The sequence below is a fragment of the Tiliqua scincoides genome, chromosome 5, assembly GCF_035046505.1.
Source record: "Tiliqua scincoides isolate rTilSci1 chromosome 5, rTilSci1.hap2, whole genome shotgun sequence".
Taxonomy (NCBI): domain Eukaryota; kingdom Metazoa; phylum Chordata; class Lepidosauria; order Squamata; family Scincidae; genus Tiliqua; species Tiliqua scincoides.
This window is the reverse complement of record NC_089825.1, coordinates 110684920-110757008: the sequence shown is the minus strand read 5'-3', so window position 1 is coordinate 110757008 and position 72089 is coordinate 110684920. Positions and strand designations below refer to the sequence as shown.

General features: G+C 43.8%; 3 protein-coding genes and 2 pseudogenes across 3 annotated transcripts; all 5 read right to left on the bottom strand.

Annotated features, from left to right (window-relative positions):
* Nucleotides 1–14407: 14407 nt before the first annotated feature.
* On the bottom strand, nucleotides 14408–15367 carry LOC136653160 (putative olfactory receptor 2B8). The gene has a single exon (XM_066630073.1). It carries the CDS (start codon nucleotides 15365–15367, stop codon nucleotides 14408–14410), a length of 960 nt encoding a protein of 319 aa, XP_066486170.1.
* A 21579-nt stretch (nucleotides 15368–36946) lies between these two features.
* LOC136653159 (olfactory receptor 5B12-like) lies at nucleotides 36947–37931 on the bottom strand. Its single transcript, XM_066630072.1, is given in 2 exon segments — nucleotides 36947–37478; nucleotides 37522–37931. Coding segments are annotated over 2 exon segments (942 nt in total).
* Nucleotides 37932–51458: 13527 nt separating this feature from the next.
* Nucleotides 51459–52400, bottom strand: LOC136653158 (olfactory receptor 5F1-like; annotated as a pseudogene).
* An 8743-nt stretch (nucleotides 52401–61143) lies between these two features.
* Nucleotides 61144–62094, bottom strand: LOC136653157 (olfactory receptor 5G9-like; annotated as a pseudogene).
* A 5684-nt stretch (nucleotides 62095–67778) lies between these two features.
* LOC136653156 (putative olfactory receptor 2B8) lies at nucleotides 67779–68738 on the bottom strand. Its single transcript, XM_066630070.1, has one exon. It carries the CDS (start codon nucleotides 68736–68738, stop codon nucleotides 67779–67781), a length of 960 nt encoding a protein of 319 aa, XP_066486167.1.
* Between the last annotated feature and the right edge of the window lie 3351 nt (nucleotides 68739–72089).

Genomic DNA, 72089 nt, shown 5'->3' with positions numbered 1-72089 from the left:
TCCATTTTGGAGCTAAGAGAGCCTGATACCACGGCCCAAAATTGTTTGTTATTTTTTTGCTGTATCGCTTGCAACAACTTAATCCATTGAGCGTGGGTATACTTCTGCTTTTTATCTACCAGTAAGGCATTAAATTGTTTTTTGTAGAAAAAATATTTAACCGCCTCACATGGAGCGTTAGACTTTCTGAAGGCCAAATAAGTTGTTCTGATCAATGCCTTGAGGTCTCTGCATTCTTTATCAAACCAGTCCTTTTTATCGGATACACCATGTACAGTGCTCTGCTTAGGGTTGGAACCCAGGGTCCTAAGGATGTGGTCAGTTAGGCATTCAAATGACTGGATTTGGGCAAAGGGGTCAGGCTCCTTCAAGATGGATGATAATGAATCTATACTTGTTGATTCTCTAATTAACTGATGGAAATTTAGGGAAAGGGTGTTGTTCACTATGATTTTGCCGCTACTCTCTGTGTTTACTTCAATCCCTGGGTGTGCTGGTGTTCTCCCCGAGTGTAGATCAAGCACCAGGGTTAAAGGGAGGTGATCACTAATAGTAAGATCCCCAATGTCAAACTCTTTCACATGTGGTTTCAAAGACATGGACACGAGAGCATAGTCTACGACGCTTGACCCACGGGGGGACATGTATGTAAATTCACCAGCATTGGGGTACTCCTTTAGCCCATTAAGCCAGAGCAGATTAGAAATAACAGAAAATCTTGCAAGGGCCAAGTCATTAGCATTGTAGTGAGAATCCTTTGACCATCTATCTAACTTACAAAATGAGGGGAAAGAATCTTCTTCATCCACCATCCATGCTCTAGAATAGATTTGATTAGAGTTTCCAACCCTGGAATTCAGGTCGCCCAGCAAAACAACCTCAGCTATAGGATGATTCCTCTTGAGGTCATCTATACCAGTCAAGAGGTCACTCCAGAGCTGGGATCTCTGAGAACTGTTAAGTATAGGGAGGATATAGACGTTAATACATAATAAGTCAATAGCTTCACAGGATATCATTAAAGCTTGCATCTTACAACACCCTGAAGTTGTGACGAGGGGGCAAGATTTAAGATGCTCTGCCACCAGTATGGTTAAACCTGCTGATGGGCGCCCACTAGAATTAGGTTTAATAGCAGGGAGCAAAAAAGCATTATATCCATTAAGGTGCAATTGGCCCTGGACCCATGTCTCTTGCAACATAATTACATCAAAAGTTCTAAGATAACTTAAAAAATCGGTGTCATTTTTCTTGCTCCTCCATCCTGCAATATTCCAAGAAAGGATTCTCAAAAAGGGAGAGACCAAGTCAGGAGAAGGGTTGATCAGTCAAGCTTCATTCATGGGCAGGTTCTCAATTTCCAGGGGGGCATAAGACACACAGCTAGATGAGGCTAAGTTTGCCTCCATGAGTAACACAGAATCTCTTGAATTAGTAACATGTTCCCTGGGTGAAGTCATTTCTGAATCAGATTGATGACCCAAAACTTGCTCTGGAAGAACCAAAGGATGCGTTCTGCCAGTCAGAGCTTCCTCATTAGGGCTAATAAGTTCTGCTCTAACTTTATCCAGGCATTTTATTATGTTTGCTTGTTCCATCCTTGGAAGACTCTTGAAGGCATTTATAGCTCCTTCCACAATCTCATCTTCTTCTGGAGAGGGGGAGGGAGGCAAATTTCCTCCACCTGGAGGCTCCTGATGGATCTCAGCCTGAATGGGCAGCTTCCGAAGGGGGTCTGCTTCTAGAGATGATGCTTGAGGGTCTGGTGGAGGTGAACTCTCCAAAGATGTAGAAGAACATTGGGTCAGAATGATGTTTGTTAATTCCTGCCAAACCATCTCAATTTTCTTGACCATCTGTAACTGCTTTTGTTGAGGGAGAGCTCTGTATGCCTCCAGAGCCTCTCTGGTTAGTGTGTCCTCGTCTATATCCAGTTGAAGCAGCAGGTCCAAGGACTGGGAGCTTGTCTCACCGCTGTGAGGGCTAGTATTCTGAGGAGACATTGTAGCTTGTGAAGAAACACTGGGCAAACACTGAGTGATATCACCAGTGTCTGAGATCTCTGAGCTGAACACAGAATTCCTCAGAAGATTATTCCTGACACACACTGTGTCTGAGGCAGGCAACTCATCCTGTACCTCTGTGGATGAGTTTGTAATCCTCACAGGGCAACTAGGAATGGCAGGCATTGTCTCCATTGGGCAGTCTATTTCTGTGTGTGCACTGCTAACATCCAAAGGTGCACATGCTTTGCAAAGAAGGCCATTTTGGACTACTGATGCAATTGGCTCCAAGGATACAGCAGCTTCAGTTGTACTCTGTCTGTTCAGAGACCCATGCAGGTCCTCTTGGGGTCTGAAGGTCTTCTTCCGTGATGGCAAATTTACTGGTACCTTGGGTGGAGGCTTGGGAACCAGCGATTGAGCCCGGGGGCTGCTCCTAGATGCTGGGCTCTTCCTTTTAGGCATTCCTTTCCCAGCTTTTGAATGTTGGACATTAGGTGGGCTGTATGCATCCTTGGATGCTTTGCCTTGTTGCACTGGGAGCGAGGCTTTTAACTTCAGTAGTAGACTAGCAAAGCTGTCGGTGACCGCTTTTAGATCAGAGACTGTTGACATAACATCCAAGTGTAATGAGGACCAGGGATCAGCTGCATTTTCAGTGAGCTGATTACACTTATCACCTGACTGAGGGCTGGGCATCTGGCTAAAATTGGCCGGCCTTGGAACTGTAGAAGAGGCTGATAATGGAGGCTTCAAATGATTTCTCTGGAGTAGTGGAATAGTATGTGTTTCACGAAAAACCCGGTTTTGGAAAATATTGTATTTTTCGAGAATGTACTTCCTCTCATGAAGCAAGCGAGGAATCCTGTGAGTCTTGAATTTCAACAAGATACGGGAACATTGTGGCATTTGGTGCCACCGAGGGAGCCTAATCAATTCAATTAAATCAATGTCGTGTACGTCGAGACAGAGTAGCCTGGATAGAGAGTCGAGTGCTCATGGTTTATTTGTCCATTTCCCCCAGTTAAGGGGCGTGTGCCAGATCACTAACATCAGTTGGTTTCTCAGCAAATGACGGTCCGAGTTCACAGGGGGTTCTGGGCTCACCCCTTCTACAGACAGGAGTGGGTTTCTTGGGTGTCTGAAGTGAGTGTCCAAATGCTGTGCAGGATGGGGGGGTGAGAGAGGAGGGCTCTGGATATTCTTATGAAGCAAGTCCAGCTTTGATAAAACAGAGTTGAACTGCCGGCAGATGTATACAATCGTATTCCCCATTGTTATGGAATAATCTCCTAAAACAGTTAAAAACTGATTACTGGTAGCACTCTCCTCCTGTAGTGAGAGCTTGTCTTGTAGAGCGGGAAAATGTGGCGACTGTGAGTTATAGATATCTCCCAGCTGGGGGGAGGGGGCAGTTGGTCTCCCCCTTCTGACTCCACGGCAGTATCTTGGACATCAAGGACAGAAAACTTATTAGAGGAGATAAAATTAGGCTCACTCACATGCTGCATCCAGGAGAGTTCATCCAGGCGTCTCTGTTTTGAGGACTTGCCGGGGGAGTTACCATGTTCTGAATGGTTTCTCTGTCTCCTCTTTTTCCCCATGGTCTCCGTGTTTCAAGATTTGGAAATCAAATATAAGGCCCGGGGGTCGGATGTGGCCCGCAGAAGCTTTTTATCTGGCCGTCAGGCTCTCAGCTGCTGAGCCATGCTGAGGTGTTACTACTGAAAGGGCAGTCCACTTGAAAATTGAGCTCTCCCATTTCTTGAATATGATCAGGATATGTATATTTACTCTTCTGTCATTTGCAGCTAATGAGTTCCCTTATTTTTGGTCATGAACTGCTTATTTTTGGTCATGAACTGTTTAATGACATCACTTCCTGCCTAATGACATCACTTCCGGCCCTTGGCAGGCATCATGAATGCTATTCGGCCCTCTGTATGAAATGAGTTTGACACCCCTGTTCTAAACAGATCAACATTCTACAAAGAGGAATCTTGTGTTGACCACTATGAGCAAATTTGATAAACACAGTACTCAAAATCCTTTTTTTCATAACAAAGGCACAGTCCTTTGTTATAACATAACAGTATAGTCCTTTACATATTTACTCAAGAAGTAAGCCCCATTTTATTCAGTGATGGTCTTTGGACTGCAATCCTATACACAATTTGCTGGGAATAAGTCCCACTGAACACAACTGGACATACTTCTTAGTAGACAAGCATAGTATTGTGATGTTAAGGGTATGGATCCATTGATGGTCTCGCCAAGGTTATGACCGTACACAGTTACTTGGGAATAAGACCCTTTGAACTCAATGGAACTTACTTTCAAGTAAAAGTGTGCATAAAATTGCATTGCAGACTATGCAAAAGATACTGAAATAGTGGACTCTCATGATGTTTATCTTTATGATTATTTATTGAAAATACTGGAAATCACAACAAGAATGCACTAAAAGAGAATGCCTCCCAAGTTTTTCAGAAACAATGACCTTTTCATAATTGAGAGCAAAGAAACTTTGCTCAGTTCCAACTATTAAACACTGCAACCAATTATATATATAGTACAGTGGTTACCAAACCGGTGGGTTGCAACCTTCCAGCCAGGGAATCACTCCTCCCTGGCACTTTAAGTGGCGGGGGGTGTGTATGGCAATGACACAGTCCAAAGGATCATGCCACTGCTGGGTCCAGAGGGGGGTTGTTTCTACTTATTTGATCAAGCGCCGGCCTCCTGGGGGTGTGTGTGTGCTCAGGGAGCCCAGAAGACGCCTCCGCAGGACTCCACAAGTCTGTCAACATTTGAAAAGTGCAATTGGAAACTTCTGGTTTTTGTGATCACTTGGAGAGCCCAGCAGAGGCATCTGTGGGGCTCCTGGCACACCCCCCTTCAAAGCCGATTCTTGATGATGAGAGTAGAAACTACCCCCCTCCAGCCCCAGCAGTGGCATGATCCTGGGGATTTTATCGCTGCCATTCCCACTGCCTCCCACACAAAGACTTACTGTGATCCCAATGACCGAGTAGGTCTTTGGGAACTGCTGATAAAGTATGTTGCAAATGAATATTTTTACATGCTATAATATTGTTATATACTTTGTTTTAGTTGTGCTATCCATAGAGGCACAACGGTTTTGCTTGTCTGTGTGCTTGTCCTTTGGTGTGTGCTGTACCATTGATTAGTACTGTATTTTCTAATTTTCTGATAAATACTGTAAATAGCTCATGAAGGTAAGACTATGGAATTCCCCTTCTTTCGGAAATATATTTTTAAAAGTCTTATTTGTTTCTTATTTGAAGAGAATTTGTGTGTGTGTGTGTGTGTGTGTGTGTGTGTGTGTGTGTGTGTGTGAGAGAGAGAGAGAGAGAGAGAGAGAGAGAGAGAGAATGTGCATGCTCCTGTGGTGTGCACAGAGAGAGAGGGTATGTGCATGCTCCTGTGGTGTGCATGTGTGTGAGAAAGGGGGCAATTCCTAAGCAAATTCTCCTCAAACTGTCTTGCAGAAATGTCTCTTTCGAACACAGCATACAATGCTCCACTGTCCCAACTGTCCCAGTGAGAATATTCCAGAATTGCCACTTTGCATTGTTCAAAAAGCCCTTCTGCTTCTGAAGCGAAGCCAGCTATAACTACATAGTTTATTTCCCTTGTCTGTTATTCCCCCTTCTGAACAAGATATGGAATATGGTAAATTTGAAGTATCAGTGCTCCATTCTCTCCCACACGCTCCATTTGCTACTCTGTCATTGCCCATTGCCCTGGCCAGCAACTTCTGATTTTACTTACCCTTCTTCCCTTTTGAGTGATGCTCAATTCGAAAGCACAGGCTATATTCCCACTGTTACAAACTTGGACAGTCTTGGGGAGTGGATGCCTTCTTCCTGGAATCAATTCCATCTTGGAGATCTGTGTGGGCTCTGCTGGGGAATGTTTAAGGGCTCAGCAAAGTCAGAATACTTTTGCAAAAGGATTACACACCCTCTATGCTACACTGTGGTCATGGTTGTGAGATGGCGATAGCAACACCATCTCACGACTGTTCATATATTATACAGTAGCTATGCTAAAAGGATGTTTTCTTCAAAGTAATGTGACTCAACATAAATTCCCATGAAATACATAGATCTATATCTAAGTGTATTGTGCACCTGTTTTGGAGTGTAGCCATCCTGGCACTTTAGTAGCTTCATTTAGCTTCCAAATCCCATTCCAATTAAAGACAGGAAGATCTGAGAACTTGTCTGATGGCATCATGCTTCCCTGGGACGTACCCGCTGGAGACCTTGGGTTTTGGATAACTTTTTATCTTCTTCAATATTAAGAAAGAAAGAAAGAAAGTATATTCTTCCTGCATTTCTGAAAATTTGCATTTCCTGACCTCAGTTTTATGTCTATAAAATGGGGGTAATTGTGACCAACATGACTGGCTTGATCTGAAGACAAAGGAAAAAAAATTGCAAAGCCTCTTTGTACATTTAAAATGGAAATAAAATATAGTGACATGAATTTCCTTTTAAGAACCGGTCATTCATTCATTCATTCCCTTACTTAGGGCCCAATCCTGAGCTGAGCCAGCACCAGTGCTGACCCCCAGTCCCAGGATTGGGTGTCTCAAACGTGTCGTAAGGCGCACCTGCAACACCCTGCACTGAGTCATAGGAACATAAGAAGAGCCCCACTGGATCAGGCCAAAGGCCCGTCTAGTCCAGCTTTCTCTATCTCATAGTGGCCTGCCAAATGCCTCAGGGAGCACACAAGACAACAAGAGACGTGCATCCTGGTGCCACTCTCTTGTATCTGACTTTCTGAGGTTACCTATTTCTAAAACCACGTTGTACATTCCTACCATGGTTTGTAACACAGGATGAACTTTTCCTCCAGAAATTTGTCCAATCACCTTTTAAAGGCATCTGGACCATATGCCATCACCACATCCTGTTGCAAGGAGTTCCACGGACTAATTATACGCTGAGTAAAAAAAAAATATTTCTTTTGTCTGTTCTAACTCTCCCGACACTCAATTTTAATGGATGTGTAGAGCATAATGTTATAGCATGTGAAAAATATTCATTGGGAGTATACTATATCAATGGTTCCCAAAGTAAATGTTTGCGTGTGTGGGTGTGTGGCAGCAACACAAGCTTTATCTGAAGGCACTCCTTTATTCTCACCGAAGGTGGTCATCCTCTGCTCCTCTCACCAGCTGAGATGACTCATCTTGTCAGCAGCAGTGCACAGGTCAGCAGCTCTTGGATGTTTCCAGCTATCTCGAACTGCACTTTCAGCTTTTCTTCAGGCATCAGGCAGTTCTACCACAAAGCCAGACCTCCTGCCCTGCCAATACACACTTTGCTGGGAGCAAGGCTCATTGAACACAATGGGTCTTTTTTCTGAGTAGATATTCATAGGATTGCATTGCAAATGTCTTTGAATATAGTTCCGTATGATCCCCTTAGTGCAATCTAAAAGTGTGCTGGTTATACTCAAAAGAAGTAACAAGTGGTGCAGAAAAGACTGTAACAATGGTTCCCAAATGGTGAGTCAGGGCCCACTGGTGAGTCCTGAGCTGATTTTTGGTGGCTCTCCAAAGGGTGATGGAAAGATCAGATAACTAATTGCTTCAAGCTGTGAGGCTATTTAAAAATCAGATACTGTAGCTGCTAATTACCCTGCAAAGAGCTCAGCTCCTGCCTTTTTGTAAGCATGCTTAAATGTAGGGAGATAAACGTTTGAGCATCTTTTTTTCTGGTATTGATTACTCTAAATAAATAAATAATTTCTAGATCTCTTTTTTAAAAAGTCTGGCAAACCTAGGTAGCTCCCAATAGAGTGTGATTTTAAAAAGTGGGTCCTGGTGCTAAAAAGTTTGAGAATCACTGCTGTAGAAGATTGTGTGCAGTTCTCAAAAAACTATCCTTAATAGTTGTCATATTTGCACCAAAACTCAATTGTTATAAAGATGACAAAGAGGGGAGAAGACAAAAGGAGCAAAGAAAATTAGATTAATCTCAGAGACGTATGGTAGACAAAGTATACTGAGAACTTTTATTTTGTGAAAAAATTGTGCAAAATTTCACATTGAACACTCCTCTGAGGGGCTGCAGGCAGAAATGCCTTAAAACTAATTTGAACTGTGTTATATTTGTTGATATATGTATGCTATTTAAGAGTCAAGAGAAAAATTATGTTTGCCACAAAGACAAAAAGGCCCCTTTTGTGGTTTCACAACAGACATTATGGCATAAGCATTCATTGACTAGAATTAACTTCACCAGAGAGAGCTTGAGTCCACAAATGCTTAGGCCTAACAAATATGACCCAATAAATCTGTAAGTCTTGCAGCATACCATAAGAATACATTTGTTGGGCATATTTTTGTGACAACACTAAAACTATATGGAACATTTGACAATTTGACAATCATAGAGTGCCCTCTAGTGGTCACCTTAAGGTATTGCTCCAGGTATTTGAATGACTTCAAATATTATTTTGCTAAGTGTCTAGACAAGTGTTTCTCAACTAGTGGTACGGGTACCACCAAGTACTTCAGATGGTGTCTGGCAAGACTAGTGGTTCCCCAGACTAGGAACATGACACAACAAACAGAGGTAGGAGGCTCGGCTCAGCAGGAAGAGCTACATAACATGTTTTTCCATGCTCGAAAAAGCCCTCTCATTCACTATGAGCCTCTTACTGGTGTGTGTCACATTGCATCTGACCTCCCAACCCAAAAATAACTGGAGATGAAGTCATCGCCAGTTACTTCTGGTGGTACTTCGAATAGGTGGACCATGTTAAGTGGTACAGCAGAGGACAAACGTTGAGAAACACTGGTCTAGACTTTGTACCAACATATTTATCTTCCATACAATTTCAATGATCAATCACTTCAGCTGTTTTACCTCTGTCCACTACCTTTTGCTGTCCCATATGACTGCTCTGGTAGTCTTCAAACTAAACTCTGTGTGTGTGTGTGTGGGGGGGGGGGGTTAATAAACAATCCCTCTATACATTATGATCCTAATATTTTTTCCTTGGTTTTCTGCAACTGCTGTTTTTTGCCTATGATCTGCTCAAATGTCTAGTAGGTGGTACCAATGCATATTTTCCAAGTGCAAACACTGTTTTGAGAAGTCACAATTCAATGCACAGTTAGGTGTACTTCATTCTCCTGATTCCAGTAGCCTTAAGCACACTTAGGGCCCAATCCTATCCAATTTTCCTCTGGTGGTGCAGCTGTGCCAATGGGACATGCGCTGAATCCTGTGGTGGGGAGGCAGTCACAGAGGCCTCCACATTTGTTCCCTTTCCTCATGGCTGCATTGCAGTTGCACCAGTGCTGGAAAGTTGGATAGGATTGGGCCCTTAGATGGGTGTCAGAATGTGGCCAATTTCTTGAGTCATTGTAATTGATAATTTACCTCATCCAGAGAGGTCAGGTGAAAAACAAATGAAACTCTCCCCCCCCCCCAAATAATTCCAAAACAGAATGTAAACAAATTTAACTCATTAACATTTCCCAACTTGACCCTAAACCTCATAGGCCATCCCAATTAGATGGGCCCTCCAAAACAGGCCAGGCTTGAACTATGGTCAGTTTATATATGTTCATAGGTTTTTCATGGCCAGCAATAATCCAACAATTTAACATATCTTTATTTGGGTGAGAAGACCATGGTTATGTCAAAGAATTAGAATCCATGTTGTTAAAAAGTCCAATGTTTCGTTTTGTAACTTTTTCAGAACTTCATCAGGGAAATGTGCCTAGACAGGACCTGTTACTAGAGAGCAAGTCAGAAACAGCAGTTAAAAAACCAGTACCCTCCAGGTGCTTAAGAATTCCATTTTACTGCTGCATTCTTAAAGCAAACTCAGCCTAATCACAGTATCCCATCTCTACTGGAAACTGCTTCTTTTTGGCCTCTGCCTTTCCATTGGACCATTTCAGCGACGTGGAGAGGGGGGATTTGCTGCATGGGTAACAGCCTATCCTCCATACCTACTTTACCCAGGCTTCGCGCACTGGAGAGGACACTCTGTTCCAGAACCACCATTCAGAGCGTGACACCATAGTCTTCTGAGACTGAAGGATGCCAACTCGTTCACGGTGAAAAATATTCAATGGCTTAAATTGACACATTCAGCTTTTCATTTCACCCTTTTCTCTCAGTTCACCTAGTTTAAGTTGTTAAGAGTTAGTATCTTTAGCATTTCTGAGCTGAGTTACTGTAAGCTAGTCTCAGCAGGAGAGGATATATCTTCATGAAATGGTTTTGGAAGAGTGCCTCGTCGTGCACATATAGTGTGCTGGGTGTATTAAAACTAACGAACCATGACGGTGGTTTGCTAGGATATGGTTGCAAATGCTTTCCCCAATAAAATAAATCAGTGAACATCTGTATATACTATGGGTACAGTATATGTACTATAAATATACATATCCATGTGTGCTATTATATAATAAGGCAGTGGTTCTCAAACTTTTGGGGAGTTTTACTCTCAAGGTAAGTCTTTGCGGGGGCAAAGACAAGGATCCCCAGGATTGCATTGCTAACAGGGGTGAAAGGGGGGTGCTTTTACTTACTGCAGGCTGCTGCAGGAGTTGCATGGAGGCCCACGCAGTCCTCTGCAGGGCTCCTTGAGGCTTAGAACGTTGAAAAGAAGAGATCGTAAAGCACTTCCTAGTCCTCTAGTTGCGGAATCCTATTTTTAGGATCTCAAATCCCCAAGCTAGCCTCAGAGGAACTGTCACACAGAAATTTATTTCAAGAGTGATTTAAAAAAATGCAGTCAGAATCTATTTATTACCTGTCACATGCACTGAATTTAAGGGTGGTCATCATCATCTGAGAACCTTCAGCTTTCTCCATCTTCATCTGCTATCAAACTGTGAGTAAGACACTCCTACCTTTTAAGTGTTTTTTACTAAGCCCGAGCAACTGTCCCTAGAGCTGACAGAAACAAAGGGCATGGTGTAAAGAACTCACTTGGGTTGACAGAACAGTCCTTTGGGTGAGAGGACAATTGAAAGAAGAATTTAAATTGCAGCCATGGCTTTGGAAGTGAATGAGACTTTCAGAGTGCTGGGTTTGTCAGTAATTGCAACAAGGGACTATTGTGAATGGAGAAGAGATTGCCTTGGTGTCCACCAACCAACCTCACCAACCTGCATCCCCCAGGTACATGTTGTTAGAACTGTCACACTGAGGGATGTATAAGCATCCCACCCAGGCCCATAGCCAGGATTCTAGAGGTGGGGGGGCGACTATTTTTTCAAGGGGGGCAATGATGTCAGGTATCTATACTGGTGGGCAAAATGAAAGGATAAGTCTGGAGAAACATCAAATACCTGAAACTCCCCCAAATTTCATGAAGAGAAAATTATGTGTGTTTTTTTGAAAGATGCATTCATTATCTGTAAAGCAATGTAGCAATAATTTGCATAGAATAAATGCATCTCTGCATGCCATGTAAAATGTATTGCCTACATAGAAATAACATGCAACATATCCTTTCATTTACACACCAGTGAAATACACAGGCCTGCAACCTGGCAAAAGTAAAACATATCACTGTGATGCAGGTAGTATTTATTTGTATTGAAAGTGCCTATTTAACACCTACATAGCGCCTATTTAACACCTATATAGCACCTATATAATGCCTATATAGTACCTATGCAATACCTATCTAGCACCTATATAGCTCCTAACACCTATATAACACCTATCTAGCACCTATATAGTGCCTATCTAGCAATTAACTCCTATCTAACACCTATCTAGCCCCTATCTAGCCCCTATCTAACGCCTATATAGCACCTATCTAACACCTATATAGCACCTATCTAATGCCTATGTAGCACCTATCTAGCGCCTATCTAGCACCTATATAGTGCCTCTCTAGTGCCTATTTAACACCTATATAGCACCTATCTAGCACCTATGTAACACCTATATACCGACTCTCTAGTGCCTATTTAACACCTATATAGCACCTATCTAGCACCTAACACCTATATAGCACCTATCTAACACCTGTGTAGCGCCTATCTAGCACCTATCTAACACCTATATAGCGCCTATCTAACACCTATATAACGCCTGTCTAGTGGCTATTTAACACTATCTAGCGCCTATCTAGCGCCTATCTAGCACCTGTATCACATATATAGCACCTAACACCTATATAGCGCCTATGTAGCTCCTATCTAACACCTATATAGCGCCTATGTAGCACCTATATAGCGCCTATGTAGCACCTATATAACATCTATATAGCGCCTATGTAGCACCTATATAGTGACTATGTAGCACCTATATAGCGCCTATGTAGCACCTGTATAGCACCTGTGTAGTGCCTATCTAACACCTGCATAACACCTATCTATATAGGCACCAGATTAGATAAAGAGGACAGATTTGGAAAAAATGCTGGGGGAGGCAAACTGCTGACTCCCTATCTAAGGCCCTGATCCCACCTCAAAGGGTTGCAGACATTGTGTGAGATCCAGCTGAACATATACACATATAGTGCCTCTCTAGTGCCTATTTAACACCTATGTAGCACCTATACAGCACCTATCTAGCACCTATGTAACACCTATATAGCGTCTATGTAACACCTATATAATTCGTATGTAGCAACTATATAGCACCTATCTAATACCTATCTAGTGCCTATCTAGTGCCTATGTAACACCTATATACCGCCTCTCTAGTGCCTATTTAACACCTATATAGCACCTATCTAGCACCTAACACCTATATAGCACCTATCTAACACATGTGTAACGCCTATTTAACACCTATATAACGCCTGTCTAGTGCCTATTTAACGCTTATTTAACACCTATCTAGTGCCTATCTAGCACCTGTATCACCTATATAGCACCTTACACCTATATAGCGCCTATGTAGCACCTATCTAACACCTATATAGTGCCTATGTAGCACCTATAGAGTGCCTATGTAGCACCTATCTAACACCTATATAGCGCCTATGTAGCACCTGTATAGCGCCTGTGTAGTGCCTATCTAACACCTGTATAACAAGTGCCCATTGCTCCCTGGTGGCTTTTGGCTGGGAGAGTGCCTACTCAGTGGATGCTAAAGCAGGGGTTTCTTGGTTGTCTTCAAGGACAGCAAGGGAGGGAAGAAGAGAAAAAAAGACTGGAAAGGAAGAGAATTTGATTACTAGTCCGGTTGGCATGGTTGTTCTAGGATATCGGGGCACTTAATACAACACCAGCAGGCTTCCTAAAACACAAGCATGGGTCATGGCAAGCTCAATGCAAAGCAAACAGAGATCAGTTAGAGAGTAAACAATGAGTCTGTGACTCAGCTTTCTATAGACTAAATTCCCATAGGAAAATATAGGGGCTTTGTAGGATGAACTCATCACGGATCGTACTTTTGTGCCTTCATGTCTGTTTAGTGATCATCCCCCCCAGTGCAGATGGGGCCTCTGCTTGTTTTACGTACTCCTGAGGGTGAGGCAACAGGGGCCAGCACCTCCATTCAGTTTGGCCATGGAGTGGTAAGGATAACTAGAATTAGGGACCCTTATTTTTTGTTACTAATGAAGTTGCTTACAAGTCAAGAAGCTCCCAGGATGTGGCTTTTTTTACAGGTTCAAGTGTGCTGTAAGATGCAACCATTCATGGAATGTTCCAAGAAACAAAAGCAAAGGCAAATCTTCTTTCAAACCAGCCAGCTAGAATGAGGGAGGGGAAGTGATTGCTCTGAGCAACCGAACAGTGTACTTCCTTGAGGCCTGCGGAATCTGAGGCCTCTGGCCACTGGCCCAAACTGATTATCACTGGGTAGGTCTTTTGGTAGGCACATTCCATTGCATCCATGTGCAGTTAAGCATGCCCGTTCAAATAATAGTGTGTCAATAGTTGTGCTTCAAATAAAAGTGTGTCAGCCAACAATCCAGAGGAAGGGAAAGTAATCATTTGCTTGGTTTTGTGTCAGAGCTTGAGATGCAGAGTGGAATGTCACAGAAAAAGTAGTCTATTTGGTTGGAATGACAGAAGTCCAGGGCAAAAACCAAGGCTGCGTTAAATGGAGTTGAATATTCCAGTAATCCAGCAGTGTTGCTGCCACTACTGGCTACGAGTGGCTTGTTTCTGGCTTGTGTCAGAAACAGCAGGAGGCTAATGTGAAGGAACAAAAAACATAGAAATTTTCCAGCACTGGCATAGCTGTGCCAATGGGATGTATGGGGCATCCTGCAGTTGAGTGGCACTCAGAGAGCCCTCCTCAAAGTAAGGGAATATTTGTTCCCTTACCTCGAAGCTGCATTGCCCTTATGTCAATGCTGGAAAGTGAGTTAGGATTGCGCCTTTAAAAACACACTTTCTGGTGAATATCATCTTCCTAAACCTAAACCTACAACATGTTCTTCCCAAGTGCTCTCCAAAGTGCCCCCTGCACTTCCTTGTTCCTAAAGCAGTAGATCAGGGGGTTTAACAGTGGAGTAATGATAGCATAAAACACAGAAACCAGGCGATCTTCATCCAAGGAATGTTTGGAGGAGGGTCGCAGGTAGGTGTAGATGATGGTGCCATAGAAGATGCTCACCACAGTGAGGTGAGAAATACAAGTGGAGAATGTCTTTATCCTACCACTGGCTCTGCGGATCTTGAGCACAGAAGAGACAATGAGGATGTAGGAAAGAAGGATCAGGGAGAAAGGCACAATCATAAGAAATGCAGAGACGGTGAAGATCATCAACTGGACAAGAACTACATCAGAGCAAGAGAGATGCAGAATAGGAGGAATGTCACAGAAGAAATGGTCAATTTCATTGGAGTGACAGAAAGTTAGGGAAAAGACAAGTGATGTGTTGATAACAGAATTGAAGTTGCCAATAATCCAGGAAGCTGCAAGCAGACTCCAACATATGGGCTGGCTCATGATCAGTGTATACTGGAGAGGATGACAGATAGCAGCATAACGGTCATATGCCATCACTGAGAGGAGCACACACTCTGTACTTCCTAAAGTGGCAAAGAAATACATTTGTAGTGCACATCCTATGAAGGAGATGGACTTGTCCCCCAGCAAGAAGTCCCACAACACCTTTGGGAGTGTGGTGGATGTGGAACAGATCTCAATGAAAGAGAGATTGCCCAAGAGAAAGTACATGGGAGCTTTGAGGTGTTGGTCAACTCTGATCAATATAATGATGACTAGATTCCCTGCCAAAGTCAACAGGTAGATTAACAGCAAACAGAAGCCTATAGCAAACAGAAGCCTCTTGTTCTTTGGGTCAACAGATAATCCCAAAAGGACGAATCCTGTGATACCTGTTTGGTTCTGTCTTTGTATAGGATTGGTGGAGTCCATCTTCAATTAGAGTTCTTTGGTAGGACAGGACATAGCAGTTTCTACTGTGAATGCTGGCTATTTCACAAAGCAAAAATAAAATGTAAAAGGCAGGCAGCTATTGAGTTTGCAGGCAGTCCATTTATATAGTACACCTTCATAATCTGTGGCACTTTACACTCAGGAAACAGAATCGTATGGGCTAGATCATTACAAGAAGAAATACAATCATGCAATCTACAGCTTTCTGGGGGTGGGGGGAAATAACTGTTCTTTTATCTCCATGTCACTCCATGTCATAAAATAGTCACTGTCCTCTTATCTCCATGCCTATACACAGATGGATGCAAGAGTTGGTTGGATGCAGTAGACTCTTCAGAGTTCACTGGTCCCTTCCCATATCCTTTCAAGCTTTTCTTTGATAGCATAAAGTTGCAAGTGTGTCAGGTTAGTGAAAATGAAATCTGAAAGTTTTGAGAGAGTGACTGAAAGCTGAAATCAGAAATGGGAAATCCTATTGTCAGGATCTCAGATCCTCAAACCATCCATGGACGATCTTTTGCGCCCAGAAACGTATGTCAGCAGTTATGTCGACTTAAGTCAGACAGAACCTTCAGCTTTCTCCAGCTTCATTTACCACTGAACTCTGAATAAGTCATTTTTAAAGTTTATTAAGATCAGATAATTGTCCCCAGGGATGACAGAGATTATAGGCATGGTATAAAGAACTCACTTGGTTTGACAGAATAGTCCTTCGTGTGGGAGAAAAATTTAAGATATAAATAAAGCATGCCCTTGACTTTAGATGTTAATGAGGCTTCAGAGAGCTGAGTGTGTCATAATTGTGGCAAGGGACTATTGAGAATAGAGAAGAGCTGCACATTATCTTTATAATGTGGCAACCACCAGCCATCCACATCAAACATGTTTATAGTACCATCACATGGAGGAATTGGATGAGCATCCCATCCCAAAGGGTTGGAGGAATTCCAACTGAACACAAGCACTTTCACGTACACATTTGGTGTGCTTGATTAACAGCTCAATCCTAACTAACCCCCCCCCCCAATGCAGTGCTGTTCCTCTTCACTGCTACTGAGAAGGTATCGGTTTTCAAATGAAGACAGTATGAAAGCCTGGTGAAATAGCTCTATGGATGGTTAGGTGGAGGGACTTCAATTGCCATATTCAGGGATTTGCTCCACCATTCCCTGTCAGTTCTTCAAGTCTGAGTTATTGAGAGTCCAGTCCTAGCCCTACCACACTACAGCATCCCTCCACCGAACCATCCATAGAGCTATTCACCAGGCTTTCATAATGTCTTCAGTTTAAAACCGATACCTTCTCAGTAGCAGTGAAGAGGAACAGCAATACATATATTTAATGTATTTACATATAATGTATATACATATAATACTGTATTTACATATAATACTGTACGTATTTACATATAATATGTAAAATATATTTACATATATGTAAATATATATAATGTATTTACATATAATACATATAATATAATAATGTAAATACATATAATGTATTTACATATATTTAATGTAATGGGCAGGAGGTCTGGTCTAGAGGGTAGAGCCTCCGTCTGCCTGAAGATAACATCCACAAGGTTGCCAGTTCGAGGCCACCGGCACCGTGCGACCTAGGAGCAGCTGACAAGCTGAAGCCGAGCAATTCCATCTGCTCTGAGCGTGGAAGGATGGAGGCCAGAATGTGAAGCCAGATCGGAATGAAACACCTTGAATGTAGTCGTTCTTGAAAGAAAGTACCTTCTTTGAAATTGTAAAAATCCCTATTTAATAGGGATTTAGATAAAAGCATGCCTATGTAAACCGCCTTGAATAAAGTCTTGAATAAAGACCAAGAAAGGCAGTATATAAATACCTGTTATTATTATTATTATGTACCAGGGATGTTGCCCAGTATAGCAGTACTCTGATCCTGAACTGGGGCATTGAGCAGCATTTTATTAGCCACTTAGTTGATGTGTGTGGTGTGAATTTTGGTAAAAATCTGCAAAACTTATGAGGCCTTTGTACATCCTATTTTTAGAGTACAGGTATGCATCGTTTAATGATGGGGATGTGGTACCGCACACACTTCGTTAAGTGACACCGTTGTTAAACGACATCATCTTTTCAAAGCCTCTGGAGCATGTGGCCTCTGCAGGACTCAGAAAAGCATTTGGAGGCAAGGGGAGCACAGCTCCTCTCAGCTTTGGGGGTGTGACAAGGATCAGCGACGGACCGTCATGCATGCAGTCCGTCGCTGATCGGAATGTTGTTAAGCAACATTCACCTGCAGCTGAACAAAAGAACACCTGTGAGATGGGTTCCTAGGAAATTGATCTTGACCAATTAACTCTTTATCACTTGGCCTTTTTTCACATTTATAATCACTTGATGTGATTATCACTAGCAGAGCTCTAACATGGGCAGAGCCAGAGGGGCACCTGTCCTGGGCACTAAGCTGGGGGGGCGCATGACTGCCCCAGGCTCCACCCTATTTACAGAGGAGGAAGCTTCACAAACCCTGTTCCTTCTCCTGTAGAGGCTCCCTTCACAGGAGAAGGAATGGGGCCATTAAACCACAGCAGTGAGCATTCCACCCTTTGGGGAAAACCCAGAAGTGACATCACAATGTTACATGACATCATGCTTACTGGAAAAATAAAAGTTTCCTTTTGGTGATGGGGAGGAAGCAGAGTAGAGCAAGCAGCGGAACCCCCCTTTTGGGTATCACCCCAGGGAACCTCCCTCACCCAGCTGACTGCTAATCAATAAAAAGACAAAGTAGCGGAGGTTTGTTATATCTGTATTAAAAAGAAGTTGTACACTCACGGTTCCATTGAATGCATATTTACAGCATCTGATAAGGATCAGAGGTTCAGCTAACACTTAGGGATTGCAAAGGAGATGAGAAAGAAAAGTTGGGGATGGTAAATATGAGATCAATTCCAAAAGTCATGGACTAGTAAACTTCTTCCGTACTAGCTGGGCTCTAGTGTTCAGCTCAGGCCTCAGAATAATAATGTAGAACTTTGGAAGAAAGATGCAACTCAACAACCCACCACTGGAGGTCAAGATGCAGAAGACCTCCACAGCCACCATGTATTTCCCCCTGGTGCTCAGGTAGCTGGGGACAAAAGATACCCAAACACTGCAGAACACCAACATGCTGAAAGTGATCAGTTTGGCTTCATTAAAAGTATCAGGCAGCTTCCTGGTCAAGAAAGCCACGACGAAGCTGATCAAGGCCAAGCATCCCATGTAGCCCAGGACAATGTAGAACATGAAAACTGACCCTTCATTGCATTGTATAATGATTTGGTCAATGTGGGAGTGCATGTCCAACTCTGGGAAGGGGGGAGATGTTGCCAGCCAAACCACACAGAGACCAGCTTGAATGAGAGAACACAGAATGATGACTGAGACTGCCAGCCTCTTCCCCACCCATTTCCTCATGCTGTTTCCTGGCTTGGTGGCCATGAAGGCCAAAATGACAGTGATAGTTTTGGCCAACACACAAGACACAGCAACAGTGAAGACCATGCCAAATACTGTCTGGCGGAGAAGGCAGGTCACCTTCCCTGGCCAACCAAGGAATAGGAAGGAACACAGAAAGCAGAGCAGCAGAGAAGAGAGAAGAGTGCAGGTGATGCCCCAGTTGTTGGCCTTGACAATGGGAGTATTCCGGTGTTGAATGAAACTCCACATCACCAGAATTGTCAGCAGGGCAAGGAAAAGAGCAAAGGAAGACAAAAGGATTCCCAAGATCTCATTGAAGGATAGAAAGATTAAAACTTTGGGGATGCACTGATCCTTGCGACTGTTTGGGTACTGATTTTCTGGGCATTTGTCACACTGTTCGGCATCTGAAAGAAATAAGCCAATCTCAATAATTTCAGCATATCTATATTAGCCCATTCAACTTGATGGGATCAGCATCTTGTAACTAGCATGAAATCTGGTATTATAGAGATTTCAAGAAGCTCACTGAAAAAAGTGATAGCAAGTTTTGCTTTTGAAACAGGAAGTCATTGAACTGAATTAATTCAATTTGACTCTTTCAAAATCCATCAGGAATGTTCAGTGGCTATAATTAGACCAACATCAGAACGTTTCACTTGGGGATATGTGATCCAGTCTTTGCAGAGTATTACAGCACAATCCTCAGCCCCCAGGGCGCTTGACTTCAGTGGCAGCAAAGATCCTGTGTGCCCATGGCAGCCGGGGGCGGCACCTCAGGTGAAGGGGACTTTTGTCCCCTTCCCCCGGGAAAGGGAGATAGCCCAGGAATGGGGTTACTTGATTCACTGCCGAGTGAGGTAAAAGCGTTTGTGTCGGGCAGTTAGCCCCACACGAACAGGATCCACCAGTTTGATCCACCGGTCCCACCTCCCTCCCTCCCCGTTCCCTCCCCGTCACACCTCTGCCTCCCTCTCTGTGCCTCCCGCCTCCCCGTCACGCCTGCTCCCTGCCTTCTCCCCATCCTCCGTCCCTCCCCCCTCCCCGGAACGCCTCCTCCCCGCATCCCCCCATGCCTCCGCTTAACTTATTGCGGCTCTGTGGTCCATGTGACCGCCATGCAGCGGAGCGCAGGTGCCCGTCTGATGCTAACCCACCACCAGGAGGTACTGGGCTACCACTGGCGCTTGCCCAGCAGTAAGCCTCACAAACGTGTCTTATAGCACTTTTGTGACATTGTATGCCAGTGGTGAGCCAGTGCGCTGAGCCCAGGATTGTGCTCTTACACTTCAGACTCTTTTTTTTTTTTTTTGAAGCATGAAAAACGAGTTAGTGACAGAAGCCACAGGATTTTTCTGACCCACCAAGTTTTCTTCCAGGGAGTAAAGTTCCCCTTTTGTTGGTGAGTGGATCTCACAAAGTGTTCTGCTTTTTAAGAAAAATATTGGTATGCTGGACAGAGGCTCTTGCCTTGTGTAAAAGGAAATTTGGCAATGTCCTAACAGAGGATTGATCTGTTTTTGAGTGAAGTCAAGCAAGAAAGCACTTCTCCACATGAATTAAGGTGATTAAAATATTTATAAATTGATCGGTGCTATTGAAAGAAATGTGGTGTTTGGATCATTTGATGACAAATGTTAGTCTGTTGAATGTATCTGCTAAGCAAGCTTTGCAGTTTTGACTGTCCTATTAAAATGAAAACCACACTTTTCAATGGGGAATATCTCAGAATGAATGAATTAGGCAGCAATCCTATATGTACTTAGTTGGGAGCAAGTCTCATTGAACTCAGTTTACAGCCCAATCCTACCCAAAGTGCTGCTGTGCGATCCAGTGGGGTCGGTGCAGCCTCTGCTGTATCCAGGGCTGGAATGGAGGAGGCTGGAGATCTCCTTGAGGTAAGGGAGAATTTGTCCCCTAACTCATAAGAACATAAGAACAGCCCCACTTAATCAGGCCATAGGCCTATCTAGTCCAGCTTCCTGTAGCTCACAGCAGCCCACCAAATGCCCCAGGGAGCACACCAGATAACAAGAGACCTGCATCCTGGTGCCCTCCCTTGCATCTGACATAGTCCATTTCTAAAATCAGGAGGTTCCACATACACATCATGGCTTGTAACCCATAATGGATTTTTCCTCCAGAAACTTGTCCAATCCCCTTTTAAAGGAATCCAGGCAAGATCCCATCACCACATCCTGTGGCAAGCAGTTCCACATGCCAACCACACGCTGAGAGAAGAAACCTTTTTTTTTTCTGTCCTAAATCTCCCAACACTCATTTTTAGTGGATGTCCCCTGGTTCTGGTGTTATTTGAGAGTGTAAAGGGCATCTCTCTATCCACTATATCCTTCCCATGCTTAATTTTATATGTCTCAGTCATGTCCTCCCTCAGGTGGATACTCCTTACAAATCCCCTGCAAACTCTATCGGTCTACTTGGAACTGTGCAAGCTTATTCATAGGTGCAGAACCAAGTAGGATTTTTAGGCCTGGGAGGAGGTGAGGATGCAGAGGAGGCCTGCTCCGCCATCCCTGACTCCTCCCAGGCCTGAAGAAACATTTTTTTCATCCTCATGTAGAAATAATGATAAAAATGATAATAACAATAATAATGAGAAAGTAGCTTTGCAGTCTTTCACTCACCCATCTGCACTGAAATCCTATCTTCAGAGCACTGGACACAATCATAGCAACAAATCTGCTGCCCCTGGCGAACATGCCTATTCTGGCCAGGATGGCACTTCTCAACACATCTGGACTGGGGCACCATCTAAGAATGATCACAGGGAATGGGTGTGTGTGTAGGTATCAACTGGATGGTACAGATTGCTATGATGTTCATTTTTCTCCATTTAACGACATACCTAGTCCTCTGTTTACATCCATGTGCCCTCAAAGTAACCAGCTATTTTATACCTTTCTCTCATCAACTCTACAACGAGGTCACCACTGGGTCTCTTTGGACCTGCACCAGCTCTTCAGCTGGCACAAGTCAGAGGAGACAAAGGGCGCCTGTTGGTTGCTCCAGAAGGGATAGCTTCCGGCACAAGTCACTTGTGCCACGTTCCATACCCTCCTTCCTCTGAACCCCGATCTTCCCAAATCTGCCCCAAACCTCCCACCTCTGGCCTCATTCTGCCCACACTGCTGATTTACCAAGGACCTTCAGAGGATCTTCTCTTTGCAGTCATGGTGAGAGGGTACCCTTGCCATCTAGAGCGGTAGTCTGAAAGCAAGCAGCTATGAGCACTTCCCAAACAGCTCTTACAATGCTGTAACCATATTCCAGCACCAGGACACTAGTCCTGGAGGCACACTGGCATGTTAAGATTGGGCCATTAGAGTACCATCCTGTTCATGTCTACTCAGAAGTCATTTCCACTGAATTAAATGGAACTCACTCCATTTTTTCAAAGAATTACAGCCTCAGCCTCCCCTGCAGTCTCCCAATTCTTGATTCAGAAAACAGCATCATCCTCCCCACCTGCTTGAACCTGGGATTCCACAGGATGGCACTTCCATTCAAGGTGAATTCTCTGCCTGCAGGAGCCTGGGGGTCCATCCTGCCAACACTGATGCTCTTGAAGGAGCGATTGGGGAATGTGACTGTGTTGATGATATCCAATGAACTTGCCAGATCTCCCTGCTGGTCGAAAGAAATTTCTTCCCCGGCACTGTTGTTGAAATGGACATTTCTCAGGAAAGAAATGATCTGGGTCAGAAGATGAGAGGTTGAAAGTCAGATATATAAAAGAACAGATTGTGTGTGTGTGTGTATGTGTGTGTGTATGTGTGCACACGCATGTAGACACACATGCCAACCGGACAGAAACAGGTGAATCCAAGTTATATGAACCTTGTTAGCTGCTTGTCAGTTGACTTTGGGGAGAGTCACACCAGCTACTGCTTTTGGAAATGTATCTCACGCACCTGCTCAGAACAGGAATTATTGCTCTCCTAGTTCCGTGAGATGGTATCTAGTGGTGAGCATTTCATCATGAATGAAGTTCAGTGTTTTATATTGAAGCAAAGTTGGGAGGGTTTTCTGTTTTTTGGAGAGCATAAAACAGAACTTTGCTTCCAAGAAGGAATTGCAGAATTGAGCAATTGTAGTTGTCTGTTCCCATCAGTTCAGCTTCCTACTTTTTTGTTGACTCGTCATTGATGAAACAGCCTGGGATGTGTGGTGCATGGGGACCTTTCTCCCTTCTAGGAAGGCCTTTGTTCAAGGTCTTTGTTGCTGTGCCTGGTCTTTGTTCAATATGAGCTGGCCTTTCCACAGCTCACTGACAACGACCATTTTAGAGACATTGCCGCAAACAGCTCTATATGTGACAATGTGAGGATGCTCTATATGTGTCTATATGTAAGGATGCAGTTCAGGGGATCAAAGCCAGAAATGGGTCAGGATTTGACGGCTACTGCTGCTGCTGAACCTACCCACTTCCCAGTCCCAACCTGCCATACTCCCTGCACCATTGCCACCCCGTGCTGCCTAACCCACCTGGCCCTCTCCTCCTCATCTCCCTCCAACCACCCACATGCACTTACTAGAACCAGCAGGTTTCCATTGCCTGTGTCATGCAGACCTGGCTGTTCACCACTTCTGGCAGTGACCGCGCCACGAGATCTGGCAAGTCACCTTTGGAAAAAGCCAAAAAGCACTCGGCATCATCAGGATCGGGCTGTTAACTTCAGATCACGTGATGCCACAGTGTGTAAATATAGGCGCGTTCTGAACAACTTGTAACTTACAAAGCTCAACACAACCCATTAGTGAGAAATGCTCAGAAGCAAGGAGCAGGCCAGAGGATTTGTGCAGATATCATTACACACTTGGGAATAAACCCATTGAATAGAGAGGAATTTATTCCATCCCTACTAACTGGTATAAGAGGCACCTTTTAAAATGTGTCCTCATGTTTAGCAGATGGCAAGTAACTGTCCTTCATTACCCCAGCATGGCATCTTTTCAGTGGCTGTCGCTGGTGCTTTCTCCATGTTTTTTTTTTCCTTTCTTTCCAGATTGGGAGCCCTTTGGGGGATGGGGAGCCATTCATTAATTTAGCTATGTGAGCTGCTTTGTGAATTACTTTTTGCTTTTTAAAAAAGGATATAAATATTCTTAATAATGATGATACTTCTGAATAAGGACGCTCTGGATTGCACTATTGCACTATTGGTTTATCATCAGCTAATGTAGAAATTCATTTATGACTACAAGTACTTTCCACTGCCTTCTGCACATGAATTAGGAACCAGAATCCAGTCAGTGTTAGTGTCAAAATGCACTTGTGGTTTATTATGCTCAAATTGAGAGATAGTCCGACCTGCCATGGGTGGAGATTCCAGATACTCAATGTAGCTCCATCGCTGATGGCTTTTGGCTTGGATCTTGATGAAAACATGGCATGGAGAGCATGTGCGACAGAATACACAGCATTGTAGATACTGTAGCTCCGACCAGTCATTTGCATTTCAAACAAATATGAAGGGAGGTTCCTCAACTTCTCCTTTCCACTGCACATTACTTCTGCTCCCTTAGAGGACGAGGGGAGAAAACATTTAAATGCTGAAGACCAAAACTGTGGCATGAAATAAAGCTTTGATTGGTAAGGGTTGATTGTCTCCAAGAAATCTTCATATCCTGGCATGTCATTTGAGTGGACGGCAAAGGATAACATACCATTGAATGTTTTGGGTGCAGAGTGAGCCAGATAATTTATAGCTGCGAAATCCCACTGAGCTGTAATGATCCAAACCTTTTCTATTGGCTTTCTTAATTCATTTTCATTGGTGATTAGAAGTTTTCGGAAAATCTCCATTGATCGTGCATCCCCGTTAACAAGAATCACATTGCTTCTGCTCAATAACAGAGTAGAATTTATTCTTTCTCTGGTCCAAAGTAGATCATAAGATGGATCAAAGTATCTGTTTATTTTTGGAATCATTTCCATAAACTCGACACAAATGTTGTTCTCCAGGAGCCTAGATGTCAAACTCTGCAGGAAAATTGCCCCAATTTCATCATCTGAAACAATGACACCAATCCATGTCCATCCAAAGTGCTTAAGGAGATGAAGAATCCCATCATGCTGAGTATTTCCAGTTGGAAGCATGTTATGGAGTAAAGGAAACTGAGTTTTATCACTCAATACATGGTGAAATGAGTTGTAATTGAACTAAGGAGAAAAGACAACAGTATTTTTAGAGGTGACAGAAACCTACCTCTTCTCCTGAATTTCAAAATCTTTCTCCTAATCTCTAACAAGAGGGAATGTGCCCCTCCAGGTTTCAGATTCAGCATCAAATATTGTGAAATCTGAATGTCCTCTAATGCTTTGCTGTTGGCAGGAGTATTGAAGGGCTAAGTCCAAAGTATAGAGAAATACATGTAAATACATACATATCTCTCAATACGGAGAAATTTGGATTTTTCTACATGAAGAGAAATGTTTGACTTAGCACACAAAAGCACAAACACACAACACTTCTGTATTCATAACAGCCCTTCTAAACAGAACAAAACAACAGAAAAAAGAGTTTCTTTTTCTAATGTATGCTGGTGCAAGTACCAGGTAGCTACCTGAAGAGGACCTGGGTTGAGCCAAATGGGCAGAGCCAAATTTTTTAGCTTGGCTGCTTTGGAGGAATGAATTAACGAGTAAATGCAGCAGTTGGACTGCTCCCTTCATTTCCTTTAATCAAGTGCTATGTTCATTTCAATGAAGGAACATACTTGTGGAAGTTTGTAGGTATTTAAGATGCTGTGCATGTGGATTGTATTTTGGGGGATGAGCCCTCCAACGATGGCCATGAGCTTGTGTTTCTGGCCGCAATGGTAATTATAGCGACACCCTGTGAAAAGGAGATTCATAGTGCCATAAGCGCTCCCCATTGAATTCAAGAAATCTGGAAAGATGATGCGTCCCAGCGTCTTGTTGGATAAGAGGTTGGCATTCCTGTTGATCTCATTTATGGCAAACTCAAGAGCAAGAGCTTCATGGTATTTCCTGAAGAGCATACTGCAATGAGAGTTTCACCTGATTAAGGCACATGCAATGAACTCTTTCACCTATAGAAACTGTTGGAGTCATGCCATGTAACAGCAAAGCCCTCATATCATTAAAGGATCATGTTAATGTTTTGAATAATTTTGTTTTCCACGTTTTTTTTTAATCCTCTAAAATTCTCTCTTTGAGTGCTGTGATGAACTCACCAAATTTGATTTTATTTGCTGCAAGCTGATGTCAGCTTATCATATAGCATAGACTTTAAACATAGCTACCTAGATAAACAGACATTGCATCTGAATGTGTGTGTTATGTTTAGATAGTCCCTCCATTGAATCCTAATCCACGCTGTGACATGGTACATCCCAACCACAGGGTGAACATTTCAGTGATGAATAGAGATTTATTTTGTGTTTGGCCAAGGTAACTGGGGAAGGACTTGAGCTGAGACAGGAATTGAATTCCTTTGGTTTCTTCTAGCTTCTTCTTATTTTAATTATTTATTTAAAAGATATTTATCCCAACTTTCCTCTGCTGGAGCACATGCCCTATGCAGCTTACAATTTAAGGATAAAATATACACTGTATCAAAACAATAAATAATATCAGAAAAAATAAATAAAACCAATTTGAAAAGGGCAAAAACACTCAAGGATCTTCTATGAAAGCACAGGAGGGAGACAAGCCATCACCCAAATGTCAAACAAAACAAAAAGGTTTTGAACCCTCACCGAAATGCCTTGGGGGGAGGGGTAGATCTTAATTCTCCCAGTAGGGGGTTCCTTAATTGTGGCACCACTACTGAGAAGGCTGACCCCTGTGCCACCATCCTCCTAACTTATACAACTATGAGAAATGTAGCAGAAAGTCGGCATGCCACAGAGATCTGGCAGTGGATTGAGATATGGGATTTTCAGCTTCATGAGTGTTGCTGCTCTTTCAGAGCTTGAGCACCCTGCCCTGGTTCTTTGCAACCAAATTATTAGGCTACAAAAGACGGTGCAGAACAAGTTGGAAACAAGATGGAACACGGATTAATTGACATGCATGAATATCTTCCCTTCCATAGGAATAATTTCAGGATGACTGGATTAGTTCTACTCTCAATCCAAATTTAGAAAGATTTATTGCAAACTGAAAGTAACAGATGTTGCGGAACAAGAGGACTTGACTTGAATAGGAATCTAGTCACACACAGAGAAACAGAGAAATGTAACAAAAATGTCAGGAGTAACTGAATAATGACTGTATACTGTATGTATGTATGTATGTATGTATGTATGTATGTATATTATTATTATTATTATTATTATTATTATTATTATTATTATTATTATTATTATTATTAATTTGTACCCCGCCTTTTTGCCCAACGGGCACACAAGGCAGCTAACAAACAATTTAAAAATACAACATGAAAAACAATTAAAAACAATTTACAGTAATTAAAAAGCTAAAAACAAAACAAACCCCGTGGATTTTCATATCAAAGCATGAACGCCAGCCAGTCTGTTAACAATTAAAAGCTTTTTGAAATAAAAAGGTCTTCAGTCCACGCCGAAACGTTAGCAACGAGGGAGCAGTTCTCAGTTCTAAGGGGAGGGTATTCCACAGTTCAGGGGCCACCACCGAGAAGGCCCTCTTCCTGGCTGCCACCCCTCTCACATCTCTTAGTGGCGGCACAGTCAAAAGGGCCCCCCAGATGATCTAAGAGCACGGGCCGGATTGTAGGGAAGGAGGCGGTTCCTCAAATACCCCGGACCCGAGCCGTAAAGGGCTTTAAAAGTCAAAACTAGCACCTTGAATTGGGCAGAACCGGCAACCAGTGTAGCCGCCGGAGCAACGGCTCGACAGAGTCAAACCGACGTGCTCCGGGAACCACACGAGCAGCCGCGTTCTGTACTAGTTGTAATTTCTGGACCGTCTTCAAAGGCAGCCCCACGTAGAGCCCCAGGTACGGTCGCAGCTGGTGAATCAGCCGAAGCTGAGCAAAGGCTCCCCTGGCCACAGCCGCCACCTGGGACTCCAGGAGCAGCTGTGGATCCAGGATCCCCCAAGCTGCGGACCTGCTCCTTCGGAGGGAGTGCAACCCCATTCAGAGCAGGACAATAGTCCAGCACCCGAGCTGTGGATTTCCGAACCAAGAGCACCTCTGTCTTATCCGGATTTAATTTGAGCTAGTTCGCCCATATCCAGTCCCTAACCGCTCCAGACAGCGATCCAGGACCCCAACCACCTCCTCAGAATCAGGGGAAATTATTATTATTATTATTATTATTATTATTATTATTATTATTATTATATACGGCTTTTCAACAAAAGTTCACAAAGCAGTTTACAGTTTACAGAGAAAAATCAAATAACTAATATCTAAAAAATAACTATATTGTTTCTCCATTCAGATATTATCAGGGAGAGGATAGCTGAAATAACTACTTACATAATGTAGGATGACCATTTTGGTCTGGTATTAAGGGGAAGTTCCCTGAGCTCTGCTTGTACGAAAGATGTAAATTCACCAATTACAAGACCATCTAAAGAATTAGTACCTTCAAGGAAGAACTGTGAAACCCTTCGAATGTCACAATTCATACTGACACTATGAGGCAGTTGCAGTAGCAAAGTTATCAGCAGTAATGGAATCAGCCTGCAGATCAGAAAGCCTTGGCCCCAGACATACTGGGCCCCCTTCATTGTGACATATGTGCCCATCATCAGTGCTATTACTGCCATCAGCATTCTTGAAAGGTGCTATAAATTGGACCTCAAATCTGACAACAGTTACAGCTTCCCCACTACACAGACCCTGAAATTCCCTTCACTTACAGCTCTGCCTGTTTTCACTGAAACTCTCAGACATGTGAAGCCCAAATTGCTTTGAACCGGGTCTTTATAACCCACTATAGAAGAGAAGAAAGTGTCACCTTGCGTGTTGTTACAAACTTTGCAAGTGCCTTCTGCTAATCCTTGGCGTATTCACTACTTGATCGATTATGAAAATTGCAGGGTTGAGAATTGTTCTTCCCAAAGCACTTGAAGACCTGCCAGGCTGAAGTAAACATGTTGGATGGATCCACAGTCAAAAACTTCTCTGCACTGGGAAGGAAGTAAAGGTCTCCAGTGCATGTTGGGTATGAAGCAGAACATACTGAAAGAATAGCAACTAGCACAAGCGCTGTGGGTAAAAGGAAATTGTCAGTGACCAGAAGCTCAGATTTCCTCCCAAACCCATAACTTTTTTTCTTTTTCTTGCATATTCTGAAGACATTGTGTGTGTCTGTGTGTGTGTTTTCAATTCCATTTGTCTTCATTATCAGGAGCAGTGATTTTCAACCTTTTTCACCTCGTGGCACAGGAGGTGGTGCAAGTCCGCGGAGACCCATAGGGGCCAGCGACCCTTACCCAGGGGTAAGGGGAAAATTTCCCCTTGCTCTGGCTGAGCTAATTCTGGCACCTATCCTGCGCTGGATAGAGCACAAGCCTCTTTGCTTGCCTGCTCCATCACAGGATAGAATTGTGCTTAAGGCCCACGTGAAAGGTGGCTACTGGAGATGAAATCCCACTTGGCAACAAATCAACTGCAGATTAGAATCTTATTGTCAAACTCAGAAAGGACTGTTGTTTTAGTGGATCACATGCTGGAGTTGTACTGAGAAAATCCACATTCATATCTCAGCTTAGCCATGAAGACTTCTGAGTAACCAAAAGACTGTCAAAATTTGTCACACAAATTTCTCAGGCTTTGTGGGAATAAAAGAGAAGCTTGTGTACTACTCTGGGATCCTTAGGGTCAGATATCAATATAATAGAAATATCATTTGTGGGGACCCCAAGAGAAGATTTCCATTACCCACCCAGTATCCTCTTTCTAAATATGGATATTGAAACTATAACAGTGTATCTGTTCACACAAACATGTCCCATATTTCTGGCAAGCTAAGCTAATGGCGATCCAGCAGCAGAAAAGGTTTGAAATAAAAGTTTAAAAATTGAGAGCAAAAGGAGGAAACAATTTACATTATGATTACATGAGGTGCTTTGAATCAAGAAAGAAGAATCTAAATTTGTTGTGCTCATTAAGTTATAGCTCATAGTTATGCATTACTCAAAGTTATGCATGACTTTGCATGGAAAAATATGTTTCCCAATATATTCATCATCCCTATTATACAAAGATATAAACCTAATATATTCATATATGTGTGCATGCACATTCTGAATAAAAAATGCTAACAGATCTACAGGTGGATCCTATTTATCTGCATTAGTTCCGCACGATTAACAAAAAACGCCTTGTGCTAAATGCCATAGAGTTACACAAATTTGCTGCAGCCTGACACTTCTGGATGGATGGAAACTATGGCAGCTGTTCTCACTTCCCTCCTCTCCATACTCAGCCCTCCTGTTGCCAGCTGTCCTGCTTCTTTCACAGTTGGAATGGTGAGCTTGCTTGGGAAGCCTCTTCCTCTGTGTTCCAGGTGGCCTCCCATCAGAGCTGCATGTTCTCCTCCTGCTCTTCGCTGCTGCCACTCCTGCAGCCCAACCTGGCCACCATCATGGAAGCACCTCTGCCCCAGAGCATTCTGGGACATAGTCCAGCTCACTGCTCACCCTCACCTGTCTCTCCAAGGCTTCCCAAGGCTTGCTTGGGAAGGCTTGCTGGAGCAGGACAGCTTGCATCATCTGGGGGGAGGGAATTTGGCAAACACTCCCTGGGTTTTTTAAAGCAATCTCCAATACTCCCCCTCCTGCCTCCCTCTCCTGAGCCCTCCCCATTGCCAGCTGTCCCACTTCTTTCACAGGTGGGATGCTGAGCATTTCAGAGTTCAGCCCTTTGTGTTTCTACTCAGAAGTAGTCAATGGGGTTTGCTCCCAGGAAAGTGTAGAGAGGATTGTAAGTTATATCTCATGCTTTGCTTGGTGGTAATGCTTGCTTGTGTTGGTGATTGCCTGCATCATCTTGGGGGGGGGGAGATTTGGCAAACATTCCCTGGGCTTTTTAAAGCAATCCCCTCTGTCCACTGTGTGTGTGTGAGATTGAGAGAGAGTGCGCTCCACCTTGCTGCATGTGTTCTGGTTACGCAGGGTTTTCCGCTACCCTCTTCAGCCTCTTTGCTGGCTCAGGGGCTCCAGGAATGTTACTGTTCCTTCGAAAGGGGAACCTCTTCCATGGCTCCAGGGCTATTCCCTGCCTGGGTGAGGCAAAGCCTTTTTGCAGTGTTTTGGGCTGCCTGGAAACAGTGCAGGAAATGACAGGAAGACAGGAAATGTCTTCATCCTACCATGAGCTGTATGGAGTTTGAGAACAGAAGAGGCAATGAGGATGTAGGAAAGGAGAATCATAGAGGAAGTCACAACAAGAATACACCCGGAGACAGTGAAGGTCACCAACTGGCTGACAAAAATGTCAGAGCAAGAGAGGCGCTGTATAGGTGGGATATCACAGAAGAAGTGGTCGATTTCATTAGAGTGACAGAACATTAGGGAAAAGACTGATGCCGTGTTGACAATAGAATTAAAGTGCCCAGTCTTAGAAAAGGACTCTGAATTTCGTGCCTTACTTGCCACAGATAGTATGAATAATTTTAAGGAATTTTTAACACATTCTGGGGAAGCATTTAATTTAGTGGCCACTTTCCAGGAATTGATAAATGAGTTGAAACAGCATCTTAAGGTTAAAATATATCCTACCTCACAGCGGCACTATCCAACATCTAAAGGTTGGTTTGATAGAGATTGTGTTATAGCAAAAAAAGGATTATATAATAACTATAAACTCTATAAATCTGACCCAGGCCCAAAGGCCGCTCATGATCTTCTTGTTCAAAAAAAACTATACAAGAAGCTGTTAAAGCAAAAGAAAAAGGAGGCATTGAAAGAAAGTTGGTTGGGCCTGATTCAAGCAGCTAAACTCAAGAACGCGGCTTGTTTTGGAAACTGGTAAAGATATCCCCCAGTTGTGGGCCTACATCTTTAGACTGTCATATTCATCCTGGGACTTGGGAGCAACATTTTTATGACCTCTATAGAGACTCTAATGTAGTGCACAATGATTTGAATTTTGTAGGGATTTCACCCTGGCCTCCAGTTACTGTAACAGAAATCCATGAATTAGCTGCTCAGATGAAATCAGGTAAAGCACCAGGTGGAGACTTGATCCCACCTGAAGCAGTAAAGAACAATCTTGGTTTCTGGGGCCCAGTTTTAGCTTCATTATTCTCGTATATTGATAAAACGGGCCAAATTCCTGAAGACTGGGGTGCTGCTATTATAGTTCCAATTTTTAAGAAAGGTAATAGAGAAGACCCTGCAAATTATAGACCTATTAGTCTTTTAAGTATGGTTAGTAAACTTTATACGCGCCATCTCCATAGAAGGCTTAAAGACTGGTTAGAACAAGAGGAAATACTTGCAGAAGGCGGGGTTTAGAGAGGGCCATACTACTATTGATCAATGTCTGGTGCTACAACATCTCGTTGAAAAATATAGTTCTAATAAAGTAATCTCTCTTTATGCAGCCTTTATTGATTTGAAGGCAGCTTTTGATTCTATCTCGAGAGTTAAGCTATGGGAAAAACTAGAGGCCTCTAACATTGACAGACACTTGTTTTTTCTTATTCAAGCTCTCCATAGGAACACGACTCTTAAGGTGAGATGTAGAACTCAGGGCCACCTTACAAATGCTGTTCCAACCCAAAAAGGGGTAAAACAAGGCTGCATCCTGGCCCCTCTTTTATTTAATTTTTATATTAACTCCTTGGTGGGCCATTTAAACAGCATGGATTTACATCCCCTGGAATTGCAGGGAGATTTATAAATGTCCTGCTATATGCTGATGATGCAGCTGTTTTGTCAAGAACCCCTATCGGGCTTTGGAGAGCATTGCGAAAGTTGTCATATTACTGCAAGGAGAACCAGTTAATGATCAACTATCAAAAAACTAAGATCATGATTTTTGCTAAGAGGCCTAAGTTGTGGACATGGACTATAAATCACCATAGGATAGAGCAGGTGTCCTTCTTCAAATACCTGGGAGTGGTAATACATTCAAGTGGCTCTAGAAAAGCGCATGGAGATTATGTGGCCTTAAATGCCCAAAAGACCTCTTCGGCCATTATTCAATATATGAAAACGAAAGGAGGGCATTATCTCCCTGCTGCTCTCAGGTTATTTCGAGCAAAGACACTGGCTCAGTTATTGTATGGTTCCCAACTTGGGCCACCCCCAAATATTAAGACACTGGAGAGGGTGCAATCAAAGTTCCTGAGGGCAGTACTGGAGGTCCCAAGAGGGATATCTAATGTCAAGCTGTGCCTGGAGTCAGGCCAGATTAAAATAGAGGCTAAGATCTGGCTAGCTATTCTTTTATACTGGCTTAAACTCCGGTATTTACCAGCTGGTCTTGCTCCCTTAGTCCTGTATGATACCCATAGGTCCAGCTGGATACACTCAATAGAACAGAAATTAGCTGTTCTAGGCTTTTCTGTAGTAATTTTGTTAGATATGGGTTATGAAAGGGCGAAGGCAGCCATCAAACAACGTATCTTGGATACAGAAAGGCAAAATGACATTTCTATTGTCTCTGAATTCTATGGCAGGGAAGATCATAAGTATATTGTTGATGTCCCACATTACCTTGCCCAGCTGGAGAACTATAAGTATAGAAGAGCCTTTACATTGGCTCGCCTTAGAGGACTCCCCTCAGCAGTGTTAGAGGGATGACATAAAAGGATACCTTGGACCCAACGACTATGCCCCTGTGGATCAGAAGATGTTGAAACTATCGAGCATGTACTTTTTCATTGTTCCTTTTATAGGGACATTCGTGTTACTCTTATTATACCATTGCTGACCCATTTTAGGGGATGTACACAACAACAATATATGAATTTGTTGCTGTCTGGTGCAAATCCAGGTATCACTTTTAATGTTGCGAAATTTTTTGCTTCAGCGATGTGCATTAGGACATTGATATTGAAAGTGGACTGAATTTAGTAGAGTTGCTGCCTACAATGGATAGTTGCCTCTGAGAATGGGGGTTGGGTTTGGGTTTATTGAAGATTGAGATTTTTTAGCTTGATGTTTTAATTGAATTTTTATTCCTTGTGTAATGTTTTTAAGTGTACGGTTTTGCATTTTATGTACTGGTCACTGACCGTAATAAATGAATGATGATGATGAAGTGCCCAGAATCACGTCCATGCCTTTGGAGGTTAATGAGATCCAGAGAGTGTTGAACTTGTCTGTAATTGCTTCAGGGGACTATTGTGATTTGAGAAGAACTACACATTACACTGAAGATGCAGAACTGAACAATCATTGTGTCCTCCCTGCATCCCCCAGTTGCGTGTTGCTAAAGCAGTCACATTCCACTGCTTGCCCCCAAAGGAACTGAGGATTTGTACGGATTCCAAATGAACACATTCAAATCCTTCTCAAATTGACCAAGTAATGTAATGACTGCTGAGGGTAGGGGGAGTGGAATGGGCCGGGGTGGTGGCAACAGGATGAACAGATTGGGCTCAGGAAAGGGGGTAGGATTGGCTTGCCATATCCCATCCCCCTTCCCAGATTTATTTTGCCAACATGGATAAACTCAGGCTTGCGCAAATGAATTGGTTGGCATAAGTCCAAGTAGACACTGGCTGGGGCTTTCCCCGTGGCAAAGGGGTGAATGTCCCCTTACCTCAAGGAGACCTCCAACATGCAAAATTCCCCTGCAAGATGCCCCTCAAGCTGCAATGGTGCCACTGCATTGGCACAGGGGAATTGGCCCTGAACTGGGCTGTTTGGATCCTATGGTCTATTGTTGCTGCTAAGAGAATTCTATTTAAGAGAACACTGTTTACAAAAGGCATTGAAAGATGATAAATGTTGGAGTATTTGATTCTTTTTTTTCTTGAATTGTTCTACAATTTTTCTGAAAACCAGAAAACTGAACATTTACAACCCTTACCGCCCAATCCTATCACCCACCATTGTACTCGATGCAGCATGTGCTGCATTTAATGGTGGGGAAGGGCTAGAACAGGAGCCAGAAGACCAATCAGAGGTAATTAATAAAAGTTCTATTTACCTCTGGGAAGGGCTTCCGGTTGCCTCTGGGTCTCTTTGGACTACTCCATAACTCCCCAATGACAACAAAGTTTGCCAACACGACTTCTACTGTATGCTGCAGGGGCATTTGGGCTTGTTGAGGCCTCCTTGGGGTAAGGGAATACTTGTTCCCTTGCCCCAGGGGATGTCTCAACAGCTGACATGGGTCAACTTGAACCTGCGTTAGCTCCATAGTCCGGGAAGGGGGTTAGGTTTTTGTGGGTGCCAAACCCACCCCCTTTCTAGGCCCAATCTGTCCTCTTCCTCACCCTGTCACCTTCCTGTTCTGCCCGCCCCACCCCATTCCACCCTCCCTTCAATCCTCCTAACCCTTACGCAAACTTACCAGTGGCAGCGGGTGTCCACTCCTTGTTCTTACACAAACCCAGCCACTCATGACTTGAGGCTTTGGCACTGTCATGGTTGCAGCAGCCATAAAACTATGCTGTTAGAACACTCATTCCAGTGGTGTAAATGGCCCTTAGGATTGTGCTGTCAGTGTGTTTGAATGCGGCTGGGCAGGTTTGAGTGGGAGGTGGCCAGATGAAAGTAAGATGACAGTAGTGTTAGGATGTTCCTGAAGCACTGCACTGCGCTCCCCTCCCCATGCTTTCAGCAAAAGCAGCCAGGTGGACAAGGAGGAGTTAGTGGTGGCAGGAGGGTATGCACCTGCTAACGCACCTGCAAGCAAGAAAGGGGGGACAAAATTTGGGTGGAGTTTCAGCTGGCACTTAAACTAGAGGCAGGTGTCAGTGCCAATGCTGATGAGACAGATTTGCAAGGTTTCAGGCAGCAAGTCTGCTTGCTTCACTCCAATCACATTAACAGCTGTGATTTACTATGTAGTACTGCAGCATTGTCTCATACAAATGTGATCCCTGACTGGGTAAGATCGCCTGAGTGAATCATGTAGTTAGGCCAAAGAAGTAATTGACTGAGCAGCAAAAGCCAGAGGAAACGATGGAGCTGAACACAATTTTTAAACGGTGAATATTTCCACATAAAGTATAAAAAAAAAGAAAAAAAAGAAATGCCATATTTTTATCATTGTTACTTTCAGTCTGAAATTTGGCAATTCTATCACAGCTCTAATTCTACTGCACTCCATCCCATTAAGGCATTTCCTGCCCCATGTCTGGCAAACCAGCATTCGAACGCACAATGGCCTCTTCCCATTCAAGAGCTGCAGTTAGAAATGGCGAGACTCAGCATTACCTATGTCAAGGTCACTGGATTCAGCTATAAATTCCAGGAGAAGCATCTGTGCTGAGCGTTAATCAGACAGGTCTTAACTATTCCAACCTCTGTAGATTCAAAATTAAAGACAGTGACTGTAATCCAGAGAAATTTATAACTTTTTGTACCAAGAGGGATGTAATTATTAATAATAAAAATATAGCACCATCAATGTGCATGGTACTTTACATTAGAAGAGAAGTCCTTGCTCTGAGGAGCTCACAAACTCAATAAGCACAAGGGACTTGACTGAGGAAGGGGACCGAGGAAACATCCTGTTTTGGACATCTTTTTCTCAAACAGCTATTTCATTCCAAACCACTTTGTGAATTATTTCTGAAATGTGGGACACTTTCAAAAGTGCCAGGTGGTGCCAGGGTGGTGTAGTGGTTTGGGAGGTGGACTTAGACCTGAATGATCCAGGTTCAATTCCCCCCTCAGCCACAAAGCTTCCTGGGTGATCTTGGGCCAGTCACTTTCTCTCAGCCTTACCTACCTCACAGGGTTGTTGTGAGGACAAGAAAGAGGGGAGGAGCAGCTGTGTAAACCGCTCTGAGCTCTTTGGAGGAAGGGCGGTATAAAAATGTGAAAAATAAATAAATAAATAAAAGTGGGTTGTATCACAAACATCTTCTGCTCCAAGAGTAAAGCTTGAAAGTTCCACAAGGCAGGCAGAAGCATGTTTAATATAGCTAATATAGAGAACTGAGTCTTGGCTTCACAATATTGAAGCAGAAAACCCAGCATCATTTGGATTCTGTGAATGTAGCTTTATGCCCTACCCATGGCTTTCCGGAGTGCCCCTTGCACATCCTTGTTTCTCAAGCTATAGATGATTGGATTGAGCATTGGTGTGAGAATCCCGTATAGCACAGACAAAATCCGATCCTGCTGCTGGAAGTATGTGGAGTTGGGATGGATGTATGTGAAGATGATGGTGCCAAAGTAGATGTTGACCACAGTCAGGTGAGAAGCACAGGTAGAAAAGGCCTTGAGACGCCCTTCCTTGGTGCGGATCCTGACAATGGCCAAAACTATATAGACGTACGACATCAGAGTAACCAGAAATGAACCCATGATCACACCTCCACCCACCACAAAGGTCGCAATTTGATTGGCCTGAGTGTCAGAACAGGAGAGCTGAAACAGGGGTAGGATGTCACAAAAGAAGTGTTGGATGACATTGTCCCAGCAGAAAGACAAAAGGGACATCATGCCAGAGTGCACACCAGAGTTAGCCAAGCCCAGAATTCAGGCAGATGCTGCCAGCCACACACACGTTTTGGGGTTCATGAATACACCAACATACATGAATACATACATGAATATGGTTCATGAATACACCATAGTGCAGTGGGTGGCAAATGGCAGCATACTGGTCATATGCCATCACACCCAGCAGGAGGCATTCAATGCCACCAAAGGAGATGAAGAAATACATTTGGGAGAAGCAACCAGCAAGGGAGATTCGCTTGTCCTGAGAGAGATAACTTATCAGCATCTTGGGAACAGTGGAAGATGTAAACCCAATGTCCACAACAGAGAGATTACCCAGAAAGAAATACATGGGGTTGTGCAGTCTGCTGTCCAAAGCGGTGATGAGAAGAATGAGAGTGTTTCCACCTAGGGCCACCAAGTAGCAAAGGAGAAAGAGACCAAAGAGAATGAATTGGACCTCTGGGTCGCTGGAGAGCCCCAGGAGTATAAATTCAGTAACAGCTGTGCCATTCTGCACCATCGGATGTAGGGGCTCCATCTGTGAGGGAATATTAAATGGAATATTTGTCAAAAGGTGGCACATGGAATAGAGGGTTTAGCCACACAAATACAAGCATGAGAACAGTCAAAGCACAACAGCAGTTTTTTTCTTCCAATCCCTAGAAAGCATTTGTGCTGCCTTCCATTCTTTGCTTTCTCTTTCTCTTTCCAGCTTCCTCCTGCTAATGAACTCTCAGAAACTCACATAATTTATATACCTTTAACTTTTCAGCTTTCATAAACTCCAGCCTTAACTTTTCAGCTTTCATAAACTCCAGTTCCCAGGACAATGGGAATATCTGATCCAACCCCATTATCATGGAATTCAGTGGGGGTTTAGCCTACCTCCGCATCTGAACTCGATTCGCTGCTGACACTAAAAATGCTTTTCTCCAACCTCTGCACATGAAGTATTTCTAAGCACATCATCTTCCCTTCTGATTGTAACAGTGTTGTATCAGGGCAGGGGTAACTCCAGTGTTACAACCAGAGACAGAATTTGGATGCACAGATAAAGCTAAATATAACACAGAACATTTTTAACAGATTCAGATGAAACAGTGTTTATTCTTTATACTTATTTTATCTCTCCCCCCTTGGGGCAAATAGCCCTTACTCTGCCATGTCCCAGAAAACCCTCTTACCATTGCATCATCAATAGATCAAGGCAAGGAAAATTCCAGTTCTAGAACCATATACTGTATTAAAGGGAGTCAGGGAGGCTGTGGGGGGCAGGCACTGGATCCTATCCCCCTTTTCTGCAGCCTCCCCACCCCCTTTTCTCCCTAAACTTCCACTAGTGAAATTGCTAGTCTGAGGAAACCCACTGAGGAGCAGGAGGCTTACAAAAGTGTCAGGGGATTTAAACTCCTTTTGCCTCTGAAGCCTCCTGATTTGTCCTCCCCTACTAGAAACAGTGTGCTCATTTTTGGCATGGCTGCACCAGTGGGGGGGGGGATAAGATTAGAATTGGACTCTAAATGGTGCAGTTTAAATGAAATGAATTATTACACTCCCCAGAACTTGATAGAGATACATATTGGAACAAGTATACAATGCTTACACATTCAAGATGACTTTGGGCCCCATCCCATTCAATTTTTCAGTGCTGGTGTAGCTGTGCCAATGGGGCGTGCACTGCATCCTGTGATGGGGAGGCAGTCACAGAGGCCTCCTCAAGGTCTGGGAACATTTGTTCCTTTACCTCAGAGCTGCATTGTGGCAGTACCGGTGCTGGAAAGTTAGATTGGATTGGGCCCACAGAGATTTGCTTTCTGCCTCTGGTAGCCCAAGCCTATGCAAGTCTACTCAGGAGTAAGTCTCATTCTAGTTGATGGGGCTTACTCCCAGGAATGTGTGGATTGAACTGCAGCCTGAAATATGGGTTTGGGGACTTGTAATGGCTATTGATGGATATATTTTTCATGAATGTATCTGAACTTTAGCTAGTGGCTGTCTCCACTGAATTTGGTACGTTACATAAGAACATAAGAACAGCCCCACTGGATCAGGCCATAGGCCCATCTAGTCCAGCTTCCTGTATCTCACAGCGGCACACCAAATGCCCCAGGGAGCACACCAGATAACAAGAGACCTCATCCTGGTGCCCTCCCCTACATCTGGCATTCTGACTTAACCCATTTCTAAAATCAGGAGGTTGCGCATACACATCATGGCTTGTACCCCATAATGGATTTTTCCTCCAGAAACTTGTCCAATCCCCTTTTAAAGGCGTCTAGGCTAGACGACAGCACCACATCCTGTGGCAAGGAGTTCCACAGACTGACCACACGCTGAGTAAAGAAATATTTTCTTTTGTCTGTCCTAACCCGCCCAACACTCAATTTTAGTGGATGTCCCCTGGTTCTGGTATTATGTGAGAGTGTAAAGAGCATCTCCCTATCCACTCTGTCCATTCCCTGCATAATTTTGTATGTCTCAATCATGTCCCCCCTCAAGCGCCTCTTTTCTAGGCTGAAGAGGCCCAAACACCGTAGCCTTTCCTCATAAGGAAGGTGCCCCAGCCCCGTAATCATCTTAGTCGCTCTCTTTTGCACCTTTTCCATTTCCACTATGTCTTTTTTGAGATGCGGCGACCAGAACTGGACACAATACTCCAGGTGTGGCCTTACCATAGATTTGTACAACGGCATTATAATACTAGCCGTTTTGTTCTCAATACCCTTCCTAATGATCCCAAGCATAGAATTGGCTTTCTTCACTGCCGCCGCACATTGGGTCGACACTTTCATTGAGCTGTCCACCACCACCCCAAGATCTCTCTCCTGATCTGTCACAGACAGCTCAGAACCCATCAGCCTATATGTGAAGTTTTGATTTTTTGCCCCAATGTGCATGACTTTACACTTACTGACATTGAAGCGCATCTGCCATTTTGCTGCCCATTCTGCCAGTCTGGAGAGATCCTTCTGGAGCTCCTCACAATCACTTCTGGTCTTTACCACTCGGAAAAGTTTGGTGTCGTCTGCAAACTTAGCCACTTCACTGCTCAACTCTGTCTCCAAGTCATTTATGAAGAGGTTGAAAAGCACCGGTCCCAGGACAGATCCTTGGGGCACACCGCTTTTCACCTCTCTCCTTTGTGAAAATTGCCCATTGACACCCACTCTCTGCTTCCTGGCCTCCAACCAGTTCTCAATCCACGAGAGGACCTGTCCTCTAATTCCCTGACTGTGGAGTTTTTTCAGTAGCCTTTGGTGAGGGACCGTGTCAAACGCCTTCTGAAAGTCCAGATATATAATGTCCACGGGTTCTCCTGCATCCACATGCCTGTTGACCTTTTCAAAGAATTCTATAAGGTTCGTGAGGCAAGACTTACCCTTACAGAAGCCATGCTGACTCTCCCTCAGCAGGGCCTGTTCGTCTATGTGTTTTGAGATCCTATCTTTGATGAGGCATTCCACCATCTTACCCGGTATGGATGTTAGGCTAACCGGCCTATAGTTTCCCGGGTCCCCCCTCTTTCCCTTTTTAAAAATAGGCTTGACATTTGCTATCCTCCAATCTTCTGGCACCATGGCCGTTTTGAGGGACAAGTTGCATACCTTAGTCAAGAGGTCTGCAACTTCATTCTTCAATTCCTTAATAACCCTTGGGTGGATGCCATCAGGGCCCAGTGACTTATTGATCTTTAATTTATCAATGAGGTCTGAAACATCTTCTCTTTTAACCTCTATCTGACTTAACTCCTCGGTCAGGAGGGGCTGTTCGGGCAGCGGTATCTGCTCGAGGTCTTCTGCTGTGAAGACAGATGCAAAGAACTCATTTAATTTCTCTGCCATCTCTAAGTCTCCTTTTATCTCCCCTTTCCCTCCCTCACCACCCAGAGGGCCAACCGCTTCTCTGGCGGGTTTCCTGCTTCTAACATATTTGAAGAAGCTTTTATTATTCCCCTTAATGTTGCTGGCCATGCGTTCCTCATAGTCTCTCTTGGCCTCCCCTATCACCTTCTTACATTTCTTTTGCCACAGTTTGTGTTCCTTTTTATTCTCCTCATTAGGGCAAGACTTCCATTTACGGAAGGAAGCTTCCTTGCCCTTCACAGCCTCTCTAACTTGGCTGGTTAGCCATGCGGCACCCTCCTGGATTTAGTGGAACCCTTCTTTCTTTGCGGTATACACCTCTGCTGGGCCTCTATTACTGTTGTTTTAAGCAGCCTCCATGCACTCTGGAGAGACTGGACTCTTTTTACCCTCCCTTTCAACCTCCTTCTAACCAGCCTCCTCATTTGAGGGAAGTCCGCCCGTCGGAAGTCAAGGGTTTTTGTGAGAGATTTGCCTGGTTTTCTTCCCCCAACGTGCACGTCAAAACGGATCGCAGCATGATCACTGTTCCCCAATGGCTCAGTAACGTTTACATCTCTAACCAGGTCCTGCGTACCGCACAATATTAAATCCAGAGTCACCTGTCCTCTGGTGGGCTCCGTGACTAGCTGCTCTAAGCCACAGTCATTTAGCATGTCAAGAAATCCGGTTTCCTTATCGTGACCAGAACACAAATTGACCCAGTCAATATGAGGATAATTGAAGTCCCCCATGATTACAACCCTGTCCCTCCTTGTCACCTCCCTGATCTGTTTCCTCATTTCAAGGTCCCCATCAGATTTCTGGTCTGGAGGACGATAGCACGCCCCCAGTATTACATCGCTGCACAAGCCTGGTAATTTAACCCACAGAGATTCTACGGTGGAGTCGGACCCACCTTCAATCTCTACTTTGCTGGATTCTATCCCTTCCTTAACATAAAGGGCCACCCCACCTCCAACATGCCCCTGCCTGTCCCTCCTGTAGAGTTTATAGCCCGGGATTGCGGTATCCCACTGATTCTCCGCATTCCACCAGGTTTCCGTTATGCCCACTATGTCAATATTTTCCCTTGTCACCAGACATTCCAGTTCTCCCACCTTTGCTCGTAGACTTCGGGCATTTGCATAAAAGCATTTATACACGGAATGCCCCAGGATGGGCTGCTTATTTGCTCCTTTGTCCCCGCATCCTCTCATTGTGCCAAACCGTCTATCACATCCCATCACCCTACCTTTCCCAATTTCTTCTCCTACCCTGCCTTTGTCTTGTTGTTCTCTAACCTCCCCATCCTCATCCCATAGGGATGAGGAGTCCCGAACTGGATGCCCCTCGGCTCCTGTCGGCCTTCCCCCAGGGATCAGTTTAAAAGCTGCTCTGCCACCTTTTTAATGTTATGCGCCAGCAGTCTGGTTCCATTCTAGTTCAAATGGAGCCCGTCCCTCTTGTACAGGCCCCGCTTGTCCCAAAACGTTCCCCAGTGCCTAACGAATCTAAACCCCTCCTCCCTACACCACCGTCTCATCCACGCATTGAGACCCCTGATCTCCGCCTGCCTAGCTGGCCCTGCACGTGGAACACGTAGCACTTCAGAGAACGCTACCTTTGAGGTCCTGGCTTTCAGCTTCCTGCCTCCAGGACCTCCCAGCTACACTTGCCCACGTCGTTGGTGCCGACATGCACCACAGCCGCTACCTCTCCCCCAGCACTGTCTACTAACCTGTCTAGATGAGAAGTGATGTCCGCAAACTTCGCACCAGGCTGGCAAGTCACCACGCGGTCCTCACATCCGTCGCAAACCCCCCTCTCTATGTTTCTAATAATCGAATCCCCCACTACAAGAAGCCCCCGACCCCCCTCCCGCCGAGGAGTATCCTGAGTGCGCTCGGATACGGGCCCATCCCCTGGAGAAGGGATCCCTCCTAGGGGATTGTTTCCCTCCTCTCCAGGATGACGTCCTCCAGTCCTGAGACTTCCCACCCGGGCAGCCGAGGAGCTGCACGCCTGAGGTTGGGATGAAGCCTGATCGTCCCCGGAAGTCTCCCCACGGTCCTCCTCTGGCTGCCTGCGCTTCTCCAGGTCGGCCACCAAGGCTTCAAGGGAGCGGACGCGTTCCCTGAGACCCTGGAGCTCCTTGCACCGAGGACACACCCATGACTTATGCCCCAGAGGCATATAATCATACATGTGGCACTCGATGCAGAACACTGGATAGCCCCCACCCTACTGCTGGCTGTCTGACTGCATAGCTTTTTTCTTGTTGTTGTTGTTGTTGTTGTTGTTTTATTTAGGGGTCCTTTTAAAAACTGTACACTGGATAGCAGCCCTTTTCTTAAGGGAAGAGGAAGGGCAGTGTATGGGGCCCTGGCCTCCTCGCCCTGCTGCTGAACTCGCCCAGATGCTAAACTCTCGTGCCTTACCTGGCACTTAGTTCCCGAGGCACTGGGTTCCCAGAGGCCACACACGTGGGTTCCCAGAGAGCCTCACGCGATGGCCCGCCTAGCTTTATACTCCTGGCTGGCTCCTCCTCCCTCCTTCCTTCCTGATTGAAAGGGGGCTGGCCTTCCCAGGTGAGTTTACAAAAGCTCAGGAAGGCAAACGGCTGCTGATGGGCGTGACCTACTCTGCAGGCTCCTGAATGGACTGCTTGGATTAGCCTAATGGGGCTCTTAATGGGTTGGGAATTGGCCCTTCCTAGGTTCTTTCCCTCCTAGTTCTGTTCTCTTAGGCTGGACTGTTTTTGTAACCTCAAGCTAGTTTTTATTTGGGTTTGTTTAATTATTTATTGCTCTCCAGATCCTGTGTCCCAATTTACTGACCTGTTTAGGTTATGTTCTAACTTAGATTAAGTTTAACCTGGGTTAAGTATAGGTTTAATTTAAACAAGTAGAAAAACCTGCTTTCCACTTTATCCTCCTCCCTCCCTTCGATTAGGTGCTACCTTAGGTGCAGCTAACTTTCAACTTTGATTTAAATGCCTGACCCTTTGGCTCTTACTCCCGAGTAGGACTCTGCTCTTACTCCCGAGTAGGACTCTGCTCCTACGTTCATTATAAAACCTGACACCATGCTACTAATTCTCCTCCTCTTAGCCTCTTCCCCACAAATAATTAACTGCATATCTGTGGCATATCTGTCAGAGGAAAATAATGCATCACTTGCCTCAAGCACAGCATTGTCCAAGAGGGGAACTCCCAGTTCTCCCTTTACCTCCAACATGTAAACCTGGCCCATGCTTCTCCTTTGAAGAAATCACAACTGGGATGATGCCATTTGTAGTGGAGACTTTTGGGGTGAGAAAAGGATTCCTATCTCTTCCTTACCCATTGATTTCCCCCTGAAACTTCCCCTACCAGTCACCTTTCTTCAGCCTAAGTGCTAAGCTCTTGTTTCCTCACTGGATTGTCAATTATGTAGTGAGGGGATGGACGGGACGGGAGAGGACGGGACGATGACCTTGTGACCTGCTCCACCACATTTTTATATTGCCCAAAGTTCTCCAGTTTTGTGTGATGGGAAAGGAGCTTGCATGCAGCTGCAATTATACGTATTTTAAAACTCATCTCTGTTAATATAAGATTAAACTGTGGAGTGTGATTTGAACTGGTGACTGTGAGGTGTGATGGCTCACACATGCAAGCTTAGCTGCAGCCATCAAGCAGGGAACATACATGTGTGAACTAGTTGTTGGACTGAGGAAATGAACTGGTTTCAGATCTAAACGCAAATTTTTATGAGTTTTCATTGAAATTAGCTGTTAACATCACTTGTTTCATCTTTAGTAATGCAATACATCTCAGAATGTCTTGCTGAGGACAGTGAAGTCAACAAATATTTAATCATTTCATGTGCTTAAAGATCTGGTCATAAATGATGACGGAAGGCCAGAAATTAATAATGATAATGATAGAATCTTGGCTAGATCCTGAATTGTAAGCTATAATGATCTAGCTAGATCCTGAATTGCAAGCCCAGCATAGGTTGTAATAAAGTAATAAAATAATGAGGATGTTGTTTATCACACATGGTATTTCAATTATAACCTTACCTGTTCAGTATTGATCTTTTTGTTTGATGCAGTAAGTAAGACATTCTGAAGCTCCATCCTGGACTGTATCTCAATAAAAGAGAAATCCTCTTAAATTGCCAGGAGCAAGCTCACCAATACTTCTCCCTCTGGCTCCTTCAAGCCACAGCTCCAAATCATACAATACACAAACCAGGCTAGGCAAATATGCCAGTGTGATGTGCCCAGGGGAATGATTGCTACATACTATTTTAATTCTTACAGATAACATTATTTATTCCTTTTGGGAATTCAAGAAAGAGTATTCGGTAGAGGTAGTTTAGCACTAGATACACAACATTTGAGGTATAGAGGAACATTCATAATTATTTTCTTGGACATATTGCAAGTCACAGGATGATAAACACAACCTTAAAATGCCACACCCCGAAGTCATCATAACATACATTGGATCAGGACCAGGTAATTAACATTCCCTCTCTGATAGCTGAAAACATCTAATTAAAAAAGAAAAAGGCAATTATGAAGTGTCCATCTCTTGTGCTTCCCTTATAACTCCTTGCTATTAAAAAAGGAGCAAGTGAGGAAATTGTAGCTCTGTAACTTTGCGCAATGAAAGTGCATTCTGCATGCATTTCCTGATTTGTACGTCTTTCACACTAGTAGGCACACACAGGCATATATAAATATGAAACACATAATGTTCAGAGAGATGGTGCTGAAGCAACAGAATATACATAGAGTGGCAATTACCTGACATATGGCAAGCGTTTCCTCCTCACTAGAGGATGATATTTATGCTCAAATGGTCATTTAATCACAAATCTGTACCATATATTAAAATGAAATATGGGCAAGATAGAAATTCTCCTTATGCTGTGGACAATGACATTACGTTAACTGGTTCTTGATGAGGTTGAATTCCGTAGGAAGGACCAGGTACAAAAATTGGTAATGCTCCTGGACCCCGCCTTAATCCTGGATAAGCAGGTGTGGGCCATGGTTGGTCTTCTGGCTGCACTTGCTCCTGTTCCAGACAGACCTTACCACATGGTTCAATCCTAACTAGTGTCAGGCCAGCGCACGCCATTTACAGCGGTCTGAAGGTTTTCTGCTACTGTAAAATGGCAGATGGCGGTGAGCTGTGCGCGCTACCAATGGCAATTTTTGCAAGTGCTGTTGCAAGAGGTGGAAACACTAGATGGAAATCACCAGACTCAGTTGTACCTGCTGGTACAGGTAAGCATCTGGTGGGAGTGGGGGATGGTTAACAGGGAGGAAAACAGGGGAAACAGGGTGGGCAAATTAGGAGCATTTGGGGGCAGGCGGGGGTATGACAGGAGCAGCTACCCCAGTAACCTAACCCCTGTCATGTTCCTGACATGCCCCTTTAGATAAACAACTTGTGAAGATGAGAGGAACATTGAAGGCCCTCCCTAACTTTTGCAAACTCATACCTAGGTCAAACAAAAATCACCGGGAAATTTTCCATCAGTCTTTATTATTATTTTTAGCAGAGCCTTTACAAATGCCTTAGTGTTTCAACAATTAGTACACATAGAGATGAGCACATATTTTGTACTTAGGTCAGAAGCAGAAGAAAACCAACAGGTGACCAATGAGACCTGATTCCAAGTTGCACAACAGCCACCTCCTACCCTGCGCTGGATACAGCACAGGCTACTCAGCCTTCCTGTTCCAGTGCAGGATATGGTTGGGCTACCCATTGACTGTGTGTCACATCAGACCTTCTCAAGACATTGATCCCATACTTATAACCTGTTTTTCCCAAGCACTCTCCAAAAGGCCCCCTGCACTTCCTAAAGTTATAGGTCAAGGGGTTTAGCAGGGGAGTAATGATGGCATACAACACAGAAACCAGGCGATCCTCTTCCAAGGAATGGTTCGAGGAGGGACGTATATAGGTGTAAATGATGGTGCCATAGAAGATGCTCACCACAGTGAGGTGGGAAGCACAGGTAGAGAATGCCTTGATCCTACCACAGGCCGTGTGGATTTTGAGCACTGCAGAGACAATGAGGATTTAGGAAAGAAGAGTCAGGGAGAAAGGCACAATAATGACACACACAGAGATAGTGAAGTTCATCAACTTGACAAGAAATACATCAGAGCAAGAAAGGTGCAGAATAGGAGGAATGTCACAGAAGAAATGGTCAATTTCATTGGAATGGCAGAAATCTAGGGAAAAGATTAATGCTGTGTTGACAACAGAATTGATGTGGCCAATAATCCATGAAACCGCCAGCAAAACGCCATGGATGGGCTGTCTCAAGAGCAGGGTATAGTTCAGAGGGTGACAGATTGCTGCATAGCGGTCATAAACCATGGCCGAGAGAAGTGCACATTCTGTGCCTCCCAAAATGACAAAGAAATACATCTGGAGAGCACATCCTATGAAGGAGATGGATTTGTCCTCTGAGAAGAGGACCCACAACATCTTTTGAAGTGTGGTAGATGTGTAACAGCTCTCAACAAAAGAGAGATTCCCCAAGAGAAAGTACATGGTCAATAACATTGGACCCACAGAAAGGTAGACCAGCCTTGAGTAGCATGGATGCTGAAATGGAAAAGAAGCTGCACAACCAACAAGACAAGACCATCAGCAGGCAGACTCGGCTGTTCATTATAGCTGTGTATCTCAGTGGGATGCAGATAGCCACAAAGCGGTCCACTGACATGGCAGCCAAAAGAAGGACTTCAGTGGAGCCAGCCACAAAGTAGACATACCCTTGCAGGGCACAGGCAGATAATGAAATTGTATTATCCTTTGAGATAGGCAGGGTGAGCATCTTTGGTGTGTCAGACATAGTGATGATAATCTCCAGCGAGGAGAGGTTCTTGAGGAAGTAGTACATAGGTGTATGGAGACGCTGATCTATCCAGATCAGGAGGATGACCAAAGTGTTGCCAAGCAAAGTCAGTATGTACATGACAAGGAAAAGGAAGAAGAGCGGTTTCTGAAGCTGGAGGAGATGAGAGAAGCAAAGCAGGACAATCTCAGTGACAATAGGCTTAGTGGAGTTGCTAAGCTCCATCTTACCAATACATCTTCATTCCAAATAAAGTTCACAGATTTTGTTTGGCTAAGAAAAAGAGAGAGAAAAATAGTTATAGAATTGAAGATTTGTTTCCTTAGAGGCAAATTTGTTCATTTCATTAAGGGCTTTTCTGAGTGAATATGTACTTCATTAAGAGTTCTTTCTAAACCAGGGGTGTTAAACATAAGGCCTGGGGGCTGGATGCGGCCCGCGGAAGCTTTTTATCTGGCCCTCAGGCTCTCAGTTGCTGAGCCATGCTGCGGTGTTAAACTCATTTGAACTGTGTTATATTTGTTGATATATGTATGTAATTTAAGAGAAAAATTATGTTTGCCACAAAGACAAAAAGACCCCTTTTGTGGTTTCACAACAGACATTATGGTATAAGCATTCATTGACTAGAATTAACTTCAGCAGAGAGAGTTTGAGTCCATAAATGCTTAGGCCTAACAAATCTGACCCAATAAATCTGTAAGTCTTGCAGCATACCATAAGAATACATTTGTTGGCATATTTTTGCAACAATACTAAAACTATATGTATGGAACATTTGACAATCATAGAGTGCCCTCTACTGGTCACCTTAAGTTATTGCTCCAGGTATTTGAATGACTTCAAATATTATTTTGCTAAGTGTCTAGGCAAGTGTTTCTCAACTAGTGGTAAGGGTACCACCAAGTACTTCAGATGGTGTCTGGCAATACTAATGGCTCCCCAGACTAGGAACATGACACAACAAACAGAGGTAGGAGGCTCGGCTCAGCAGGAAGAACTACATAACATGTTTTTCCATGCTCGAAAAAGCCCTCTCATCCACTATGAGCCTCTTACTGGTGTGTGTCGCATTGCATCTGACCTCCCAACCCAAAAGTAACTGGAGATGATGTCATCGCCAGTTACTTCTGGTGGTACTTCAAATAGGTGAACCATGTTAAGTGGTACAGCAGAGGACAAGCATTGAGAAACACTGGTCTAGACTTTGCACCAACATATTTATCTTCCATACAATTTCAATGATCAATCACTTCAGCTGTTTTACCTCTGTCCACTACCTTTTGCTGTCCCATATGACTGCTCCGGTAGTCTTCAAACTAAACTGTGTGTGTGTGTGGGGGGGGGGGGGGAGGGTTAATAAACAATCCCTTTATACATTATGATCCTAATTTTTTTTCTTTGTTTTTTGCAACTGCTGTTTTTTGCCTATGATCTGCTCAGATATCTAGTATGTGGTATTTTCTAGTACGTGCATATTTTCCAAGTGCAAACACTGTTTTTAGAAGTCACAATACAATGCACATTTAGGTGTGCTTCATTTGCCTGATTCCAGTAGCCTTAAGCACACTTAGGGCCCAATCCTATCCAATATTCCGCTGCTGGTGCAGCTGTGCCAATGGGACATGCACTGAATCCTGTGGTGGGGAGGCAGTCACAGAGGCCTCCACATTTGTTCCCTTTCCTCATGGCTGCATTGCAGTTGCACCAGTGCTGGAAAGTTGGATAGGATTGGGCCCTTAGATGGGTGTCAGAATGTGACCAATTTCTTGAGACATTTTAATTGATAATTTACCTCATCCAGAGAGGTCAGGTGAAAAACAAATGAAACTCTCCCCCCAAATAATTCCAAAACAGAATGTAAACAAATTTAACTCATTAACATTTCCCAACTTGACCCTAAACCTCATAGGCCATCCCAATTAGATGGGCCCTCCAAAACAGGCCAGGCTTGAACTATGGTCAGTTTATATATGTTCATAGGTTTTTCATGGCCAGCAATAATCCAACAATTTAACATATCTTTATTTGGGTGAGAAGACCATGGTTAGGTCAAAGAATTAGAATCCATGTTGGTAAAAAGTCCAATGTTTCGTTTTGTAACTTTTTCAGAACTTCATCAGGGAAATGTGCCTAGACAGGACCTGTTACTAGAGAGCAAGTCAGAAACAGCAGTTAAAAAACCAGTACCCTCCAGGTGCTTAAGAATTCCATTTTACTGCTGCATTCTTAAAGCAAACTCAGCCTAATCACAGTATCCCATCTCTACTGGAAACTGCTTCCTTATAAAGCTCTTTAATGTCTGTTCTTTTTAGGATTGGAAGCCAGATATTGTTAATATGTAGAGCCTCTTCTTTTCTGTTGATGTTTTGGGGATGCTTAACTATTTCATTCATTCAGTTTATTCATATGGTCTGTTTATCTATGTCCTGCCTTTCTTCCATAACAGGTGGTATGTATGGAGTTCCCAGAAAGTTTCCTACCGGCATTGACCAGACTCAGGCTTGCTTAGCTCCAGCAAGATGCTTGCCTCTTACGTCCTCCAATGATTCCCTGGGGTGTGTAGTTTGAGTTCCATCTGACTGGGACAACCACCAAAATAGCTTTTCTTTGCCCTCTAAACTGGTCATGTAGATAGAATCTTAAAGACGGGTACAGCTCAGATATTACCCACCTGAGTGGGGTACATGAGAAGTAGCAGCTTCTACGTATCTTCTACGTATCTTTGTTTATGATGTGTACAACATTTTGGTATATTTGAAGTTCACTGCTGTCACATAATATACCTTTCTAGCCTCCCAATCCACCGTAACTCCTCGCGCAGCAATGCAATGTTGCCAGCGCAGGCCACCTGAATCCTGTGGGAAAGTATCAGCTTAGGGAGATCTTCTCAGGGTAAGGGAACAGATGTTCCTTTGCCCCAGAGTAAGCCCATGGAGGCCCAATGGGTCAATTCTGACCTACACCAGTTATATACTGGCACAAATCCACGTTGACTTGGGAACATGAATCAGGCCCAGAAAGGGAGTCAGGGTTTGGTACTTTGGGCCCTAATAGTGCAATCCTATCAAAACTGGGGATAGAGGAGCATGATAACATTTGAAGTGTTCCTGACTTGGTTTTTCTTCATATTTGAATGTTTGATAATCTTCAGGTAAGGCAGTTTTAGACAGTACAGAAGAGTCCAACATCATTTTTTGCCATGAATTCAGGCTGCAATCCTACACACAGTTTCCTGGGAGTAAGTCTTATTGAAAAATATATTTTCCATGATCTGCTTCTTCTAATGCATCACAAATTACGGCAGCACCTTTAATTTGTTTATGAGCAGGAAGTCTAATCTTTCACCGTGGACAACGTTCTTTCTTCCCAAGAAGGCTCAGAAGCGCGGCCTGCATTTCTTTGTTCTTGAAGCTGTAGATCAAAGGGTTCAGCAAAGGAGTGATGATGGTGTATGGGACAGCGATGAAGCGATCCTGTTCCACAGAGTGTGTGGAAGAAGGGCGCATGTAGGTGAAGATGGCTGTGCTGTAGAAGATGCTCACTACATTGAGATGGGAAGAACAAGTGGAAAATGTCTTGATTCTCCCCTTGGCTGTACGGATTTTGAGCACAGATGAAACAATGAGGACATAAGAGAGAACAATGAAGGAGACCGTTGTGATCCTGATGCTCCCAGAGATGACGAAAGTCACCAACTCAGTGAAGGAGGTATCAGAACAGGAGAGATGCAGGATGGGTGGGATGTCACAAAAGAAGTGCACAATCTCATTGGAATCACAGAAATCCAGGGTGAAAACAGAAGCTGTGTTGACAATGGCATTGATATTTCCAATAGCCCAGGAAGTTGTCAGAAGCCACATGCAGGCAGACTGGCTCATGAGCAGGGTGTAGTGCAATGGGTGGCAAATGGCAGCATAGCGGTCATATGCCATGACCGAGAGTAAGGCACCTTCTGTAGCTGCTGTGGTCAGAAAGACATACATTTGGAGTGCACAGCCAGCAAAGGAAATGGTCTTATCCCCTGACAAGAGGTCCCACAGCATCTTGGGCATAGTGGTGGTGATGTAGCAGACCTCTGTAAAGGACAGATTGCTCAGTAAGAAGTACATGGGGGTGCGGAGGTGTGGGTCAGTCTGAATCAGACCAATGATGGTCAGATTCCCTGCCAAGGTGAGCAAATAGATCATGAGTCCTGCAGCAAAGAGAAGAATCTGAACCTGAGGGTCCTCCGCCAGTCCCAGGAGAATGAATTCTTTCAGACTGGTTTGGTTTTTTCTTTACATCCTTCAAATGACTTCGATCTGTAGACAATGCACCTGGACTACTTCAGAGCAATTCTGTCACTGCAGGAAGAGCTGTGCATTTAGGAGGAGGGGGAAACATGATAAGAATTATGTATCAAGGCACTTTACACAGGCTATAAGGGTCTGGTATGACTACACATATCTGCCACATACAGACTGTTGATCAATTACCAACCACATATACAATGTGGTTCTCAAACTGCATGTCATGACCCACCAGGAGGTCATGACCCAATTTTTGATGGGTTGTGGCAGGTGGGTTGTGGTGCCACAAGGCTTTCTAGTACTGCTGCAAGGCATTCTAGGGTGTTCCTGGGCAACTGCAAGGCATTCTGGGGTGCTACCCACTTAAGGGCAAATATGCCTAATGATGGGTTTCAGAAAATGTATTCCTGCAATTAAGTGACACATACCTATACTGTTAAGTTGTGTAGCACATACCCTGGTTTTTTAACTCCCTGGATAGCCCTCCAAATTCCTCCAAGCCCTACTCCCCCTCTTTTCTATCTTCCTTGGTTGTGCCATTATGCATTCCCTTTCCCTTGTAAAGTTTTCCTCAAATCCTTACATTTAGGACCTAGTTATGCAGTTGAATATAGATTCAATCTGTTAAGAGAGTTTGAAGAGCTTCATATGTTAAGCCAGGAGAAGATAAGGCTAAGGGGAGATATGAAAGCTGTTTTCATTTGTCTGAAGGGCTATCACATAGAAGTAGGGAAAGTCATGCTCTCTGTTGCTCCTAAGAAAGAACTGGAACCAGTGGGTTGCAACTAAAGGAAAGTAGTTGTAGGCTAGACATACAGAAGAATTTCTTAACTGTAAAAGCTGTTTGGCACTGAGAAAATCTGTCTCATGCAGTTGTGGGCTTTCCCCCATTGAACATTTTCAAGCAGAGGGTGAATGGCTGCCTGTCAGGGATCCTGTAGTAGTTGCCTGCACTGAGCAGAGAACTGGAGTAGATAACTCCTGAGGTTCCTTCCAACTCTACAATTCTATGAACCTTCAGTACCAGTGGTAGTAGTAGTGCCCAATGCACCATCAAGGGGAAGGTGGAACACAATGGGGGGAAGGTCCAAGACAGGCCTTTGCCCCAGGAGCCTTTGCAACCAGGCACCAGCACTGTATATTTTGGTTCTCACATTAGGAAATATTACATGCCCTTTTTCCCCTCTTTTGTTTGCAAGGCAAAAATGAACAAGCAAACCTTGTCAATTCCACTGCAAGGATGTTGTCAAGTGGCAATTCTGAAGTCCATAAATGAATCTTCATTTCATTTCTGTGCCCTCTTCCCCCATCTGTAATCCACTGTGACTTTTTGAAGATAACTAACCCCAACCAATTGTTGAGATGTTGCAACTTTTTCTAAGCTAATTTCCCTGTGCGTCAGTTGACATTAGTCCTTTTGAGAATTCACTCTAGTCATTAAAACTATCTCAACTGGGAGATAACAATAAGGGGCCAAGTGGGAAATCATTGCAATCAGTAGATAGGATACAGTGTTTTACTCTCACTTTATGTTTCCCAGCTGTACATTTAAAGCAACAGAAAACTTCAAAAATGTGATTGAAGTGTGACTACTTGTAGAAATCTTGAGTCATATCTGATGGTCGGAGTCAGACTTGATGAGTCATGATGTTCCAAGTCTCCTCTCCCTATCTTTTCTTAAACTGAAATGCACTCTTGTAAGTTCTCTTGCCATTGGTTGGCTAAAAATTGCCTCCCCAAACATATTTTCTCTCCTTGATGAAAAAGATACAGGGTACTGCACATTTTCACATGTGGGTGGAAATGAAGAATGTATCCTGGTTAAAGTCATTTTTAGCAGCTATAACTTAGGCAGTGGAAAGGGATTAGAGAGCATCTCCTCACCCACATTTCCACTCACATTTCCACGAACAGATTTCATTTTATTAAACCATTAGGTAAAAAACAACAAGGAATGCTATTTTGTCCATATCAAGTTTGACCCTCCATCAGAATATCCTGTTACAACATCATCTGTCAACATTGATCCTTTTCTCCCAATGTAGAGCTATGCTTCTTTGTACTGTGTTTTCGCTTCAAACCAACCACTTTTGGAAGATTTTTGTCATGGTGTCAGCCAAATTTCTCAAGGCCCCTTTGTCATTGGTTGTTGAACTCAGCCCTACCACCTTTAAATGACCATGAGCAATAGAAAGACCACAGACCACACCACAGACACCAGGGTTAAGCTGAACAAGAACAAAGATTTTTATTGAGAAAGAGATAAAAGGTAAAGCTTTGTTGTATAGAACAAAGACCCCCAGGACATACACCTAGGTATTCCCCTTCCTCAACCCTCTGCTGGGTCAGGCTATTGAAAGGGAAAGGTAAGCATGGTTTTGCCCTTTGGCTGATAGTCGGCTGCTGAAAAGTTGGAACTTGGGGCAGAACTGTTTCTGATTGGGAACTTGGACCACAGATGGACGTTTGGGTCTTGACTGGAGCTCAAGTGACTCTCAAGACAGGTAAGGTTTCTCCCTACAAGCCCTCCTCCTGGAGACTCTTCACCAGCCTCCTTCCTCTGCCACTCACAGAGAACTGGGTGCCAAAAGCTGCAGTTTGCTGTCCTTTTTATACGCTGGTCTCCTGGAACCTTCCAGCTGTGCAGCCAATCAGAAGCTGCTTATTTGCATAACTGTCACCAACTGTCTGCAACTGTCAACTGGGTGGGGATGAGGAGGAGGGTTTAACTCTATATTAACCAATTCCCCCCCACATGGATTTTTTTGACTTCATAGTCTTCTAAGCGAAAGATAAAGATACTTTTAAATAGCATTTTCTTTAACCATTTTTCTTCATTTCAGGATCCCGCAGTAGCCACTTTGACAGCCTCATGTGCCAGGCAGTGTAGGATTGGGTTGTAAGACTGCAATCCTATCCACAGTATCCTGGGAGTAAGCCCTATTGATTATAATGGGACTGGCTTCTGAGTAGATATGCATAGGATTGGGCTCTAACACCTCCTACTGTTCTTGTAGAAAGTGAAAGCCCTGCCCACAGGTTGTTCTGCTGGTGTGTGTGTGTGTGTGTGTGTGTGTGTGTGTGTGTGTGTGTGTGTGTGTGTGTGTGTGACTTCAGGACTTATTGCCCATATATTGTTCCAACAGACTTTAACTGCCACTTGGAAAAGGGCAAGAAATTTTTGCCTCAGAGGGAAGAGATTTAACTCTTTTAAAGTCACTTATCTCCTCCTTTACACTAGTTTACGAGGGTGGCTAGAAGATGGCTACCAGGACTGTACTACGCAACAGTGTTCCCTTGGTGAACCCTGTCATTCTCCTTTAATTTAGACAGCTGGAGTCTTTTTGTAGAACACAAATTTGCTCACTCTAATGATCTACAGCGCAATCCTATTTTGCACTGGAACAGGCAGACCAGGAGGCCTGTGTTGTATCCAGAGCAAGATTGGGGCCAGAATCGGCTCAGCCAGAGGCAAGGGGAAGCTCTTCCCCTTACCCCCGGGTAAGCCACCACAGCCCAAATGGATCTCCTCAGACCTCCGCCACCTCAGGAGGTGGCACAAGTCTGAGGAGAATGGCGCAACTTGGAGCCACTCCGCACTGCTTGGGGAATTGGGTTGGGATTTGGCATAACTGCCGGGTTCAGCCCTGCCTCCCGCTCGCTTCCCACCCACCCCCTGGAACACCTTCTGCCCACTCTCCCCCCACCCCGGAACGCCTCCCTCCTACCTGCTCCCCGACTCCTTCCTGCCCTCCCCAGATCCCTGTGTTGGCCAAGCTCCCCTGATGCAACCTTCCTTCCCCATGTCAGCACGGAAACTGGATGCAGCGTCCATAGGCCAGTGTGTGTCCTTGTGCTCAGGACTCACGAGGAAGCCAAATGTGCTTTACGTCCCGTTTGCGACTCTCCTGGGCTGGCACCAGGGACTTGCGTCAGCACAGGACACACTCAAGATTGCGCCCTTAAACATTAACTCAAGATGTTCCAACAATGTATCTTTCTGCATGTAAGTGCTGCATTCACAGTTGAAAGCAAAATGTTGGGCAACATGCGAAATTATGCTTTAAACTCATCCAACCATGAAAGCCTTAGTATGTTTGTAATATATCTTTCTGTTATTTACAACATTGCCTGTCACTAAATTTACACTGCTACCTCCCAATGTTAAACATTCTCAGATGTTCCCATCAATTTGCCAGATACCAGTATATGAGTGAGGGATGTTTTGTCATGGGTATTGTTGCAGAAATGGCTCTGATCATGAAGAAATAACAATAATAATATGTGCAAAGTTAGAGTTTCTGAACTGCAATGTATTTCATTTCTAATCATACACTACAGACCACTCAGAAATCAACTGAGTGCAGTTCCCTAAATTGAACAGAGTTAATACACACCAAATAAACAAAAGAATAAACATTCAAATCGATAAAAACAAATTGTTACATATTTTAAAAGACATTTCACTGTGTTTTGGACTGTTCAGTTATGCAGGCTACAACTCCCAGTCATTCTACCATCTCTTATCAAAGATTCTGCAAAGGGCACCTTGGACATCTTTGTTCCTGAAGCTGTAGTTAGTAGTTGGCAACCTTCAGTCTCGAAAGACTATGGTATCGTGCTCTGAAAGGTGATTCTGGAACAGCATCTAGTGTGGCTGAAAAGGCCGATTCGGGAGTGACAATCCCTTCCACACTGGGAGCAAGTGCAGTCTGTCCCTGGCCTGTCTCCCTGGCTATGGGCCTTCCTTCTTTGCCTCTTAGCCTCAGACTGTTGGCCAAGTGTCTCTTCAAACTGGGAAAGGCCATGTTGCACAGCCTGCCTCCAAGCGGGCTGCTCAGAGGCCAGGGTTTCCCACTTGTTGAGGTCCACTCCTAAGGCCTTCAGATCCCTCTTGCAGATGTCCTTGTATCGCAGCTGTGGTCTACCTGTAGGGCGCTTTCCTTGCACGAGTTCTCCATAGAGGAGATCCTTTGGGATCTGGCCATCATCCATTCTCACGACATGACCAAGCCAACGCAGGCATCTCTGTTTCAGTAGTGCATACATGCTAGGGATTCCAGCACGTTCCAGGACTGTGTTGTTTGGAACTTTGTCCTGCCAGGTGATGCCGAGAATACGTCGGAGGCAGCGCATGTGGAAAGCATTCAGTTTCCTCTCCTGTTGTGAGCGAAGAGCATGACTCGCTGCAGTACAGAAGTGTACTCAGGATGCAAGCTCTGTAGACCTGGATCTTGGTATGTTCCGTCAGCTTCTTGTTGGACCAGACTCTCTTTGTGAGTCTGGAAAACGTGATAGCTGCTTTACCGATGCGTTTGTTTAGCTCGGTATTGAGAGAAAGAGTGTCGGAGATCGTTGAGCCAAGGTACACAAAGTCATGGACAACCTCCAGTTCATGCGCAGAGATTGTAATGCAGGGAGGTGAGTCCACATCCTGAACCATGACCTGTGTTTTCTTCAGGCTGATTGTCAGTCCAAAATCTTGGCAGGCCTTGCTAAAACGATCCATGAGCTGCTGGAGATCTTTGGCAGAGTGGGTAGTGATAGCTGCATCGTCGGCAAAGAGGAAGTCACGCAGACATTTCAATTGGACTTTGGACTTTGCTCTCAGTCTGGAGAGGTTGAAGAGCTTTCCATCTGATCTGGTCCGGAGATAGATGCCTTCTGTTGTAGTTTCAAAGGCCTGCTTCAGCAGGACAGCGAAGAAGATCCCAAACAAGGTTGGTGCAAGAACACAGCCCTGCTTCACACCGCTTTGGATGTCAAAGGGGTCTGATGTGGAGCCATCAAAGACAACAGTGCCCTTCATGTCCTTGTGGAAGGATCTGATGATGCTGAGGAGCCTGGGTGGACATCCAATCTTGGGGAGAATCCTGAAGCGGTAAATAAGAGGGTTCAACAGGGGGGTAATCATTGTATACAGTACGGAAACCAGCTGCTCCTGTTCAACAGAGTGGCAGGAAGATGGAGTTAAGTACATGAAGATGATGGTACCATAGAAGATGCTCACCACAGTGAGATGGGATGCACAGGTGGAGAAAGCTTTAATCCTACCTTGAGCTGTGCGTATTTTGAGCACAGAGGACACAATAAAGATGTAAGAGAGAAGGGTAAGGAAGAAGGACATAGTAATGCCACATCCAGAGATAGTGAAGGTCATCATTTTGCCCAGTGTTGTGTCAGAGCACGAGAGGTGAAGGAGGGGTGGAATGTCACAGAAAAAGTGATCTATCTGGTTGGAGTGGCAGAAGTCAAGGGAGAAAATGAAAGCAGTGTTAATGATGGAGTTGACACTTCCAATAGTCCAGGAAATCATTAGTAACCCTTTGCAGACTGGTTGACTCATGAGCAGGGTGTAGCGCAGTGGGTGGCAGATGGCTGCATAATGATCGTATGCCATGGCTGAGAGGAGGACACACTCTGTGCCTCCTAAGGTGACAAAGAAATACATCTGGAGAGCACAGCCTATGAATGAGATGGTCTTGTCTCCTGTCAAGATGTTCCAGAGCATCTTTGGAACAGTGGAGGAGGTGTAGCAGAACTCAATGAATGAGAGGTTGCCACGGAGGAAGTACATTGGTGTCTGGAGGCAACGGTCCAACCAAATCAAGGTGATAATGATTAGATTCCCTGCCAAGGTTAGCAGATAGACTAGAAGGCCTATGAAAAAGAGAAAAATCTGTTGTGCTGGGTCATTGGATAATCCCAGCAAGATAAACTCTCTGATGAGACTTGTTTGGTTCAATGTCATTCTGTTCTTCTTTGATCATCTTTGTCATGAAACTGTAGGACATCTTTGCTTTGAGACATCACAGCCGTCGTAGATGTAGATTCATGAAGGGGAGGCATAGATAAACGGTCGCCATCAATTACATGGTAGATCAGAACCATCAGTGTTCTACTTTTCACCAAATCCATTTCAGTAAATGGTAGAACCATTGGAGGAAGAGAAGCAGTTGCCTTGGGCAACTGATAAAAGATCAGTTGCCTTGGGCAAAAGATAAAAGAAGATGGAGAGGAGGAGGAATACTTGCCTGGGACTTACTTCCAAAAGATGAAACCTGAAATACATTGTGGTTATATAACAATGATGTTCATTTTTGGTTCCATTTATAAATATGGTGCTAAGTCAGAATTCAGTTTTGCTGGATGCAACCCAAAATTAATATGATTACTGCCCTCCACGCTGTAAACCTCCCTCCACCCTTAAAAAATTCTGCCACTTGTATTTTAAAACGGAGGCTATTTTTTAAAAATAACTCACAAAAAGTTCAGATAAACATCAAAGATACTTGATACAAATTTATATAATCCATCCAAAGCATGTAAGGTGAGGCTGAAGAACAAATTACCTTTCTATTTGCATGTTATCTGAGGACTGAAGAAAGCTAAGCATATTCCACAGAAGAATCAAATCACCCAGAACTCTCTTTGCATGTCTGTTTGCTACCACCCTGTGTCAGAATGGTCAAAGACATAGCCGAAGGGATTCTGGGCTTCTTGTACCCAGTTTGGAAAACAGGCTGACACAGTGTCATTTAGAAGGCATCATCCTCTTTATTTTTATCATTTGTCATTGCAAGCCTGGATCAATCTGTTCCCCATTGCTCCCTTCCACTGCAACCTGGAAAGGGCTGGTGGCATGCAGAGCCAAATATGTTTGGTTGCTTAAAATAAATCAAATAAAAATTTTAAAAAATTGTAATTCCTCCAAAAAGGTACTGCCATGAACATAATATATGTACATACACACTATGCATTATGGAGTGAAGTCTATGGAATATTACTCAGTACCACCAAGAAGGTGTCAAAATAAACACAATTGATTAAAACGAATGTGAAAAGGTATAAAGAACATCCAGTGATTTGCTTCACCTGGTTTGAGTTGTTAAGTTGTTGCATCTTAAGCATTTCTGAACACCAACTTCAGCATTTTCCCTTTGCTTGCTCCAGGATACAACTCAAGGTACACTACATTACTCTAGGCATAGTAAATATTCCAGTGAGGCTTGTCCAGGGGGATTGTATACTCCAAACCTTCTTGGTCTCTGTGGACACCATCATTTGTTCCATGTGGGAACGGAAGTTGCAGTTTTTCTCTTGAGACAAATTAATAAACAACTCAAAAAGCCGCAAGGAACATAGTCCATCTTCCTTAACATTTGTAGTCACAGATAGGAAAAAAGACAAATATAATGGGATTTTCTATCAATCTTTACTATTTTTAGCCATTGAAACATCACTGTTATGCATGGTACACATTTGAATAACTAGTACACATATACTATAACAGGAAGAGGTCAATATGACCAAATAAGGCCCCATATAAATACAGAAAATAAATAAATAAATCAAAAGTATGACTCCAATAGAGGTGGCAATTGATTTGACAGTTGTTTGACAATCAAATCAAAGTTGAGATTTTATTCTTCCTGCCAAACTCAGAAAGCCACTAGACTCAGTTAAAGTGGATAATGTGTTAGAGTTGATCTGAGGAAAGTCACATTCAAATCTCAACTCACCTATGAAGCCTTTTGGGTGACTTAAGCCACAATCTGGCACCATAACCTGCCAACACAAATACACACACTTGCCAAGGAGGGTAACAGTTGACCTCATTTAAAAGACAGCCCAAACAGTTTATTTTAAACCATACAGAGGTTTCCCTGATGAGGGGGGTGCCATCATGGACCTTTGCCCCGGGCACAGGGCTGGGGAGGTCCACTGCTGCCCATCACTATAACCTACTCTTCCCAAGGGTTCTCCAAAGTGCCCTCTGCACTTCCTTGTTCCTAAAGCTGTAGATCAGGGGGTTTAGCAGGGGAGTAATGATGGCATACAACACAGAAACCAGGCAGTCTTCCTCCAAGGAATGGTTTGTAGAGGGTCATATATAGGTGTAGATGATGGTGCCATAGAAAGTGCTCACCACAGTGAGGTGGGAAGCACAGGTGGAGAATGCCTTGATCCTACCATGGGCTGTGCGGATTTTGAGCACTGCAAAGACAATGAGGATGTAGGAAAGAAGAGTCAGGGAGAAAGGCACAATAATGACACACACAGAGATAGTGAAGTTCATCAACTGGACAAGAAATACATCAGAGCAAGAGAGGTGCAGAATAGGAGGAATATCACAGAAGAAATGGTCAATTTCATTGGAGTGACAGAAAGTTAAGGAAAAGACCAGTGCTGTGTGGACCATAGAATTGATGTTGCCAATAATCCATGAAATGGCCAGTAAGCCCCTACATACAGACTGTCTCATGAGTATGGTGTAGTGGAGTGGGTGGCAGATGGCTGCATAGCGGTCGTGTGCCATGGCTGAGAGCAGCAAACACTCTATGCTACCTAAAGTGATGAAGAAATACATTTGGAGTGCACATCCTATGAAGGAGATGGTCTTGTCCCCCAACAAGAGATCCCACAACATCTTTGAAAGTGTGGTGGAAATGTAGCAGATCTCAACAAATGAGAGATTACCCAGGAGGAAGTACATGGGAGTTCTGAGGCATTGGTCAACCCCAATCAACATAATGATGACAGCATTTCCTGCCAAAGTCAACAGGTAGACTAACAGACCTATAGCAAAGAAAAGACTCTTGTTCTTTGGGTCAAGAGAAAATCCTATGAGGACAAATTCTGTGATTCTTGTTTGGTTCAGTCTTTGTGTACAATTGGTGGAGTCCATCTTCATTTAGGTTTCTTTGGTAGGAGAGGACAGTGGTTTCAACTTTTAATGTTGGCAGTTTCATAAAGAAAAAAAAGGAGACACATAGTCATTGACTTTGTAGTCTGGTCACCTTCAACAAAGTCACTTTACACTGAGGCAGCAAGATAACATGTACTAGGTCCAGTATCCCTGATAATGTCCCTATGGTGTGCATTTAGCCCTATGGTGGCTTCCCATGGGCAGCTGTGCAGTGCTCAGTGATGATATCTCACAAAGTACATTGGACTATTTTACAGCTTGTTTGGATTCTGAAAACTATTTTGTTCTCAAGTAGCAGTGAATACTCAGGTTCACTTAGGTGATACTAATAATGTACTCTTGCTTTGTAATTTTTTATGGGTTTTTTATTTTTCACAAACATAGTAAACATTGTTACTATTACAATATAGATAAATATGAAAAAAGGTTTAACAGATCTTCAAAATTATCATTCTAGTAACTAGTAAATCATATAATCATGCAGTGTTAGAGTTGAAAAGGACCATGGTTGGAGGTCATATAATCTAAATTCCTGCTCATCCTGTATATAAGAACTTAAGAACAGCCCCACTGGATCAGGCCATAGGCCCATCTAGTTCAGCTTCCTGTATCTCACAGCAGCCCACCAAATGCCCCAGGGAGCACACCAGATAACAAGAGACCTCATCCTGGTGCCCTCCTTTGCATCTGGCATTCTGTCATAGCCCATTTCTAAAATCAGGGGGTTGCACATACACATCATGGCTTGTAACCCGTAATGGATTTTTCCTCCAGAAACTTGTCCAAGACCCTTTTAAAGGCATCCAGGCCAGATGCCTAGACAGCTGTTCAGACATGCACACATACACAATGTGCAAAATGTGACGTGGTGTCTGTGACATTTTTTAAACCAGATTTTTTAGTAGGTCCTTCAGTGCTACCAAGAATGTGCCAAATTAAACATAATTGTTCACGGTGATGGGGCCACCGGGTAGATGGGGCTCGTCAGCCTGGGAAGGCAGCTCATCTGAGAGAAGGAAAACTCTGATCCCAAACCTCCACTGCCTTGTGGCTACATCCAGTTATGGAAAAGGCTTCAGGAGTCAACCTCGAGGCAAAATCCAGAGCCGGAGTCCCTGAGGCAGTTCATGGCTGAATACAGTCACGTTCTGGCAACTCCTGCGACGCCGCTGGAACCAACCGTATTGGCCTCTGCCTTTCCATTGGACCATTTCAGCGACGTGGAGAGGGGGGATTTGCTGCATGGGTAACAGCCTATCCTCCATACCTACTTTACCCAGGCTTCGCGCACTGGAGAGGACACTCTGTTCCAGAACCACCATTCAGAGCGTGACACCATAGTCTTCTGAGACTGAAGGATGCCAACTCGTTCACGGTGAAAAATATTCAATGGCTTAAATTGACACATTCAGCTTTTCATTTCACCCTTTTCTCTCAGTTCACCTAGTTTAAGTTGTTAAGAGTTAGTATCTTTAGCATTTCTGAGCTGAGTTACTGTAAGCTAGTCTCAGCAGGAGAGGATATATCTTCATGAAATGGTTTTGGAAGAGTGCCTCGTCGTGCACATATAGTGTGCTGGGTGTATTAAAACTAACGAACCATGACGGTGGTTTGCTAGGATATGGTTGCAAATGCTTTCCCCAATAAAATAAATCAGTGAACATCTGTATATACTATGGGTACAGTATATGTACTATAAATATACATATCCATGTGTGCTATTATATAATAAGGCAGTGGTTCTCAAACTTTTGGGGAGTTTTACTCTCAAGGTAAGTCTTTGCGGGGGCAGAGACAAGGATCCCCAGGATTGCATTGCTAACAGGGGTGAAAGGGGGGTGCTTTTACTTACTGCAGGCTGCTGCAGGAGTTGCATGGAGGCCCACGCAGTCCTCTGCAGGGCTCCTTGAGGCTTAGAACGTTGAAAAGAAGAGATCGTAAAGCACTTCCTAGTCCTCTAGTTGCGGAATCCTATTTTTAGGATCTCAAATCCCCAAGCTAGCCTCAGAGGAACTGTCACACAGAAATTTATTTCAAGAGTGATTTAAAAAAATGCAGTCAGAATCTATTTATTACCTGTCACATGCACTGAATTTAAGGGTGGTCATCATCATCTGAGAACCTTCAGCTTTCTCCATCTTCATCTGCTATCAAACTGTGAGTAAGACACTCCTACCTTTTAAGTGTTTTTTACTAAGCCCGAGCAACTGTCCCTAGAGCTGACAGAAACAAAGGGCATGGTGTAAAGAACTCACTTGGGTTGACAGAACAGTCCTTTGGGTGAGAGGACAATTGAAAGAAGAATTTAAATTGCAGCCATGGCTTTGGAAGTGAATGAGACTTTCAGAGTGCTGGGTTTGTCAGTAATTGCAACAAGGGACTATTGTGAATGGAGAAGAGATTGCCTTGGTGTCCACCAACCAACCTCACCAACCTGCATCCCCCAGGTACATGTTGTTAGAACTGTCACACTGAGGGATGTATAAGCATCCCACCCAGGCCCATAGCCAGGATTCTAGAGGTGGGGGGGGCGACTATTTTTTCAAGGGGGCAATGATGTCAGGTATCTATACTGGTGGGCAAAATGAAAGGATAAGTCTGGAGAAACATCAAATACCTGAAACTCCCCCAAATTTCATGAAGAGAAAATTATGTGTGTTTTTTTGAAAGATGCATTCATTATCTGTAAAGCAATGTAGCAATAATTTGCATAGAATAAATGCATCTCTGCATGCCATGTAAAATGTATTGCCTACATAGAAATAACATGCAACATATCCTTTCATTTACACACCAGTGAAATACACAGGCCTGCAACCTGGCAAAAGTAAAACATATCACTGTGATGCAGGTAGTATTTATTTGTATTGAAAGTGCCTATTTAACACCTACATAGCGCCTATTTAACACCTATATAGCACCTATATAATGCCTATATAGTACCTATGCAATACCTATCTAGCACTTATATAGCTCCTAACACCTATATAACACCTATCTAGCACCTATATAGTGCCTATCTAGCAATTAACTCCTATCTAACACCTATCTAGCCCCTATCTAGCCCCTATCTAACGCCTATATAGCACCTATCTAACACCTATATAGCACCTATCTAATGCCTATGTAGCACCTATCTAGCGCCTATCTAGCACCTATATAGTGCCTCTCTAGTGCCTATTTAACACCTATATAGCACCTATCTAGCACCTATGTAACACCTATATACCGACTCTCTAGTGCCTATTTAACACCTATATAGCACCTATCTAGCACCTAACACCTATATAGCACCTATCTAACACCTGTGTAGCGCCTATCTAGCACCTATCTAACACCTATATAGCGCCTATCTAACACCTATATAACGCCTGTCTAGTGGCTATTTAACACTATCTAGCGCCTATCTAGCGCCTATCTAGCACCTGTATCACATATATAGCACCTAACACCTATATAGCGCCTATGTAGCTCCTATCTAACACCTATATAGCGCCTATGTAGCACCTATATAGCGCCTATGTAGCACCTATATAACATCTATATAGCGCCTATGTAGCACCTATATAGTGACTATGTAGCACCTATATAGCGCCTATGTAGCACCTGTATAGCACCTGTGTAGTGCCTATCTAACACCTGCATAACACCTATCTATATAGGCACCAGATTAGATAAAGAGGACAGATTTGGAAAAAATGCTGGGGGAGGCAAACTGCTGACTCCCTATCTAAGGCCCTGATCCCACCTCAAAGGGTTGCAGACATTGTGTGAGATCCAGCTGAACATATACACATATAGTGCCTCTCTAGTGCCTATTTAACACCTATGTAGCACCTATACAGCACCTATCTAGCACCTATGTAACACCTATATAGCGTCTATGTAACACCTATATAATTCGTATGTAGCAACTATATAGCACCTATCTAATACCTATCTAGTGCCTATCTAGTGCCTATGTAACACCTATATACCGCCTCTCTAGTGCCTATTTAACACCTATATAGCACCTATCTAGCACCTAACACCTATATAGCACCTATCTAACACATGTGTAACGCCTATTTAACACCTATATAACGCCTGTCTAGTGCCTATTTAACGCTTATTTAACACCTATCTAGTGCCTATCTAGCACCTGTATCACCTATTTAGCACCTTACACCTATATAGCGCCTATGTAGCACCTATCTAACACCTATATAGTGCCTATGTAGCACCTATAGAGTGCCTATGTAGCACCTATCTAACACCTATATAGCGCCTATGTAGCACCTGTATAGCGCCTGTGTAGTGCCTATCTAACACCTGTATAACAAGTGCCCATTGCTCCCTGGTGGCTTTTGGCTGGGAGAGTGCCTACTCAGTGGATGCTAAAGCAGGGGTTTCTTGGTTGTCTTCAAGGACAGCAAGGGAGGGAAGAAGAGAAAAAAAGACTGGAAAGGAAGAGAATTTGATTACTAGTCCGGTTGGCATGGTTGTTCTAGGATATCGGGGCACTTAATACAACACCAGCAGGCTTCCTAAAACACAAGCATGGGTCATGGCAAGCTCAATGCAAAGCAAACAGAGATCAGTTAGAGAGTAAACAATGAGTCTGTGACTCAGCTTTCTATAGACTAAATTCCCATAGGAAAATATAGGGGCTTTGTAGGATGAACTCATCACGGATCGTACTTTTGTGCCTTCATGTCTGTTTAGTGATCATCCCCCCCAGTGCAGATGGGGCCTCTGCTTGTTTTACGTACTCCTGAGGGTGAGGCAACAGGGGCCAGCACCTCCATTCAGTTTGGCCATGGAGTGGTAAGGATAACTAGAATTAGGGACCCTTATTTTTTGTTACTAATGAAGTTGCTTACAAGTCAAGAAGCTCCCAGGATGTGGCTTTTTTTACAGGTTCAAGTGTGCTGTAAGATGCAACCATTCATGGAATGTTCCAAGAAACAAAAGCAAAGGCAAATCTTCTTTCAAACCAGCCAGCTAGAATGAGGGAGGGGAAGTGATTGCTCTGAGCAACCGAACAGTGTACTTCCTTGAGGCCTGCGGAATCTGAGGCCTCTGGCCACTGGCCCAAACTGATTATCACTGGGTAGGTCTTTTGGTAGGCACATTCCATTGCATCCATGTGCAGTTAAGCATGCCCGTTCAAATAATAGTGTGTCAATAGTTGTGCTTCAAATAAAAGTGTGTCAGCCAACAATCCAGAGGAAGGGAAAGTAATCATTTGCTTGGTTTTGTGTCAGAGCTTGAGATGCAGAGTGGAATGTCACAGAAAAAGTAGTCTATTTGGTTGGAATGACAGAAGTCCAGGGCAAAAACCAAGGCTGCGTTAAATGGAGTTGAATATTCCAGTAATCCAGCAGTGTTGCTGCCACTACTGGCTACGAGTGGCTTGTTTCTGGCTTGTGTCAGAAACAGCAGGAGGCTAATGTGAAGGAACAAAAAACATAGAAATTTTCCAGCACTGGCATAGCTGTGCCAATGGGATGTATGGGGCATCCTGCAGTTGAGTGGCACTCAGAGAGCCCTCCTCAAAGTAAGGGAATATTTGTTCCCTTACCTCGAAGCTGCATTGCCCTTATGTCAATGCTGGAAAGTGAGTTAGGATTGCGCCTTTAAAAACACACTTTCTGGTGAATATCATCTTCCTAAACCTAAACCTACAACATGTTCTTCCCAAGTGCTCTCCAAAGTGCCCCCTGCACTTCCTTGTTCCTAAAGCAGTAGATCAGGGGGTTTAACAGTGGAGTAATGATAGCATAAAACACAGAAACCAGGCGATCTTCATCCAAGGAATGTTTGGAGGAGGGTCGCAGGTAGGTGTAGATGATGGTGCCATAGAAGATGCTCACCACAGTGAGGTGAGAAATACAAGTGGAGAATGTCTTTATCCTACCACTGGCTCTGCGGATCTTGAGCACAGAAGAGACAATGAGGATGTAGGAAAGAAGGATCAGGGAGAAAGGCACAATCATAAGAAATGCAGAGACGGTGAAGATCATCAACTGGACAAGAACTACATCAGAGCAAGAGAGATGCAGAATAGGAGGAATGTCACAGAAGAAATGGTCAATTTCATTGGAGTGACAGAAAGTTAGGGAAAAGACAAGTGATGTGTTGATAACAGAATTGAAGTTGCCAATAATCCAGGAAGCTGCAAGCAGACTCCAACATATGGGCTGGCTCATGATCAGTGTATACTGGAGAGGATGACAGATAGCAGCATAACGGTCATATGCCATCACTGAGAGGAGCACACACTCTGTACTTCCTAAAGTGGCAAAGAAATACATTTGTAGTGCACATCCTATGAAGGAGATGGACTTGTCCCCCAGCAAGAAGTCCCACAACACCTTTGGGAGTGTGGTGGATGTGGAACAGATCTCAATGAAAGAGAGATTGCCCAAGAGAAAGTACATGGGAGCTTTGAGGTGTTGGTCAACTCTGATCAATATAATGATGACTAGATTCCCTGCCAAAGTCAACAGGTAGATTAACAGCAAACAGAAGCCTATAGCAAACAGAAGCCTCTTGTTCTTTGGGTCAACAGATAATCCCAAAAGGACGAATCCTGTGATACCTGTTTGGTTCTGTCTTTGTATAGGATTGGTGGAGTCCATCTTCAATTAGAGTTCTTTGGTAGGACAGGACATAGCAGTTTCTACTGTGAATGCTGGCTATTTCACAAAGCAAAAATAAAATGTAAAAGGCAGGCAGCTATTGAGTTTGCAGGCAGTCCATTTATATAGTACACCTTCATAATCTGTGGCACTTTACACTCAGGAAACAGAATCGTATGGGCTAGATCATTACAAGAAGAAATACAATCATGCAATCTACAGCTTCCTGGGGGTGGGGGGAAATAACTGTTCTTTTATCTCCATGTCACTCCATGTCATAAAATAGTCACTGTCCTCTTATCTCCATGCCTATACACAGATGGATGCAAGAGTTGGTTGGATGCAGTAGACTCTTCAGAGTTCACTGGTCCCTTCCCATATCCTTTCAAGCTTTTCTTTGATAGCATAAAGTTGCAAGTGTGTCAGGTTAGTGAAAATGAAATCTGAAAGTTTTGAGAGAGTGACTGAAAGCTGAAATCAGAAATGGGAAATCCTATTGTCAGGATCTCAGATCCTCAAACCATCCATGGACGATCTTTTGCGCCCAGAAACGTATGTCAGCAGTTATGTCGACTTAAGTCAGACAGAACCTTCAGCTTTCTCCAGCTTCATTTACCACTGAACTCTGAATAAGTCATTTTTAAAGTTTATTAAGATCAGATAATTGTCCCCAGGGATGACAGAGATTATAGGCATGGTATAAAGAACTCACTTGGTTTGACAGAATAGTCCTTCGTGTGGGAGAAAAATTTAAGATATAAATAAAGCATGCCCTTGACTTTAGATGTTAATGAGGCTTCAGAGAGCTGAGTGTGTCATAATTGTGGCAAGGGACTATTGAGAATAGAGAAGAGCTGCACATTATCTTTATAATGTGGCAACCACCAGCCATCCACATCAAACATGTTTATAGTACCATCACATGGAGGAATTGGATGAGCATCCCATCCCAAAGGGTTGGAGGAATTCCAACTGAACACAAGCACTTTCACGTACACATTTGGTGTGCTTGATTAACAGCTCAATCCTAACTAACCCCCCCCCCCAATGCAGTGCTGTTCCTCTTCACTGCTACTGAGAAGGTATCGGTTTTCAAATGAAGACAGTATGAAAGCCTGGTGAAATAGCTCTATGGATGGTTAGGTGGAGGGACTTCAATTGCCATATTCAGGGATTTGCTCCACCATTCCCTGTCAGTTCTTCAAGTCTGAGTTATTGAGAGTCCAGTCCTAGCCCTACCACACTACAGCATCCCTCCACCGAACCATCCATAGAGCTATTCACCAGGCTTTCATAATGTCTTCAGTTTAAAACCGATACCTTCTCAGTAGCAGTGAAGAGGAACAGCAATACATATATTTAATGTATTTACATATAATGTATATACATATAATACTGTATTTACATATAATACTGTACATATTTACATATAATATGTAAAATATATTTACATATATGTAAATATATATAATGTATTTACATATAATACATATAATATAATAATGTAAATACATATAATGTATTTACATATATTTAATGTAATGGGCAGGAGGTCTGGTCTAGAGGGTAGAGCCTCCGTCTGCCTGAAGATAACATCCACAAGGTTGCCAGTTCGAGGCCACCGGCACCGTGCGACCTAGGAGCAGCTGACAAGCTGAAGCCGAGCAATTCCATCTGCTCTGAGCGTGGAAGGATGGAGGCCAGAATGTGAAGCCAGATCGGAATGAAACACCTTGAATGTAGTCGTTCTTGAAAGAAAGTACCTTCTTTGAAATTGTAAAAATCCCTATTTAATAGGGATTTAGATAAAAGCATGCCTATGTAAACCGCCTTGAATAAAGTCTTGAATAAAGACCAAGAAAGGCAGTATATAAATACCTGTTATTATTATTATTATGTACCAGGGATGTTGCCCAGTATAGCAGTACTCTGATCCTGAACTGGGGCATTGAGCAGCATTTTATTAGCCACTTAGTTGATGTGTGTGGTGTGAATTTTGGTAAAAATCTGCAAAACTTATGAGGCCTTTGTACATCCTATTTTTAGAGTACAGGTATGCATCGTTTAATGATGGGGATGTGGTACCGCACACACTTCGTTAAGTGACACCGTTGTTAAACGACATCATCTTTTCAAAGCCTCTGGAGCATGTGGCCTCTGCAGGACTCAGAAAAGCATTTGGAGGCAAGGGGAGCACAGCTCCTCTCAGCTTTGGGGGTGTGACAAGGATCAGCGACGGACCGTCATGCATGCAGTCCGTCGCTGATCGGAATGTTGTTAAGCAACATTCACCTGCAGCTGAACAAAAGAACACCTGTGAGATGGGTTCCTAGGAAATTGATCTTGACCAATTAACTCTTTATCACTTGGCCTTTTTTCACATTTATAATCACTTGATGTGATTATCACTAGCAGAGCTCTAACATGGGCAGAGCCAGAGGGGCACCTGTCCTGGGCACTAAGCTGGGGGGGCGCATGACTGCCCCAGGCTCCACCCTATTTACAGAGGAGGAAGCTTCACAAACCCTGTTCCTTCTCCTGTAGAGGCTCCCTTCACAGGAGAAGGAATGGGGCCATTAAACCACAGCAGTGAGCATTCCACCCTTTGGGGAAAACCCAGAAGTGACATCACAATGTTACATGACATCATGCTTACTGGAAAAATAAAGGTTTCCTTTTGGTGATGGGGAGGAAGCAGAGTAGAGCAAGCAGCGGAACCCCCCCCCTTTTGGGTATCACCCCAGGGAACCTCCCTCACCCAGCTGACTGCTAATCAATAAAAAGACAAAGTAGCGGAGGTTTGTTATATCTGTATTAAAAAGAAGTTGTACACTCACGGTTCCATTGAATGCATATTTACAGCATCTGATAAGGATCAGAGGTTCAGCTAACACTTAGGGATTGCAAAGGAGATGAGAAAGAAAAGTTGGGGATGGTAAATATGAGATCAATTCCAAAAGTCATGGACTAGTAAACTTCTTCCGTACTAGCTGGGCTCTAGTGTTCAGCTCAGGCCTCAGAATAATAATGTAGAACTTTGGAAGAAAGATGCAACTCAACAACCCACCACTGGAGGTCAAGATGCAGAAGACCTCCACAGCCACCATGTATTTCCCCCTGGTGCTCAGGTAGCTGGGGACAAAAGATACCCAAACACTGCAGAACACCAACATGCTGAAAGTGATCAGTTTGGCTTCATTAAAAGTATCAGGCAGCTTCCTGGTCAAGAAAGCCACGACGAAGCTGATCAAGGCCAAGCATCCCATGTAGCCCAGGACAATGTAGAACATGAAAACTGACCCTTCATTGCATTGTATAATGATTTGGTCAATGTGGGAGTGCATGTCCAAC

What these genes read in the sequence shown, in the direction of transcription:
- LOC136653160 (XM_066630073.1), bottom strand. Translation starts at nt 15,367, where the DNA reads ATGGACTCCACCAATCCTATACAAAGACAGAACCAAACAGGTATCACA.
- LOC136653156 (XM_066630070.1), bottom strand. Translation starts at nt 68,738, where the DNA reads ATGGACTCCACCAATCCTATACAAAGACAGAACCAAACAGGTATCACA.